The 72,089-nt window shown below is 37.4% G+C and overlaps 4 protein-coding genes across 4 annotated transcripts; 3 read left to right on the forward strand and 1 right to left on the reverse strand.

The window, feature by feature from the left end:
* The first annotated feature begins 18,542 nt into the window (after positions 1-18,542).
* On the forward strand, positions 18,543-21,655 carry LOC107801001 (putative WRKY transcription factor 40). Its single transcript, XM_016624265.2, has 5 exons — positions 18,543-18,824; positions 18,941-19,003; positions 19,535-19,873; positions 19,979-20,095; positions 20,882-21,655. Exons 1-5 carry the CDS (start codon positions 18,750-18,752, stop codon positions 21,305-21,307), a joined length of 1,020 nt encoding a protein of 339 aa, XP_016479751.1. The 5' UTR covers positions 18,543-18,749; the 3' UTR covers positions 21,308-21,655.
* A 1,188-nt stretch (positions 21,656-22,843) lies between these two features.
* On the reverse strand, positions 22,844-30,112 carry LOC107801000 (uncharacterized). Its single transcript, XM_016624264.2, has 5 exons — positions 29,261-30,112; positions 24,591-24,648; positions 24,410-24,493; positions 24,170-24,311; positions 22,844-23,368 (listed from the first exon to the last, which is right to left on the reverse strand). The coding sequence occupies exons 1-5, from the start codon at positions 29,802-29,804 to the stop codon at positions 22,997-22,999; spliced, it is 1,200 nt and encodes a 399-aa protein (XP_016479750.1). The 5' UTR covers positions 29,805-30,112; the 3' UTR covers positions 22,844-22,996.
* Positions 30,113-31,751: 1,639 nt separating this feature from the next.
* Positions 31,752-34,964, forward strand: LOC107801003 (photosynthetic NDH subunit of subcomplex B 1, chloroplastic-like). The gene is made up of 6 exons (XM_016624266.2): positions 31,752-32,511; positions 33,486-33,676; positions 33,747-34,004; positions 34,102-34,207; positions 34,452-34,537; positions 34,705-34,964. Exons 1-6 carry the CDS (start codon positions 31,921-31,923, stop codon positions 34,868-34,870), a joined length of 1,398 nt encoding a protein of 465 aa, XP_016479752.1. The 5' UTR covers positions 31,752-31,920; the 3' UTR covers positions 34,871-34,964.
* A 24,918-nt stretch (positions 34,965-59,882) lies between these two features.
* Positions 59,883-61,465, forward strand: LOC142181546 (uncharacterized). Its single transcript, XM_075254458.1, has 2 exons — positions 59,883-60,464; positions 60,544-61,465. The coding sequence occupies exon 2, from the start codon at positions 60,695-60,697 to the stop codon at positions 61,451-61,453; it is 759 nt and encodes a 252-aa protein (XP_075110559.1). The 5' UTR covers positions 59,883-60,464; positions 60,544-60,694; the 3' UTR covers positions 61,454-61,465.
* Positions 61,466-72,089: the final 10,624 nt, after the last annotated feature.

Below are 72,089 nucleotides of genomic sequence, written 5' to 3' on the forward strand. Positions count from 1 at the left end.
ATGTATGTATACCGACTAAAAAAATAAACAATGAATCTGGCTGGTTATTTATATAACCATCCGAATTAACAATGTATTAATTGTTGTGAGGTATATATCACACACCTGTTCTGACAAGGCAGGCTTACATATCAAAAGTCAATGTTGTATAAATTATGTAGAGCTTTAAGTCGTGATTATTTCGTCCCAATTTTACTTTCCTGGGGTTTGTCTCATTTGTTGCTGTATATAGAAATTTTTATCTTCTATATAGTAAAGGTTGATATCTTATTTGTTTTAAATAAATATAACTATAGCTAGCTAATAACCACCGAAAAATTCTCTTATTATTTAAAGTTGCTGCCTCAGTCAAATCATTTTGTCTTTATAATTCAGCTCCGAATATATATAATGCTTGCATGGCATCTATGCCGTTTAGCATAACCACGTACTATACCTATCACTATGTTAGTTGTCTTCAAATTGTCTTTCTAGTTCTGCTAAAGTTTCAACCAATTTCATGAGGTTACCATTTAATTGATTTATGTTATGCCAAGACCAATCCAAACAGCAATGTTCCAAATAAAACCCATTATCTCTCATGTTCAATTTTTTTTAATTTGAGGCTATAAAATGTTGCACTGCACTGTGAAATTTGATTATTTAGTTTGAACTTTGACGTGACTAATAGCATGTTTGACCGAGTTTTTTTTTAAATCAAAAATCTTTTTTCAAAGTTAAGGTATTTGGTCAAACTTTTAAAAGGAAAAAATACATATGAATAAAAGCATAAGTAGTTTTTGAGAAACAGAAAAATAAGTTTCTTTTTAAAAGTATTTTTTTGAAAAATACATTTTAGAAAAAAATACTTAGAAATATTTTTTAAAAGCTTATGTAATCTTTAATTATTGCTCAAAAATATTTTTAAAATCAATTAACCAAACACAGAGTATTTTTCGCTAAAAACACCTTTAAAAATAAGTTTATTTTAGAAACTTGGCCTAATATGTTATAGGATGATATCATGCATAGCGTCACAATCAACCTTTCTGGCTGACCCAGGATTTTGTGCAAGCGGGTTCAATCTTAGAAGTATATAACTTTAGTCGTAAAATAGTAGTTGTCAAGTGGGTTCAAATAAATATTTATACAAAATTTACACAGCTTTAATCTTAATTTATACATATACACAGTATTATTTTTTGGTGAAGCAGGTTCAAGTTGAACCCGCTAGCCACCACTTGGGTCCGCCACTGCTTTCACTGTAAGTGGCTTTGTCTCGTTGGCTACCAATTGGTTGCTGCCTATCATGTAAAAGTAAGACAAATTAGGAGCAGACACTTTTTAATCTGGTTATATAAAATTTTGAAGAAAAAACATAACTCTCACAATATCAAAATTTATGTATTTGATTTTAAAGCGCAAATTTTAATCTAAGATACAAGTACCTTTTAAGAAGAAATCTTTGTGCATATACTTTCCATATTTAGAGTAATTTTCTTTTTGCTGACATTTTAATGGGGATTATGGAATAATGGTCAATTCACTAGACAAAAGTAACGAAATTTCGTGCTCTTTTTTTTTTTTTTTTTTTTTGAGGGTTCAGCAACGCAATGTGAGTTCAAAAACGACAAGCTAATACCATCTTAAATATTAAATTATAATCTAGTCACTTAATTTACTAACATTAAAAAATTCAAAACATGAAATTCAAATTCTATTTCTTAATTTTATATGTTAATAATTTTTATTTCAAAATATAATTTTTTAAATATAAAATTAGTAGTGCTTAATACGTTGTACGGTGGCTAATGTAATTCCTTGGGTGGGGAAAAATCCGAAAATTGGAATCTTCTCTTTGATTCTAAACTCAAATTAAGACCAGCCTACTTGGTCTAGTCAACCGACCACAGTGTTGTAATTTTTTGTAATTTCGGACTTATTAATAATTTCTTCTTTCTTTCACGAATTAATTTCTTCTTCGAGGTTATAGTAGATTCTTGATTTATTTTCCAAGTTACAATTTATATTTTAACATAAATATGGAAATGTTTTAAGAATCTTTATCAAAGAAAAACTATTTAATGAGATAATGAAGTAAGAGTAGTTTTGTTTTCTAACTTTATTTTGGACAAATAGAAGAACTCACTTTGCCCCACATGTTTCCTCATTTATGCTAAACAAAACTCAAAACTTTTTAAATACTCTCTCATTTTTTGTGCAAACTCAAAATAAAAACATCAATGTCCATTTTGTTTGTTACTAGCGTACTAAATTAACTTGTATCGCGACCCCATCAACTTGGAAAAAGCAAACAAAAAAAGAAAATAAAAGAAAGAGAAAAAGTGGAAAAGAACGGTAGAATATTTGGATGTAACTGGGGAAAGAAGATTGACCACCCAATATTAAATATTAATTGAGGGCAGAGAATTCAGGTCGTGCGGCAAGACTTTGGACCTCAGAAAAAGATATACTTTACTTTTCCTTTTCAAACTTTCTAATCTTTAAAATGTATTACGACACAGACATTTTAATTTTTTCAAAATAAAATTTACATATTTAAAAACTATATAAATATATTATAGGTCACAATAATTGATAATTCAAAAAATTCAAAAGGCATATAAAATAATTACGATTAAAAAATAATTTGTTTGACTTTAAAAATTTAAACACCGTCACATAAACGGAGACAAACGAAATAATAGTATATTAAAGATATAAGGGAAAATTAGGAGAAGCGTGTCAAAGTTGTGCTTTCGGTGCATGCATGCCCATTTCCAAGTTTCAAACTCTTGTCGACTATGCACCACTGACTATACATTGCCGCTATTTTGACGTACGTTCCCCTGTACAAGTAACTAAGGCCCGTTTGCTCATACATTTTTTCAATTTTTTTAGGGTATTATCACTTTTAGCCCGCGTCAGAAACTATTTATATTTGGTAGCCGAAAAAGTATATAAAATTTGTATAATTTTTATATATAACATACAGAATGTATATATATGCAAATTTTATATATTGTTTCGGCTATTATTTTTATAGCGGCTATAAAATGTCATTTTTTCATTTTTTTGGCAAATACATGTTTGTTTATAAATTTTATTCATATTTTGGCAAATTTTCAAATCTCAAAACCAGCTCAAGAGCTATTTTTGGCCCAAAATATTACTATTTGGTTTTTAAAAAAAAATCAATTGCCCTAAACTTTTGTATTTTATAAAAAATCCCATTTTCTGTTATTCTGACCCAACTAATCGATATCTACCCACCTTTCACTCAATAAACTTACGCGGCTTTGCCCTTCTCTGTAAACAAAAGAAAACCTTCGTCAAAATTATGCCAATCTGTGGCAATCTACCGCAAAGATAAAATTTGAAGGTAATTTGCTAAAATCTGCCAATGTTTGAATAAATTTTCTTCGTATTTGTTTCGTTTGTTTTGTATGAATTTTTTCAGATTTGTTTCGTTTGTTTTCTCTGAATTTTCTTCAGAGTTGTTGGGTATTTTTGATAGTTTTTAAAATTTATGGGTATAAGTCACATTTTATATTTTCTCAATACAAAGGTAAAATATTGTCACGACCCAAACCGAAGGGCCGCGACGGGCACCCGGTGCCTTACTCAACCGAGTACCAACGTAACATATCTTTCTTATCATGTTATCATGAGTAAATGAGCCAGAAAACCCGTCATGAGATAACAAGAATAAAACATATGAAGACCCAACATGATATACAAACTAATATATGTGACATACGGGCCTATAAGGCCAACATGACCATTAGTAAACTCGAAACATAGGCCGACAAGGCCATACAATTATCCATACACCTGACATTTGTCTACAAACCTCTAAGAGTATATAAAATCATAAAGGTCGGGACATGGCCCCGCCATACCAACGATACATATCCAAAGCATACTGACCAAATAGGCAACTCCGGAGCAAGTGGAGCGCACCAACAGCTTCGCTGAGCTAATAGCCTACTAGGAGGCTGTCAACCTATCAATCGAGACCTGCGGGAATGAAACGCAGCGTCCCCAGGCAAAAGGGACGTCAGTACGAATAAAGTACCAAGTATGTTAGGCAGGAAAGTATAAACAAGAACAGTAATGTAAAGAGAGAGATAGAGGAGATACAACCTGTAACATCTGAGTGCCTCTAGGGGCTATGATATTAAATGCATAATACATATATATACATAAAAATTTTAAAAACATTCGCCTCTGTGGGCTTCATCATCATCATATCGTACCCGGCCTCAAAGAGGACTCGGTAAAAGCGTACCCGACCATCATAAGGTTCGGTAGAATCGTACCCGGCCACTTTGGAGCTCGGTAAAATCCAACTGATCAGTGGTTGCACAATATGTGCCGTACCCGGCCGACTATAGCGCGACTCGGTAGAGTAAAATAGATACATATACATAATGCATGCTCGACTCATGGAATCACATTCTAAACCTTTTGGAGTGACTTAAGAACATTATAGACATCCCTACCATCAATATGAACCTTAGTAGGATTTAGGGATCATACACACTTGTTTAGAATAATTTTATAAGGAAAGAACAACATGGACAACCTTAGTTGCTAGGAGTAGAGTCATTATGAAATAGCGTATCGTTTATGTTCATTTCATTTTAGATCATGTCAGAAGAAAGAAGAAAGTGCCTTAACATACCTTAAACCTGCTGTGTAACACCCCAAATTTTTTTACAATATTTGCATTCTTGATTGAGCATTTTTTTATAACGAGGAAATATTTTACTTTGCACTTCCTAAATATAGAATGGTCAATATATGAAAATTTCTTACTTTAGGTTGTGTTAATATTGGCAATGAAGTTCCATGGTGTTGCTATATGTAACACTTAATATTATTTTGACGAGTTGTTAGTAGCTGAGTCCCTAATCACTTCCAAGCAACTCTTCAAACAAGTCAACTCAATCTATCATAGTATAAGGAGATTCAAAATCAGTGCTGAGCAAAGGCTAAGTCTATAACTTAAGCTAGTAGCTCGTTTACGTAAATTTTGGCAGCATATCCCTTGTAACAAGGGCCTCCTCCAATACCATATATAAACAACAATGACCAGAGCAATCCATCAATACATAATTATCAATATCAAGACACCATATAACAACAACAAGTCACAACTGCATTACGACGAGCGGCAAGCTCCGATTGGAATCCGTATACCTCTTATCAATCCTTATAGACTTCTTACTTCAACATAAAAGTATCATTAACATGATAACGAAGTCATTAATCAACGATTCCAGCCTTATACCATATATTTATAACAACGAAAATAATCCATAACTTTAACTATCCTCAATTAGCAACTTTATTCACTAGTTCATGTCTAGCCCATCCATTTAACTTAATGAACATCAAGATAACCTTAGGCACAAGTAAGAACACAATATAAATACCTCCTACAGCAACTGCAAGTCAAAATCCAAGTTATATTCAGTTTACAACAACCCTCAATAGCAATACAACACCATAGAAGTGACTTAAGCTAACCCAAGTATTATCTTGTAGTTTATCATCCTAACAACTTAACCAACATACAAGCAAGATTAAGCACAATTAGTAGGCTGTTATACTCACCTTAGACAGCAGCAACAACTTGGAATTTCATCCAAATACAGCCCACAACAATCCTCAATGACAACACAACCTCAAAGAGGTGTTGTTCTTAACTAGAACTAAGTTTTGATGTTGAAATATGGTGTAATCACTTTGGAATCACTTCAAACCCTTGTGGTATATGTTTAGGAGGGTTAGGAGAAGTTTGGATACGAATATTAGTTGAAAAATGAGCAAAAATAGGCGTCCAAATCGTTTATAAATTGAAGTAGGTCAACCACCGCATAAGTGGGTCCCATTGGGAGCTGCTTGCGCGGTCTCGCGAAAACACGAATATCTCTCTACTCCGATGTCGTATTGACTAACGGTTTAATGCGTTAGAAACTAGACTCGTAGATATTCAATTTGGTAGGTAGAACACCCCATGATTCCAAGTATATTTGGAGAAATTTTCAGATACATTTGATCTAAATTTTAGCAAATTTATGAATGTAACTTATGATGACCTTTGCCAACTCTTGTTCCATAACTTGCTTGCCTTCAAAATGTAGACAATGAATATCATACGACTAAAATAACTCATAGAATAACCTCCTTATCATGTAAGAACCCTAGTCTCACCCCAAAGTACATGTTATAACATTCCAAACTTGTCGACTTTTGACGAAACTTATTTTCTTCAATTGATTTAGCTTCTAAGATTTCCAACCCTCTTGGTACTCGTTATTCATGATCTTAAATATTTGTAACCTCCAAGGTAACATGATTAACTTACTTTATTTTCTTCCAAATATAATCTCATTTCCGAGCTTACATTAATGACTTACGACGTACTCTCACGTATGAAAACTTGGGGTATAACAAATATGTTTTGAAAAATTATATCCAAATAAATTTTTATCTTCAAACCAAACTTCACCCAAATTAAAAATTTTAAAATAAATTTGGAAATCTATGGCCAAACGCTAGCCAAGACATTCAAGAGTTTCCCATCTATCTTTCCTAGGTTTAGGAGTATCTGCTAGTTGGTTCTGTATCCTTGCAGTGTATATAGATAGGATAAATTAAAGAGTAACGTGCGTTTGGTTGGAGGGATTAAGTGGATTATATCTGTATAAAATTTGGGATTGAATTTATTATGTGATTGGTTGAGGGTATTATCTAAAATTGGGATAAATTTAGTACTGCAATCATGAAATTATATAATCCTAAATAGAAGGTGGGATAAATAATCTCAATCAAAACACTGGTTATTTATTATTACGGAATAACCTAGCTGGGATTGAACCAAAGGACTCCTAACATTATCTAAGGATGAGAAGTATTGAGGTTTGATGATAAGCTTGTCTTTAAATCCACCTATAGTTTTATTTTCTAATATTCTTAGTAGAGCTTAAATCTTCTGGTTTTGCTATCAGGATTAAGATAATCCAAAATGGATAATTACTTAAGTTGCCTCGTCATTAGGCCTTTATAATATCCAATCTGGGCGTCTAATGTATATTGAAAAATGCATCATGAAGGATATAGTGTGAAGTTTATCAATATTTTCCGCTCAGTCCAAATGATTAATTAATAACTAATTTGGTTACATTGTTTCTTTAAAGTAATACTAATCTCAATTAGCAAACTAAACTTAAAATTGTGGATCAAGAATAAAAACATTGGGCAAGAAATCTTGTTACAATTTCAAAAATGAAGTAGAAACAAACACCAACAAGGGTTTTAGTAGAGTACTAGTAAGTACTCTTTCATCCTTAATCAGAGGTCTCGGGTTTGAGTTTCTGGATACGAAGTCGTTTTTGTTAGGTAGCGTTTTACCCCAATGTGGGACTTCCCGACAAGAATTCGAATTTAATTGGGCCATAATATGGATATCGGACACCGGTGACCGGCAAAAAAATAGAAATAAACGATAGGACAATGCAAGAATGTTCAAGTGGTTGGACTTGGTAGGGACCCGCAAATAAACAAAAATGTGAAAATAGAGGTCGTAATTCAACAACCCATTTGCTAAAATTAAGCAGAATCTAATATAGCAAATAATAGTCTGAGACCTATGTTTTGGAAGTATAAGCAAAAGACCGCACGCTTGGTTGAATTGAATTTCAAATGCATATTCTTGTTTTTTTCTCTTCTTAATTCCACCTTTCAGCTGTTGAAATTTTGTACAAAGTCTTGTACTGCTAATACTGCTACTATAGTTTCTTCCACTGTAAAATGGATGTGGACGACATAATAATTTTGTTAAACTAGTTCATGAATCTTGAATGTGGACACACGTAGAAAATTATAATAATTCCATGTACGTAACCAAATCCAATATTGAGCCCATTGAGTTAAGGTTCAATGAATGCTCACCAACTAACTAATGGTCATGACACACGGGGTCTTGTTCCTGGTGCATGCCAAATTAGTATTTATTAAAATAAGTCTTCGTTTGGACCTACCTTTAGTTCATTTTTGACATTTTTATTTCACCGTCATTACTCATGACCTCAGACTATATGATGCATAACTACTGCTGTATTATCCTTTAATTTGAGTTTTTATCATTTTTCTTACTATTGCATATTTAAATTTTGATTTGAGCCAAGAGTTTATTTGAAACAACTTCTCTATTTCTGCAAGGTAGAAGTAAAATTTGCACTCACACTATCTTATTGTTATTATTATTGTTGTTGTATTTAAACTTTGCTAGCTAATTTACTAATCTGTTTTTATCATTTTTCTTACTATTGCGTATTTAAATTTTGATTTGAGCCAAGAGTTTATTTGAAACAACTTCTCAGTGGCGGAGGCAGGATCTGCATGAAGGGGATTCAATTTTTTTTTTTTTTTTTTGTATCTAGTGGGAATTGAACTCATGATCTTATATAGATTTTGAACCCCCTTGACCACTAAACTACACTTTTAGATTGTGTTAAAGGGGTTCAAAATTTAATATATAGAGGTAAAAAATAAATTTTGCCTTATATATACAGTGTATTTTTTCGGCGAAGGGGGTTCGGGTGAACCCCTTGCGCCCCTAAATCCGCCACTGTATACTGTGTACGTTCACTAAAAAAATGTAAAGCAATTCTTACAAAAAAAAAAAAAAAACTTTGTTTTCGGCTCAAATTCGCGATCATTAGTTAACGATGATGACGTTGGAACAACCCCTGCCGGAGGTTTTACCTTTCTCCATTATAAATCTATCTAATCCATTATAATATTAGACTACACTATATTTTCCAGTTATAATTATTCTTGGTTTACATTTGTATTTTTCATGACATCTTTCGGATGATTTCCTTTATATCTAGGTCAGTTAGGAGTTAGTCATAGGATGCTACTGGTCAGTTACTGATGCAGGGCTTTATCTGCGGGATATTATTATATTTTCCATCTTTTTCGTATTTCCTATATTTCTTATATTGCTGTTATTTTGTTATGTTATGTTATGTTATATTATGTTATTTTATTATGCGTCTATTGATAGTACTAATATATCGTCTCTTGTTGCTTTCTTGAGCCGAGGGTCTCCTGGAAACAACCTCTCTGTTCCTAGGGATATGGGTAAGGTCTGCGTATATATTATCTTTCCCAGACCCAACTTATGAGATTATACTGGACCGTTGTTGTTGTTGTTGTTATTGTTGTTGTTGTTGTTGTTGTTGTTGTTGTTGTTGTTGTTGTTGTTGTTGTTGTTATTGTTGTTGTTGTTGTTGTTGTTGTTGTTGTTGTTGTTGTTGTTGTCGTCGTCGTCGTCTAGGCCTAACTGCAATGTTGTTCAAATGAGAGGAAAAAGAAGAGATACATAAAAGATAAATTTAACACCAGTTTAGAGGTTACATATAATATTTAAAAAGATAAAAAAAAAAAAAAAACTTTGTTAGAAAGTGAAAAAGATGGAGGAGTGAAATGAATGAAAGCAAAATAGCAAATGAAATGTGAGACAAGTAGAAGCCAAGTCAATGTCCAAGTCAATTTTAGAGTTGAAAAAACTAAGTAATTAATATCATAATTGAGCTCCATAATCTGGCACAAATCCATTGTCTAGAACTGGATAACGCACTGGAACACGTCAAACAAATGAATCTCGTTTAAGCATAGAACTAATTGAATACACTTTTAACTACTAACGCACATAGTTAAAAGAGGAATTTGTACCTAAAGAGGAATTTGTACTTTGAAACACAACTTTGACACGCTCTTTACCGTTCATTGCATTTGATCTCATTTAATTTTGGGAAAACAACTATAGCCCTTCACTTTCGGATATTGTTTACATTTAACCTTCGTTATAATATCCAGCCAAATTTATCCATACCGTTATACTATCTGGCCAAATTTACCCCTACCATCAACAGACTTTTAAAATTTACTCTTCAGTCCGTCAGGTGACCCAGAATCTCACCAACGATTTTAATTAAGTCATTTATTCTTCTTCTTGATCTAACCATCAACAGACTTTTAAAATTTACTCTTCAGTCCGTCAGGTGACCCAGAATCTCACAAACGATTTTAATTAAGTCACTTATTCTTCTTCTTGATCTACTATTTTCGAAATAATTGGCATTTACACTTTTCTAAATTGAAAAATAAAATAAAAGAAAGAAATAGTAAAATAATACAACGATTAGTAAACAAAGTATAGTAAATTGAAGAATCTAAATTAGGATAGCTTGTCTAAATCCCAAAAGTATTTACAACATCTCAACTTTAATGAATTCGCTACACCAAAAGCATGAAGACTTTGCAAGTATTAGTGATAGAAGTTGAAGTTCATTGGAGACTTTAGATTATCGAATTCAACTTTGCTTTAATCAAATGCCTACGCATTATGCAGTCTTAAGTTAGTCGATCGAACTCTATACTAACTAGACAATAACAAAATATATTCGAATATACATGTACATTCATGACGATCATCTGCATATAATACACAATAAATAGACTCAATAAATTCTACAGTGTGTATATTGTTGAAAAATAAATAAAATTTTAAACCAATTCCAAACTCATTATCACAAGAAGAGAAGTGGGGCATTGGTGATTAAAAATATCCATGAATAATATGTATAGTCTAATACCTTTAGCATTCACATAAATAGTAATTTATGAAAATAGTGAATCAAGAAGAAGAATAAGTGACTTAATTAAAATAATTTGCGAGATTCTGGGTCACCTGATGGATTGAAGGGTAATTTTTAAAAGTTTGCTGATGGTAGGGGTAAATTTTACTGAATAGTATAACGAAGATTAAATATAGATAATATCCGAAAGTAAAAAGATATATTTGGCCTTTTCCCTTTAGTTTTTCATTCCTAACCCTCCCCCCCCCCCTTTTTTTCTTCTCCTGCATAACGTAGAATTGAAGTTGATCCTTAGTAATCCATTGTATAATTCGTTAGAAAGAAAGGGAAGGGAAGAATTCCGTGAGAATAAAACATTGTGCTTTTAGAATGAAATCCGACTAAGGGTGTGTTTGGTACCAAAGAAAACATATTCCAAAAAATATTTTCCAATTTTTTCGTATTTGGTTGACTTAAATATTTTAAAAAATATATTTCTTATGAACTCATTTTCTTACAATTGGAGAAAAATATTTTTCTTATCAAGAGAAAGGAAAACATTTTACAAAACTCCTTCGCAACCTTCCTCACCCTATTCCCCATCCCCACCAACTCACCTCATACCCCCACACCCACCTCCCAACCCCCCGCCCCACCCCACGCCTACCCACTCCACCCTTCACCCCACCCCCACCCTAAATAAAAATATTATTAATACTACTTTCTTTTCATATTATAAATATATTTTTGTTTTTTGCATTTCAACAAATAAATATTTTCTTTTTATGATGTAGAAAAAATATTTTTTTATTTCAATAAATGAGTATTTTATTTTCATGTTGTAGAAAGAGTACTACTTTCATTTTCAACCAAAAAAAGAGTATTTTCTTTTTTAATTATGGAGCACAAATTTAAACGTTATTTTTGCATAAAAAAGTAACGCAGCACATTCGTTCATTTGGGTTTGTGTAAATTTTTAGAAAAATAATTAAATTCTTGAAGAAAATAAAGTCCCGAAAACGTTTGATATTTGGGGGAGGGGGTGAGCAAGGAAACATGGGGACTTGGGGGAATAGAGGGTGATGAGAGTAGCCTAAAAAAATATTTTCTACTGTCTAACCAAACATTAGAAAATATTTTTCAGAAAAAAATTTCCACACTCACCAACCAAACAAGGGAAAATAAGTGATAAAACAACTCATTTTCTATAAAAACATTTTTATGAAAAACATTTTCCTTCGTAACAAACACACCCTAAGTATTATACTCAATTTTCAATCACTTATTTCTATACTTTGATTGTGTTAATAGTTTCTGAGCTTAACTATATATACCGATGACATAAATTTTACGTTATCACGTCACACAAAACATATCTACAAATAATTTTCATAAACAAAGAGATTTAATTATAAATTTGAAAATATAAAGCAGATGATCTATTACAACCAGTGGCGGAGCCACCTTATAGGAAGGGGTGGGTGTCAAATGACACCCCTTCGTGAGAAAAATATACTCTGTAGGTAGGTAAAAAAATAATTATATGTATATATATTATGTATAGACTCCCCTTAATTTTCTGGTATGTTTACTTTTATATATTTTGATACCCCTTAACGAAAATTCTGGCTCAGCCATTGATTACGACCTATGTTGCGCGAACTCTCTAAAATGATGTCGCACCCGTGTCGGATCCTCCAAAAATACACTATTTTTAAAGGATCCGACGCGCACCCGACAACGTTTTCGAAGAGTCCGAGCCACATAAATTACAACAAAAAAAGTGTCTGTCTTGGAAAAGTCTTCTCGTATGAAGTGCATTGACAATTTTCTGGTATTCTTTTTTTTTTCCTCCCATCAGTCTTAAGTAAATTCAATATTTGCATATAGTCTATCATACTTGTGAGCACGTGATTTTTGCCCTATGAAAATTGCTTCCAAAATTTCAAAATAAAATAATTTTTCCTTTATTTGTAATTTTGTAGATTTTGTAGTATTTTTTTGTTATTGTTTACATTTGTCTGTGCATGTTTATTTTTTGTTTAAATAAAAAAAAATATATACAAAAAATATAACCTCTGCATTTAGGAATTAATCTTACATTTTTAGAACTAATTAATCATTGGTTTATATAAAATGAAAAATACAAAAAGAATACATCTAGGATTCAATTTTATAATTTTTAGGGTATCATAAATTATTCGGCAATAATTGGAAAATCATAAAAAAAATATATGTAGTTTATTTTTAACTGTGTGATTTTGTACTTAATCTAATGTTATTTAAGTTAATTTGGTTTTTAGAATTTAATTTAGGATTTTCAGGTTTTGGAAAAATTAGTCTAAAAAGGGAAAGAAAAAAAATGAAACGAAACTCGGACCAGGCCAAGTTCCACAGGCCCAATGCCACACCCCCAACCAGGCCCAAATCGACGCCTTTTTACCCGGCCCAATTAGGTTGGCAATACGACCGTCCAAACGACGTCGTTTTTATCACGCTCAATCTGGGCCGTTGATCTCAATCCATCAACGGCCAAGATCATCTCTCCCTTACCCGCTCTTATACCCGCCCGGACCCCGTTACTACCAAACGACCCCATTTTGATCAACGAATCAATTATGGCGTTGGATTCCCATCATCCAACGACTGAAATCAATTGGTTAAACCCTAACCTATCAAACCCCCTCCCAATCCCCTACTCCTCTCATTTCCATACCCCCCAGTTGTCTCTTTTAGAGACGAACCAAACGACCCACCAAACCCTAGCCTCCCTCGTTCCCTTCGCCTGAAAACCCGGCGGCCTGAGGACCGATGACCCTCAACATCACACCCTGAACCTGCTAACCACCCTCAACATAAATCCCTACCCCTTTAACCTCGAATCATCCCGGTTTATTTCGAATCTTCAATCGAAAATTCAAGCAAAACCCTAAATCTACCCAACCAGTCCCAAGTTCACACCCCAGCTCCACCTGACCTCCATCGTTCCCAAACCACCCCTACTTTGGCTCAAAGCTTGCTAGAACTGGTCGAATTTTAAATCGATGAAGAACCCTAGAGAGCCAAAACCTGGAACCTGTCCGAGTAAAGGGGAAATTTGAGGTTTTAATCGACTTTAGTCGAGTGTTCTCAGTCGAGAATACTCGATTAAGATCCGTTTTTGCTTCAAAATTTCAAGACGAAGTGTCGACTGAAAGGATTGAGTTTGGTCTGAAATTTCGAGGTATTTCTTTTGTTTTTCCTTTTTCTTTTGTTGTTATTTTATTTTGACTGATTAATTCGTCATTTTTTTCAAGTAGTTTTCCCCCTTCTCCATCAGACTTTTTTCTTGGTCCAGTTTGCTTCTGTTGATTAACATATGCTATAAAGTGTTGAATCGATTAAATAGTTTCGTCAATTGGTCCGTTCATGTCTATAGTTCAGTTGTTCTGTTCAAGTTATTGGATGTTGTTTTATCTTCTGACCTTTGTATTCTCAGCCTCAGGGCTCATAGCTAGTATACTTGTTGTGCCAGCATTTTGTTCGAGGTTAATTTGGAGCTATATTTGTTCCCAATATAGATAGCTTATTCTCATGCATCTGTGTGAATCAATTTTTGACCTTAATAGTCCAGTCTGACTATTGCCCTGAATCATTGAATCCCCATCTTGGTTGAAATGCTGTTAGATTTGATCTGAGTTCAATTGGTGATTGAGTTTAATGATTTGAATCTACTTGTTTATTATGTTAAGTTTGTTCTAATATAAATCTGACCTTGTTGAATTGTCCTAATGTTGTTGATTGGGAGTTAGTTCATTAGTCAATTGATAGGCTTAAATTGGTTATAACTGAGGTTTCATACAGGTTTAAAAAGATTGGGGTAGGATAGTAATCACATGGGTTTTAGGGGATAATTTGGGACTTAAAAGTTTTAAAATGGTTAGTTTAAGTGTTCTGTCCAGTAAGTACTAATGTAGCATTAAACTAATGCATTTGTTTATTAGTTGTGGGGAACAAAACATAATAGCATGGGGAGGCCTGATGAGAATGAAATTAAAGTATGTACTACCCATAACCATTGAGTTAAATAAAGAAAAGACAAGGGTTAGTGGTGAACAAGTGAATCAAAAACAGAACAAAACATACTCTAATGGAGTTCTAAAGAATATCATGGGCAGAATTAGTTTCTTAATTCTGCTTGAGTGCTCTTACGAGCTGGCAGGGTCAGTGTTTGGGTATAAAGGGAGGAGTCCGGGATCAGTCTGAAGGAGAGAGGAAGTTTTGGAGAGTTTTTTTTTAAGTGCAGTCTTAGACAACATTTTAAAAGAAGGCATTCAGCTTTTTAGAGTTGGGGAGAGTTTAAGAACAAAAAACCAAAATATATTGCAATTAGTTCTCTTAGGTTCTGCATTTGATCCTTCTTTAATCAGTAAAAAAGAGCATTGCAAGCTTGAAGTAAAGTGCCTAATTTTCAATTGTTGGGGGGTAGTTCCAGCCTGTTTACTAGAGTGTTTGAGGTTCACTGGTTGGTTTTCTTGTTGAGTTTGAGGTCCAATTAGTTGCTCGGAGTTATTTGTTGTTGCTGTTTGGTCTCACAACTGGTTATGAGCTGTGGTCAAGTGTTTTTTCTGATTTGAAACTGGGTTTGGAGCTGTTTCTGAATTCCAATTGACTGTCTGCTGGTGTTATTTGCTGCTGTTGTTGTTTGCTGTGCTGTACTGCTGCTGACTTCCTCTTTATTCTTCTATTCACTCCAATCTAGGTACACAACTAAGCTCAATTTGATGTAGCTTTGAGATGTAAACATGAAATGGAAGTGCCCGGGCCTTTAATTATTTGATGTTGTACCTGTAGCTCAGTAGATATAGATGATAAGTAGTTGTATTGTCCAATTTGATCTATAACTCAATGAAATGTAAATTGTGAGGTTTGTACCTAATTAGGACTGTTTAGGCTGTTAATTCATGTACATTAGTTGTAAACTTAGTATAGTTTAGTACTGATTTCAGTTAACATTGAGTTAAAAATCGAATATCAGTATTGTTTGGACCTACAACTAATCCAGAAGTCAACATGTGGTGCTTATTCCGATTTCAGGTTAAACGCGCTTTTAAAACAGCCCAACATGCTAGTTATTGATGTCCTCTCCTTTGTTCGTGAAGCTCACTATTTCGACGTAGGAACAAGTAATTGCATGTTCATGGTTAATATCAATAGTCTACTCGAATTTGAATCAGTTAACTTATTCATGAATGTTAGCAGAATCAAATAACCGAGTCGTGTAGTTCAAACTCGACCCAGTATATGGATTGGGTTCTTTGGACCTAAAGTTGAAATGACATTTGGCCTACTAATTTTCAATTGATAGACTATAGAATTTTCTAATATTAACTAATTAGCCCCCCCACCCCCCTTTTATTTCTTTAGAGACAAATAAATAGAAGAATAATAGTCATTTTGGGATTAGCCTTTAAATAATAAATGAGACGAGCCTCGCCAAATAAAACGCAGAAGTTGCGGGGCCCTCAGTAAATATTGCGTTAAAATACTTTAGATGTCGGGACGGACCGTCTAATGAATTTCACGGCTTTCCTCAAAATAATAACGCGCTACTCACTTTAGGCGCGCTTTTAATAAGTTACTTTCTTAAACTCGGGTGCACATTTATGTGATCCGAATCCAAATCTCAACGAAGTCGAAATGTGTCAATAACCACGGGTGCATTGATGTGACGTGGTTCGAGACGTGTTTTCACGACGTTGCAATTCTCTCTTAAAATAACAACAATAAAAGCGGGAAAGAGTTAAAATTTGCACACGGGTCCAACATGTATAAAATCAGATAAATAAGCCGAATATGACAGTTGAGCGACCGTGCTAGAACCACGGAACTCAGGAATACCTAACACCTTCTCCCGGGTTAACAGAATTCATTATCAGGATTTCTGGTTCGCGGATTGTAATACAGAGTCATTTCTTTTCCTCGATTCGGGATACAACCGGTGACTTGGTACACCATAAATCTCCCAAGTGGCGACTCTGAATTAAATAAACAAATCCTGTTTCGATTGTCCTTTAAATGGAAAAACTCCCCTACGCCTCTGCCGGCGCAGGTAAAAAGGAGGTATGACAATACTGTCCATGTATTCTGAATTTCTCTATCTAGAAAATTAAATGTTCACATATGAAAATTTCAATTTTCTCCGCCATCTCCTATAAGTCTAGGTTTTCTTGATCGACATAACAATTTGAAGATCAATAATAGGATCAACTGATAGTCAAACAGAAATAAATAATTCCTCTAACTTTCAAACTTCAGATCGAGAAGATTTTAGTTTTCTTCCCTTTAGAAAAAAAAATATAATTCAGTAATTTTTTTAATTTAATAAACTACATCTAGAACTTATCAAATAATTCATCTTTGTTTTTTCTTCAATATTATCTGTTTATTCATCTAAACAAGATTAATGGACAATTTTGACTAAAAGTTCTGAGATACACATATAGAACGCGTATTTTAAAGATAAATTGATGAATTGGTATATCCTATTCTTGGGGGTGTGGATGTGTGTGGGACGGGTGGGGGGGGGGGTAACACTGGTTCAGAGTATTAGATAACGTGGAAAATGTTATTGCAAACGTGACAGGAAGGTAATGTGGATGTCCACGACTAAAATTAAGGAGTATTATCACTTTTAACCCGCGCCAGAAATTATTTATATCTGGTAGCCGAAAAAGTGTATAATTTTTGTATATAACATATAGAATATATATATATATATATATATATATATATATATATATATATATATATATACAAAAAATATATAAATTTTATACAATTCTGCGGCTATTATTTTTACAACAGCTATACAATATTATTTTTCCATATTAAATATAAGTAGTACAATAGTATGGTTTTTAATTAGTAAACAAGTAAGTCGGCTGACGTGACAACATGCTTTTTGGTAGAGCCCCCTCCTCCCACGGCTACAGCCAGCACCAGGAGCCTAGAAAAGTATAGGCACCAGTTCATTCAGTCAATGAAGTTGCAGTCAGTTCTGATGATTATGCCGTTTCAAGTGGATGTTCAACGAGGTAAGGTTAGATTAGATGGAGGAGGACTGCGAACGTCCATCCCATGAAGTGCCAGGGAACCATGCATTCCTCCCGGGCTGGGCTCTCGCGTGTCCGGGATCCGATCAGATCTACCAGCGACCGGTTTACGGAACAAGGAGTTAAGCAAGGGCCAGGAGAATGATAAAAGAACCTGGCCGAAGTTAGTGTTGTGTTCAATTCCGCGGTTGGAAGGATTTCTTTCTGTCATCTGTCTTTCCCTTCTCTCTCTTCTCTTAGCAAAGGTAGGTTCAAGTCAAACTTTTTTTTGGCTTGTGGGCTCCGGGACTGCAGTCAGCTGCTTCCCTTATAGTCGTCAACTCATTCTTGACAGATCCGATCGGGTGTTCATAATCTGGAGTAAAAAATTCGAACCTTTGCATGCCGGTACCAAAAACCGATGCCTTACCACTTGTTAGATAGGAAGATTGAATCAAAATTCTACCTATTTATTTATTTATGTATTTATTTATTTATTTATTTATTCAGGGAGTATTTATTATTTATGAAGACTATTATCCTATCCTCCATCCTCTGCCCATATGTCCAACTAAGAACATAATGATGATTTATATCATTTTTTTTTAAATTCCTTTTTCTTCTGTTTTGTCTTATTAGATATGTTTCTTTCTAGTTTCCTATGGGCAGGCTTGACTTTGACTAGTAGGAAGAAATTCAACATATGATATGGGCCGACAAAAAATGTAACTCACTTACTTTATTTATTTTTCTTGAATATGCCAATATCTTGCTGTAATATATTATTATTTTTACAACTATAAATAAGCTGTGAAGAAAGCCAAGGATTCTTCCAACTCTCAACTTGAATACATTTTTATACTTTTCTCTTGATTTTCTTCTTACCTTCCTACAACTTGGTCTTCTAGACTTCTTCCTTAGTTCACTATTTAAACCTTCTAATTCATTCAGTCGATATCAGTTTGAAAAAGCAAACGTTTCTGAATTAAAGAGGAAATCATTTTACTTGATATTTCTTAGAAGAAAATTTAAAAAAGCAATGGAATTTACAAGTTTAGTTGATACTTCTTTGGATCTGAATTTTAGACCTCTTCGAGTTCCTGATGGAGTACCGGTAAGCATATGAGATAATTAAATTTGCAATATATATCATGCATATATTTCCCGAATTTAATAATTATATATTCTTTGGTTTAATTTGGAATATTGAGTCATTTCATTTGATTTCAGAAACAAGAAGTTGAGAGTAATTTTATTGGGCTTGGAATAGATCACACGCCAGTCAAGGATGAGGTTTGTAAATTAATCTTTTTCTTGTTTCCTTCTCTTTGTTAACTTTTCTTGCTTAATATTAGTTAGAAAATACCAAATCTTTCTTCATCTCGATTAATTAATTGATAAATATGTAATTATGAAAGATAGAACTTTTTCTTTTGTGGAGAGTGATATACTCCTTTAGGGAGGTTATTCACGAATTCAGATTAGTCTGAACAATGAGCTTTGAATATCATATGGTTGGGAAAAATGACGACGACAACAACAACCCAGTAAAATCTCATAGGTGAAGAGTCTGCGGAGGGTAGTACGCAGACCTTACCCGACCCCGATGGAGTAGAGAGACTGTTTTCCGATAGACCCTCGGCGCAAGAAAACAAAAAAGACGAAAAGAAACAATATATCAATACCATCAACAGAAACCATAGAAATAATAACAACATCATAAGAACCAGAAAATAGACGAAACGCAATAACAACAACCAATAATTCGGAAAAATGATAAATTTTCTTAATTTTCTTTTGTTTTGTGTTGTGTTGTCTATGCAGGCAAGTGATTTGTTAGAGGAACTAAATAGAGTAAGTGCTGAAAACAAGAAGCTGACGGAGATGTTAACAGTGATGTGCCAGAATTACAATGCATTGAGAAACCAAGTAACGGAGTATATGAGCAAGCACAATACTACTGCTACTACTACTTCAGCTGATGATCATAGCGCTGGATCAAAGAAAAGAAAATCTGAAAACAATGAAATATTGAAATCAATTCAAGGAGAGAGTAGCTCAAGTGATGAAGACAACTCTTGTACAAAGAAACCAAGAGAAGAGCACATTAAAACTAAGACAACTAGAGTTTATGTTAGAACTGAACCATCTGATACTTCTCTTGTAAGTTCCCAATACTGTAAATGTTCTTGATCATCATCTGTTTAATTTAATGTTTTCAATTTATATTGAGTATTGAACGCAATATTTATTAATATTTTTGTGCAGATTGTGAAGGATGGATATCAATGGAGGAAATATGGTCAGAAAGTAACAAGAGACAGCCCATCTCCAAGAGCTTATTTCAAGTGTTCTTTTGCTCCTACCTGCCTCGTTAAAAAGAAGGTACTTTAAACTTCAGACCTCCAAACAAATCTAAGTATTCTAAAAAGGCAGCCCGCGCACTAAGCTCTAGTTATGTGCGGGGCAGGAGAAGGGTCGGATCACGAGGGTTTATTGTACGCAGCCTTACCCTGCATTTCTACAAGAGGCTGTTTTCACGGCTTGAACCCGTAACCTCCTGGTTACATGGCAGCAACTAAATTTAACGCATTCTGAATGATTAAATTCTCATTTTATGTGATTCTAGCTTCATGGAACTAATATGTAGCTCAAAACCAGTGCTGAAAAAAAATTTGATTAAGGTCTAATATGTAAATCGAAAAGCAAAAATAATGTCAATAGCTTTTTTAGGATGCATATGACAAAATTATTATTTCTTTGATTGTAAATTGATTCTTCCTGACGTATAGTTAAACTAAGAGTGTTAAAAAAAATATCTCATGTCTTTTTCGACTAGAAAACAACTCAACAAGTAGGACTGTAGGAGTTATTAATTAGCTAGCCCGACTTTCCTTGAAATTTCTTAATTGTAGTAACTACTTCCAGATATTTTATGGATGGTATAAAATTTGGTGGCCTAACCTCAGACGCAAATTTAGAATAGTTTTCATAGGTTAAACTTAACTTATTATTTCGATTTAAACTAGGTATACATATGGAAAAAGCATTTAAAATGTATGCATACGATAAAGTGACACTCATTTTGATTTCATTTATAACTAACTCTAAATCTTGAATTCGTTTCTGCCCACTCGATTCTTCTCTAACAATGAGTTGTTAATTTAATAGGTGCAGAGAAGCGTAGAAGATCAGTCAATTCTAGTGGCAACATATGAAGGAGAACACAACCATTCACATCCCTCTAAAATGGACGCCGTTACAACTTCCCCGTCAAGCCGTTTAAACGGGAAGAGTACTCTTGGGGTTACTGCTTCAGTGCCATGTCAGACTCTCAACAGCACAGAACCCAAAAACATGTTACAAATTGAAGATAAGAAAGTGGCTAGTAGTACAAGTACTAGTACTGTAGGTGGACATAAGCGCAAATCATTATCAGGAGGAGCTGATAATAATAATCATCAAAATAGACCAGAGTTTCAGCATTTTTTGATTGAACAAATGGCTACTTCCTTGACAAAAGATCCAAGTTTTCAAGCTGCCTTAGCTGCCGCCATTTCGGGAAAATTCCTACCAAATAATCACACGGATAAATAAATTATTAAATAAAACCAAACCTCATTATTGATGATTGGTGGACAGACAGACAGTTGTTCAGTGTTTTTGACTCATTGAAAGGTTCCAGAGAAACACAGCCCACCGCACTCCCCCACTAGAAAATGTTGTAAAATGTAAATACTGTTATTGTCTCTTAGGGACATAGTAGGTTGGACTAGGAGGTGCACGTGGGAATGGGATCTTGATTTGGGCTAATTTTCCATGGCAGCCAAAATTGGTTAGGTCTCAATTTACTCTGAGTCTCACAACATCGAGATTTTGGAGGACTTAGATTATCGTTGTTGAATTCGGTGATTTCTGCAATATACGAAATAAGGTTTAAAATTCTATACTTGATCAGATTTGAATTGCTATATTTGGTATGAACTTAATTTTTTGTATAACTGACTGGTTTTTTTGATCGACTCTAACATGTTATTCATTTATTTTCACGTTACCACAACATGCTTAGTGTACATTATCTGCAGTTAGCTCTTAAATAATCGGATAGTGTAGATATTCTTTTGCAATTAATTGGATGAGATTTATCTAGTCTGTTAACTATATGTTTTTCTTTCGTTTTCTGGTCACTTTGACGGAATCCAAAAATTCAGGCCGTGTTGAAGTCAAAAGCAGAAAAGACCATATACGTGAGGAGGAGAAGTTAAAAAGGAGAGATTTTGGGAGCATAAGTACCGCGAGCTAAGGATTATTATAATTCAGGGTCATGGTAAGACTAAAACAAAAATAGCTTATGCTACTCGCCTAGTTTTTAAATGTTAATGTCAGCGCAATTCAAGTTGATTTTCAAACCTGCAAAGTTAATGCCTGCCTCGACCACAAACGTTGACCTGAAAATAATGTATTAACTTTGTAATCTCTTCTGGTGGGGCCCCTTCGGGATGACCCAATTGGTTTGGAGGACGGTTATCCATACATATGAGCTGGGGTCAATCCCCCCTCAGCCTTCTGGGACGAGCCTGTCAAGCGGGGCTTGTCTAGGCAGTGACAGAGGTTGTAGCGACTACCGATTTTTCTGGAGTTCCAAAAAATCTCTTCTGGTAGCGGAACAGAAAGCGATAATAACAACAACAATCCAGTATAATCCCACTAGTGAGGTCTCAAAAAGGTAGTGTGTACGCAGACCTTACCCCTACTCTGGGGTAGAGAGGCTGTTTCCAAACAGAAAGCTATAACGTTAGTAGTAAAACAAATATAGAGACAGCATATAACATAAAATGTAGAAAAGTATTAGTCAACCACCATTTCCTAAGCTTGTCTTTTAATGTAATCTATGTTTTTTTCGTCATTCTTTTTCAGATGTAATTTCTTAACCTGGAACGCTGGATGATTAGCGACTCACTTGTCCAGCCAACTTAATTTTCCCCACTTAAAACCTACTCCACCTTGCCCAGTTTTGCCTAGGCCTATGACATTAATTTTTTTATCAAATTGTATACACACAGCCTACGCAAATTCCTCTTAAATTTTCATCGCTACCCCTACTTAGCTGCAGATAGCCTAAAGCCTGAGATGTACACAGCAGCGGGAAAAAATAATAGCAAGGTCATTTATACACAAGCACTTGCCGCCCTTTCAACTGTATCGCAAACAAGGGCGCAAAGCCACCAAATCTACTACTAGGAGTATAAATTACATATCACTACTTTGACGCCTTGACACAATTCACTATGTGGATAAATTGAAGTCAGCAATAGCTCTTATAAGACCCATTTCAGTTTCATCCTTGAGTTGTTGTTTCACTTCAGTCTTGGCCACAAGGCCATCATCTTTGTCCATTCCATCAATTGCAGCTACACAATCATGAAATCTGAAGCAACTAATGAGATGGTCGTTTGTAATTCCAGCTACTTGCATGAAAGAGTACACAACAGTAGGCCCGACTCCTCTGAATCCTCTTTTAACTAGGTCTTTGCTTATCCCTTCTGCTTTTGATGTCTTCATTGGCACCTGCCTTGCATATCGGAACTGACTAACTATAGGTTTGTTGTTCACAAAACCCCACATGTATTTGTCGAAAGATCCAAGCTCATCGATTATCTGAGAGGATAACAAGGGCATGGCGTCAAAAATTGTTTCCAAGTAACAATTACTACTCACTGACGCTGTTATATTGAGGAGCCCAATATGGATTTTACTTTAATATTTAAACAAGACAAGTTATGATTTAGACTACTTTTATGTAGTCTAAAGTATATAGTTCCTATTTCAAAAGAACTAAATAAAAGCCGCTATCCAAATTCACACAAAAAAAATTAATGATTTGACCCTCATACTCCGAAATCCTTACTTTTAAAAGAAAAGAAAAAAATATTTGAGAAATATCGTTTCTCTTTCTCCTTTCAGAAGCTCTTTGTTATTTAATATACCCCACTTCTAGAATACCGCACCTATTAAAAACACAGCTAATGCCTTATATTTCATAATCATATCATATCTGTAGTTTCTGACTTTAACAGCACATCACATGCAGCTGCCAACTATTTTGAAAATTTTGCACCAAGTACAGAAACCCATCAGTTTTCTGAGAAGCAGAATTATCGACGGAAAGGCTTTCTGCTCAAGACAGCTGATACAACAAACGTAGACCAATTAACTTGAAAACTATTGGGCTCTAATTTATTTGCAGCGAAGAAGCAATTTCCTGTTGCTATCTTCTTTAATTATCTAACGATGGTCCCACAGCCTCCTATTACGTTTTGTAAAATTGACAGCCATCTTGGTGGAATTATCTAAGTATTTCGATTTATGACGAAAAAGAGCCAAGCACTGAGTAGAACCCAGTACAAATTCTTCTTCAAGACAAGGACAACCCAGTAAGAGAGAAAACTTTGCACATACCTTACAGGTTTGGCGTGCATTTTCAATAATTGCCCGCAGCTTTACCTCTGATAAGAGAGTGCTGGCAGGACTTCCTGGTGGTGCTATCTTCTTCTCATTTAGTTTTGAGACTGCAACTGGGTCAAAATTTTGAAAGACTTCTCTGCATAACAAATAGTTCCAGCTTTTGTAAGGCAACCAGATATGAAACAATAACCCATGTTCTGGTACTCCAAAGCACTGGTGCAGAGCTTAATGTACCTAAACGTATGCCTTTTACTGAGAATTGCTGGCCATGAGAGTTCAGCTAATGCGGTGCATAGACTGAGAAGTTCAAAAAGTTTCCTGTAAAATAGCAGTAACTCAGACTGAGCATCACATGAAATTGCCTTGTCATTGCATGCTGCAGAAGAATAAGAAAATACAAAGTAGGAGTACGCACTTGTCGTCATGGACTGGAACTCCCCATTCCTCATCATGAAAAGCAGCATATGATGGATCTTTTGGCAAAATGAAACCAATTAGCAGAGGGAACTAATAAGAACGTAACATCTACATTATAACAACAATATATCCTGCAAAAGGGATTACTACCAATATAATGGCAAATTCCAAAACTGGATCAATAACAGAATCCATCACAAACAATGAATTAACCCCAATCGCAGACTTACAAGGATTAGCTACATGAGTCTTCTGTCTCATTTTCCCCTCTGTTCAACCCATTTTATTCCACTACCAAATAATTTGTCTTTAAGGGAAAAATTAGGCTTCCCGTCACGGAGATATACTACCGGAATAGCACTCCCGACAAATAATAAACCTATATGGATCCTTTTTTCTTTTAAATGAAGTAAGGTATTGCATTAAATGCATCAAGAAGATGCAAAATAGATACAAGAGAAAACTTGGTTAACTCCTAATAGAAAAACAAACCTTTTTAGAACAGGGAGTTAACCAAGACCAAAAAGGAATGGCGACTAAACCATTCAGAGGAAACCTATATGGATCCTTTGCTTAGAATCGATCACGAAAATGGAAAAATTTACCCTGATCAACTTGTTGGAAGAGTTGCTACTTGTTCCTCAATGTAGGAAAAGAAGAACAAAAGTAAATCCAGCTAGAGAGCTAGATCACAGACCATCATATGTGTGCGACAAAATGGAATAGAGACGTACACAAACTATTAGTTTTACATGCACTACATACTTATTCAGTATCAGGTTCCATGCCTAACACTTTGACCTTTCTTAATTTTATCCGTTAGTTCTTAAGCGGTTAAGCCCAACTAAGGGAAAAAGAATCCGAAATTAATTCTTCCCCTCATCAGGTCACAGTTAATAGCGGACCCAAAAATGATCCTATCATCATAACACTTCTGTCGCTTCTGTTTCTTTTTTGTTTTTGGATAGTATCGTACTCCTTTTATTTTCTTTTATTCTTTTTGAGAAAGGTAAACAATAATACTATCATATTTTCCATCTTTAAACCCCAAATCTCATCATTAGGGAACGGAAAGGTATAGAAATGACCCGCTACATCTCATAATAGGCTGTAAACTCAAACACCATGGGAGGAGAAGTGGCAAGTGAGAATCCTATACACCAATCGCGGAGGGGGCTTCACTGATAGCGGTGCACCAGAGGAAGCCAAAGCTCAGTTATATCCTATCATCGCAATCATGACAATGAAGGTTCTGGCCTGCCCAAGGATTTTATTTATATCAAAGGGGCCAAGACAGCAGCTAAGATTGCCACAAAGACTACAGTAGAGAGAGATTTTCTAGAAATGATTTATTAATACTTCAAAATGATTATGTTTCAGAGCTCATGCATGGCCAGTCACTTAAATTTCCCGACATCAAGGACATAACCCATCACTCCTCTGACCATGTTTGATATTGTTAGACAACAACAACAACAATAAAGCAGTGTAATCCCACAAGTGGGGTCTGGAGAAAGTAGTGTGTACGCAACCTTACCCCTACCTTGTGAAGGTAGAGAGATTGTTTCCAATAGACCTTCGGTTCAGGGGAAGCATAGTCACATCACTTGTTGGAAAGAAAACAGTAGCGTACAAACCATGGAAAGGAAACAATACAATAACAATAAACTCAGCGTAATCCTACAAGTGGAGTCTGGAGAGGGTAGTGCGTACGCAACCTTATCCCTACCTTGTAAAGGTAGAGAGGTTGTTTCCAATAGGCCCTCTGCTCATAGGAAGCATAGTCACATCACTTGTTGGAAAGAAAACAATAGCGTACAAACCATGAAAAGGAAACAGTAACCCGACATATTATCAACAACATCAGGATAACAAGAAGGATACGCTCACGGCTACCTACTAGCCTTCTACCCTAATTCTCGATCTCAATATCTTCCTATCCAGGGCCATGTCCTCAGTAAGTTGAAGGTGTGTCATATCTTGCCTTATCACTTCTCTCCCACCATAGCCAACCTCTCACTCTCCCTCTCACTGGGGCATCTAGGCATCTCCTTTTTACATGCCCGAACCATCCTAGCCTCGCTTCCCGCAACTTATCTACCATGGGGGCCACTCCCACCTTGTCCCAAGTATCTTCACTCCCAATCTCATCTCTTTTAGTATATTCACACATCCATCTCAGCATCCTCATCTCTGCTACTTTGCAACTTCAGTACATGAGAGCTCTTGACTGGCTAACACTCCGTTCCAAACATCATAGCCGGCCTAACAACCACCCTATAGAACTTACCTTTAAGTCTAGGTGGCACGTTCTTATCATATAGAACACCGGAAGCGAGCTTCCATTTCATCCACCCCGACCCAATACGATGAGTGACATACTCGTCAATCTCCCAATTACCTTGGATTCTAAACCCAAGATACTTGAATCTCTCTTCGAAATGATTTGTGTAACAAGCCGCACTTCTACGTCCGCTTCGTGAGTTATTCCAGTGAACCTGCATTCCAGGTACTCAATCTTAGTCCTGCTCAGCCTGAAACCTTAGACTCCAGGGCCTATATTCATACCTCTAACTTGGTGTTAACACCGTCCTTCGTCTCGTACATCAATACTATATCGTCCGCAAATTGCATGCACCAAGGCACCTCTCCTTGGATGTATTGCGTCGATTCATCAGGACAAATAAAAACGGGCTAAGTGCAGATTCCGGGTACAATCCCATCAAAACCGGAAAATGACCTGAGTCTCCACCACCGTCCTTACTTGAGTCTTGGCTCCATCGTACATGTCCTTAATCACCCTAATGTACGCTACATGTTGACAAAAGAAAAAGAGAAGGAGGAAGAGAAATAGCAAATAAGGGAAAAGACTATTAAATAAGATGCCGGAGATGTGGTTTAATAGAATGATGCTAATGAATAAATTATACAACCATGCATGTTACTAATATCCATGCATCATAAATACACTATACACATGGGACCTACAATCGAATGGTAAAAGAAAAGTGCTCAACTTGCATGGATCAATAGATTCTGAGGCTAGATTACAAACTAGTTAATGAGAGTAATAATCCCCCCACCCCCCACCCCCCAGCTTTTGGCACTTGCCCTCGGAGTTGTTCAATGAAAAGGTGCATTCTCATCAAACTTGAACATAGAACCTCATAGACGAGCATACATGTGTTCGTACCTATCAAACATCCTTCTAGCCAACAACCCAGCTACTCTATGTAATAATTAGTAATAAGACACACATCATAACTAAGAACACACCACTAGTTACTTCAAAAGGAATTCACAAAGCCGGTGGTCAGTTAGATAAGACTGGCATCTCATAAAGAGCCATGTGGGGGCACTTGGAGAAGCATGCACACCTTGTAAATCATGTCTATAAGACTGCTCGGCAATTACAAGACGATCCTCTTTTAATGCCCAAGGAAATCAAGTTTACAGCTCGGACACTCATTAGGCATATGAGGCATCTTAGGAAATGCCATGTACAGATGACTTCCCAATTAATGATGGGGAAATTTCACTCCTTTGACCATTCTCTTACCTTCTTTGTTCATCATAAAAAAAATATGAAACTTAAGCGACTTCCTGAACAGGCGTATGCTACTAGTTTAGAATTGCTTTTACCTTCTTTACATACTAGGTCAAGTGCTCCTCTTCATTGCCTCAAGCAACACCAGGAAGGGAATTAAATTCCAACTTCAGGAACTCAAGAAAAAAGGGAAGTTGGAAAAGGGTATGGAATTAAATTCCAACTACAGGAACACAAGAAAAGGAAAGTTGGAAAAGCCTTAGTACAAGCTGTCACAGATAAGCATATTTACTCACATTAATTTGCGTTAGGTGGTAAAGGAAACTGGAACGCATCTAAAAGATTAACTGTTAAATAATTACCAGATTTCCCCTAACTTAACGCAACCATTACAGGAAAGTCTTATCCAAAGAAATCCGATCAAGACGTAATTGGGGATTCAATTCGTATATAAGATCAGCTTCGTGGAACAGGTAATGTTATCCAATACGTAAATAGTAACCATGAAGATAATCATAATCTGTAGGAGCATTAATACTAGATTAGGTTAGGATATAATAAAGGTAACGGATACATCAATCAACAACGAGCATTTATCTAGATGGACAAGCAATCTAGCTGGTATCCAACAGCATAGCACTATATAACTCAGATGGTAGCAGGCTTGAAATATGACAGCTTAGGGGCACAAGGCTTTTCAAAATGAGATCAATGAGTTAGCTAATACTCAGAATTCGAATGAGTCTCCTGAACTCAGCTGAAAGCAGAACTAGCCCAGCTTTGAAATGTGGCTGAACTATTGAGTCCATTGTTCTGTGTCCCAATAAAGTAAAGAAATCCAAACCCCATCTACACTTTTACAAACTTCAGTAGTACATTTAAAGATGAATATTCATATTCTAGCAAAGACCTACATATTTCCATTTTCTGCTGCTAGTGGATTAACTAGGACTTATAGATGAACCAAGGACACCAGTGTCAGAAATGCTATCCCACAATTATGTAAGAAACTTAAGAAAGAGACAATTATGCAAGACACTTAACAGTGCCTTTGCCTTATCAAAAACACAGTAAAAAGACATTCAGCAAATAAAATTGCAACACTATAGAAGTGGACATACCAGTAGTTGGGGTCACCCAAGCACACCTTTTCTTTATCACTGAAGCATCACCACTGACGGGACTGGGAGACAAGCTTTCCGATTCACCAACAGATTTTCCACTTTTCTCAGACTTGTCTACTTTCGGGCTGCATTGCTTCCTTCGTCCAGACTTTGGCGTCAAACTACCGCGGCTCAATTTCCCCGTGGATGCTCGGCTATGAGAAGAGTCCGTTGAAGCATCAGAAGAACACGAGGCATTGAGCGATAAATTAGGCCTCATCAACAAAGTCCTATGGTCTTGCTGCTGTCTCAAAATAGAAGGAACACTCCCACATTTCTTCGAAGCAGCCACCGGCGACTTTGATTGCGGCAACGGATCAGCTCCTGGAAATTTCTTGCCCTTAGACTCTTCAGTCTCAGCTGGCTTGTTGTTAGTCTTAACGGGCTTCTCAATGGGCTTTCGTAATTCAACGGATCTGGCCTTATTACCCGCCGGCCCGAGTACTGGTCGGACCTCGGAATCAGCATGGTTCATCGATTTAACCCTAGGGCCTCCAGACATTGAAGCAATTACAACTCTAGAAATTCAAAGAAACTAGAATTTCAAATATGCTAGGGTTGGACTGCTGCGAGAGCAAAAAAAAGTGAAAGGAAAAAGAAGGTGCATTGTAATTGTTGTGGACCGGAAGGTAGAGAATAAGAACCCTAGAGAGTTAAAGAGCACATTGTCGACAAGAAGAAGAAAAGGAAGTAGATTCGGGGGTTGGGTTGGGGGGGGGGGAGTGGGTAGACAGGTTTAATGGGAAATTGGAGACTGTCCGATCTGGGAAACTAACGGCGACTTCTTTAAGGATGTTTCTAGAGAGAGAGACCATATTACTACGGCTCGTTCTTCATTTTCATTTCAGCGTGATCAACAAAAGCCACCACTTAGCTTTTGCCACGTATAAAATATTTCTACTTTATTTTTCTTTTTGCGTTCTCTTTTTCGTTTATCTTCTTCAATTAGTATTTCTCAATTTACTAATGTTCTCTTCTTTTTTTTACTTAATTGAAAGGGGCATTATTTACACAATCTAAGAATATTTTTCTGGTTTTATAAACTAGTATAATACACTTTGAAGAATAAGAAAATATTACGTAGAGTACAAAATTTAGAATAAAAAGGCACATACTAACTACTAAACCTTAAAATGTGTTTTTTAAACTACCATTATTGGACCAATATGAAACAGAAAAGGAAAAGGAAAAGAAAAAGAGGGGAATTGCCAGCTCAAAACAGAGTTCAGGATAAGTACGAAACCAAAATGTGGTGTTTGATTATTGCTCCTCTTACTCTATTACTGCAAAAATGATAGAAGAAATTGATTTTGACATAAATTCTATATATTGAAGCTAACTTGTTAATTTGGGATGGGTACGTGACGGGGGAGTAGCAGCTACACCTATTTATCTAAGAAAATTTAGTATCGAGGGACCTAGGTTTTATTTGTAGTCTCCCTTTCATTTTTTTGGGGGTGTGCAAAAGTGGTTAAAATAACTTTTTTTTCTTTTTCATATCAACGGCTTGCAAGCATAGCTTGTTCGTAAGAAATGTTTGGTCCATTGATTAGTGAAAATTTTGATCTTAATTTTTGCATTGTTGCCTTCCCCCTATTATACACGGAACTCATGTTAGTTACGTAATACGTAAGAGTTTAGAATTAAACTTTCTGATAATAGTTGCTCTATGACTCGTTAAAAAAATGTGAGATATATCTTAATTTGATAATTAGGTTTGAGTATCGACCAACCCTCAATCTCTAAGTTTGAAGTATTACAAGTTAATAATGCTAGTTTTAGTTTAGTACTACTAGAGTACTGTTGCATTATATAATGTCAGATTGGAAATGGAAACCAAAAATAGGTGATGTAAAAGTTACAAATGAAAGTTTGAGTACAACTTTAGTTTCATGGACATCTTCATATATATTAAGATTATAAAGAGGAAACAATACTATCAAAGGAAGTTACACTAAAGTCAGTAGATCAGAGACTACTCACAAGCTAGTTAGTGAATAAAACAAGGCCTAAGAATTTACTTTTTCCCTTTTAAGATCTCGTCTCTCTCCCTCTATGTAATCTTTTCTTCCTTTTCATCTCATCATTGACTCTTTTTCTAATCTTGCTTTTTTGACTTGATAGACAGTTTTGCGGAGTTCTTTTCTTTAAGGCGCAATTGGTAAAAATGTTGTCATGTGACCAGGAGGTCGCAAGTTCGAGCTATAGAAATAGTCTCTTGCAAAAATATAGGTTAAGACTGCGTACGATAGACCCTTGTAGTCCAACTCTTTCCCGGACCCAACGTATAACAGGAGCTTAGTGTACCGGGATGCCCTTTTTTCTTTCCTTTTCACATGCAACTTTTTCCTTGATTGCTTCTTAAGCAATCTTTTTATAGGAAATCTGTAACTGATTCTCCCTATGCTGGTGTACAAATATAGTATTGCTAGCACTTGTATTTTTTACTACCAGAAGTAGAAGACAAGGCAAGAACAAAGGGAAAACATTGGGACCTACTTATCCAACACCCTTCACACATTCAAATCCAACGTCAGCTTCTGCTATTCTGCTATAGTTTTTAGTAACAAAAGCAGTTCCTATCCCAAAATTATTGCAGAATTTTATGATACACTCAAATGGCTACAACTAGTCTACTACCTAAGTCCGTTTCTCATTTTCTTAATAGCCCACCTTCATTTCCTATAACCCATGTCACAAATGTACCTTTCTTGATTAAAAATCCATTGGATAACACATTTTGTGCCAGAAAATCAGGGAGTTTTCTGCTCAATGCTAAGAAGAAAAATCCATGGCTTGACCCTTTTGACTATGGTGATGATCCTGAAATGGAGTATGGTTCACTTTTTTCTGATGGTAAACAAGATGAGGATCCAAGACCACCTGATAATCCCGATAATCCATACGGATTCCTTAAATTCCCAATGGGATACTCTGTCGAAATTGCTTCCTTGGGTTTGAAAATTAGAGGTGATGTTAGGAGATGCTGTTGTGTAATTGATGGAGGAGTTTATGAGAATTTGCTATTTTTTCCAACAATTCAGATGATTAAGGATAGGTACCCTGGTGTTCAAGTGGATATTCTTGCGACGCCAAGGGGAAAGCAGACTTTTGAACTGAACAAAAATGTGAGGTGGGCTAATGCCTATGACTTAGATGATGATTTTCCTGAACCAGCAGAGTACACAGATATGGTTGGAATTCTTAAGGTTTGCCGCCATTCCATTATAACAGATCATTAATTAAACAATTTTTTGCCTTCTAAGTCTGGTTCTTGCTATATCTAGATGTATGTATGTAATTATCACACTGCATCTTAAACTTAGAGAAACATCAAACACTAATTAGGCGTTTGGACATAAAAAATGCAATTTTGGAAAAAAGGAAGAACTAGTATTTGGAGTTAAGTTGAAAAACGGTATTTGGAATTTGAATTTGTGTTTGGACATGCATTTAAACAATATTGCAGTATTGTGAGTGGGGAAAAAAAGTTTTTTTGAAAAAGAAAAGAGGTCGGGGTCGATAGGTGGCAGTTGGCAAGTAACTTGATCCACCCAAAAATGGTTCTTGAAAAATTCATTTTCCAACTTTTTTTAAAAAACTGAAAAATTTCATGGACAAACACATTTTTGAAAGAAAAAAAATTATAAAAATGGAATTTTTTTATGGACAAACGGGTCCTAAGCCACTTGGCTAGGTACGAAGATTTATTTATAATTATCTTATCAACGACTTGATTACGTAGATACTTACACCGTCAGTGTATATAATACTGAAGCTCTTTTCTTAATTATGTAGCTAAGTGATCACCTTGGTCTTAATATAATTGCACCTATAGTTATCTAGTTTAAACAGCCTTTTTGACTTTTAAGATTTGCCTGGAAAAGGCTAGTGCAATGCTCGCCAATCATCCAGATTTGTTTTGCTTTACCCTTTTGTTTTTTTTCCTGCACAAGTGTAGATTAAGATCCTTGTGAAGTCGAGCAAACCGTGTTTGAAAATTAAATAATTGCTTACACTAACTTCAAGATATTAAATTATTAATCACTTTTTCTAGTCAAATGGAGATAAAAATTTACTGTTCTGCATTTCAGCTTCAAGCTACCTGCATTATGAATAGAGAATTTATACTAGGATTTTTTTTTGGCTAAGTTATTTTGCTCTGATACATGGTTTATTGCAGAGTAGGTACTATGATATGATCTTGTCAACCAAACTGGCAGGGATTGGACATGCAGTATTCTTGTTTATGTCAACCGCCCGTGACAGAGTTAGCTACATTTACCCAAATGTGAATTCTGCAGGAGCAGGATTGTTTCTATCAGAAACTTTTACACCAGAGAGCATGAAACTTTCTGAGGGCGGATACCATATGTATGTAGATGTTTTAACTGAAATTTTAGTTTGCATATCACATGTTTATAAACACAGTTTTGTGACATAGGTATCGTCAGATGGTTGATTGGTTGGGCAGACCAGCTCGTAAAGTACCACGACAACCTTTACCCCCACTTAAAGTTTCAATCTCAAGAAAGATTAGGGAGGTTGTAGAGGCAAAATATAAGAATGCTGGTGCACAGAGAGGGAAATATATTGTAATTCATGGGATAAAATCAGATTCCAAAGCTTCTATGCAGTCGAGGGGCGATGCTGACAGCTTGCTTCCAATCGAGATTTGGGCTGAGATAGCAGAAGAGATTAGGTATGATGTCCGTGTTTTTCAGAAAAAGCTGGTTAGTCTTTCTCATCAAATGCAATAAATTTTGTGAGATATACTAATGGACAGCAAACTATATCAGGGGAATCAAACCAGTTTTTGTCATTCCGCATGAGAAAGAAAGAGAAAATGTGGAAGATGCAGTTGGTTTAGATGCTAGTATAGTGTTCATAACCACTCCTGGACAGGTTTGTTTTCTCTGCCAGATCATGATATCATATGTATTTTCAATGACTGATACACCAGTGGTTGAAGAAACATAAAGAGAGAAATTCTTGAATTAGCTGCTTCTGTTGCATGTTTAGTAGCAGCAACTTTATCTATATGCTGCTTTTTTGTCCACAAGAACGTAATGGAAGTATATAAATTTTAGAAGGAAATAGCAACACGAGCACTAGAAACTAATAGTGTTCACAAATTTCTCTGACTTAGCTTGCTGCTCTTATTGATGACTCTGCTGGAGTGATATGTACAAATACAGCTGCCATACAACTTGCTCATGCACGTGGAAAGCCAAGGTAATGTCATGTATTACAAGCTGTAACTGGCGAAATTTTTGCATCTTTTGCTGTCTTTGTGGGAAGTTTATACACTAGTCTTATATTTACTATCGAACTTACCTATTGGGGGGGGGGGGGGGGGCATGAAACCATGTCTGAAATCTGTTCTGGTTTTCTCTGTGCAGTGTTGGGCTATTCTGTTCTGAGGATAAGGCCAGAAGTTTTGTTCCTAATGCAGAAGAAAAGAAATGTGCAACCATTTCATCAGAGACGGGAAAATTGGTAGATATCGATGTTGAAGCTGTGAAAAGCGCAGTCCAAATTTTCACCATGCCCCTAGCAATCTTCTAAATATTACCTCCCCCATACTGTAAGTAGTTGGTATTCTACTTTCTTCTCATTGTAATTAATAGAAGCGCAAAGAAACCTTTGTTCTTTTCTCTCAGTAGCCATCTGTGCTCTCTCTCTATCTCACACACAATCCAATATACACTAATATAGGGAACATTTTAGCTTCTGAATAGTTTCCTCTTTAGGATCGAAAATAATTAGGTGTCATGCGGAAACTAGTAAGCAAATTTTGAACGACGATAAATCAAAGAACAAAAGAGAAATCTACTAAAAGAGACAAAAAAATTTAACGTGGTTCGGTCAATTGACAGTAGCGGATGTAGTATTATATCACCGGGTTCAACTGAATCCATAACTTTTAACGCAGAGTACAATTTTATGTGTAAAAATTCATTAAAATTACAAAAATAATAAATATGAACCCATAACTTTAAAAATATAATGAGTTCAATGCTAAAAACTTTAAAAGTTGAACCCATAAGATTTAAATTTTAGATCCGCCTCTATCAATTGACCTACGCCCACGACAGAGATGAGCAATCTACTATATAAAAGAGACATAAAATATCGAAAGAACAACCTCACGAAGAGACAAACACAAGTGACACACTAACACTTGTCCCGTAAAGTTCTCCCCCTAAACACGACTCTCAAACCCCACATGACTACATTGTGGATGCTGCTGAATAAGAAGGAAGGATCTCAATTTATAGAAGTCCAAAACTTTTGTCTCCAAAAAAAAGGACTAGCCAAATATGAAAGAATTATAATTTTTTTTTACAAAACAGAAAACTCAATTATGGTAAATAGGTTGTCTTTCCTTCGAAAGATAGGAAAACTAAATATGGTAAGAAAATCAGGACAAACACCTAACATAAGCGACTACCAAACTGTTTAACCAAAAATAGGGATTTCAGTCAAAGCTTATTTTAAGAAGAACTCGGGTTACTGATAATCAAGTAGAAATAAGAATAATTGATGTAAATAATAATTGAATAGAAAGTAAAGTAAATCTGTATATTCCAATAGTATTTCGTGTCCTTACAAATGTCATTCCTAACCTTTTATAGCTATTTCTAAGTAATACGTTTCTTTCCTTTCATAATGGAGTCATTATGGACAATTAATGTCATTTAATGTAACGTTATAATTATCAATCGTAACTGATTCAATACAGATTCTATAACGTTTTCCGTAAGTAATGTCTATTAATTACCAATAATATGTATCTATACCCCTTTTGCTATTTAGGTTCATTCTTCCGATGCGTCTTCAGAATATCAAGAGGTCCGAGCACCTATCTCTTCTAGTTTTCTTGGATCTTTGCCCATGCCTGATGAAGCTCGTACCTCTTCAACTATTCTTTGCCAACTGTCATTTCTTTACCAGTCCACGTGTCATGACGTGTCACCTCATAATTAATTCAATATATGAACTTGATTTTTTCTACAGATAATCCCCCCACTTGCCATTTATTCATCAATAGAATATTTGGGAAGTGGATCTCATTAAAGCGGGAACTTTTGCCGCCATTATACCTTCTCTGGAACTGATGCTTTATGTGTCACTTCCATTTAATGCTCATGACGCGTGGCATTTTCTGATTGGTTCTGCAACTTTGCAACGTATTTTAGGGTTTTTTTGCGGCTTCACCAATTACGAAGCGTCAGTTTCCATCATTATACCTTTTCTTTAACGGTTGCTTCTGAGTATAAATATAGCTTTTGTCTTTGTCATTCTCATAAAAAATTTAGAATATTCACTCTTGTTTTCTTCTTTCTCGTACTGCTATGTCTTCTTCAAACCCTAACCCTCGAAGAGTCCCCATTGTTGATGACCTTCTTCTTGCTCATGTTAGAAGCAGAAGAGGGAGAAGATTATGTAGTTTAGGGTCTTCATTGATACGGGGTTCTTCTATACCTCCAGTGAGTTCTACTCCACCTTCTAGAACTAGGGGTTTTCTTTCCCATAGACCTTCATCTGGAAGTAAAGATTCTAATGAACCCCTTCGTGATCCTTTGGTAGATGAAATTGTTTATGCTGAACTATCTTTTTACACTGATAGAGAATCGATTAGAAACCAAGTTTCTTCTATGTCTTCTTTAGAATGTGCTGATATTTACCCATCTCAAATCATCGAAGGACTAATCTCTGTTGTTCGTAGGGATTGCTACTGGAGGCCTGATTTCCCTATTATAATTCCTAATGCGAACCAAAGAATTACATCTTACTTGACCGGGTTTTCTTTTGTGTATACATACCCTTTTGCGCTGAGTTTTAAACCCCTTATTGATCCTGTTATCATTGAATTCTGTCATTTTTTCAACGTTTGTGTCACACCTCCTTTTTCGCCCGCGCCGCCGCAAAGGGGCGCGAAAGGGAGTTTTTCCAATTAAGGGACAATCGAAACGAGATTTATTTATTTATTTCAGAGTCGCCACTTGGGAGATTTGTGGTGTCCCAAGTCATCGGTTGAATCCTGAATCGAGGAAAAGAATGACTCTGTTTAACAGTCTGCGCATCAGAAATCTGGATAAGGAATTCTGTTAACCCGGGAGAAGGTGTTAGGCATTCCCGAGTTCCGTGGTTCTAGCACGGTCGCTCAACTGTTATATTCGGCTTATTTATCTGATTTTAACAATTATGTACTCAGTGCGAATTGTGATTTTTTTTTGCCGATTTTATTATTATTATTGTTATTTTTAGCAAAGAATTGCAACGTCGTGAAAACGTATCTCAGACCTCGCCACAATCAATGTACCCGTGGTCATAGACACGTTTCGACTCCGTTGATATTTAGATTTGGGTCACATCAATGTACTCCCGCGTTTAAGAAAGTAAATTATTAAAGGCGCGCCTAAAGCGACTAGCGCATTATTATTTTTGAGAAGGCCGTGAAGTCTTGCTAAAATGGCCCATCCGAAGTCTAATTAATTATTAACCCTTTATTGAGGGCCCCTCAGCTTGCGTTTTATTTGGCGAGGCTCGTCTCATTTATTTTTTAAAGGGCAATCCTAAAGTGACTACATTTCTATTAAGTTTGTCTCTAAAAGAAACGAGAAAAGTCTTAATTAATTACATGCTTGACAAGTAGTTATTGGATTACAGTAGATGATAACGGTAATTTACACTCGAACTCGTAAAAATGGAGAAATGTTTCGTGCCTTTATTCTATAGTGAACTACTAAAGCTGAAATTACCAAATGCATACAAAATTGTCAAGATATTCAAAACAAACTGACTATTCTCCAAATTGATTTAAACTAACATTCCTAAAATGGATTTAAACTATTGGAATTAACGGCTAGGAAATGTTATCAACACGGATTCGAATATTGACCTATATGCTGCCTAACGGAATCAAACACTGCCTATTTAAAATCTGCCTCAAATAAAAAAAAAGCTAGAGATGAAATATGGCAACTAAGCCCTTAACTTATTTGTTCATTCTACAAATCACATATTTAACTACATGGAATCTGTAATTGACAACTACAAACTATAGTTTAAAAACCAAACAGTTCCAGTTAAATACAAGACTACGTCATGCATTCCAGTTGAGTTATAAAACTAAACTATATAAATACTTGTCACATATCTTATTAAACTATAGATACAACACTAATTCATCAAATACCCTAGCATTTCATTTCACTTTCATATCTCACAGCCGCATCAGTATTGATTCGAAAGTGTACCTGGTATTGAAATAAAAGAAAAGGAAGATGAGAGATCAGTAGGGCAATAACAGTGCAACAACAGCAACAACAACAACCAGCAACCAGGAGATTTAAAACCCAGCAATAAACTCAGAAATCCAGTTGCAATTTCAGAAATACAAGGCAGCAACACAGATATACCAGAAACAGCAACAAATAACCAGTGCAGACCAGAAATAACAAACTCAGAAAACCACTTGAAACTTCAATGAAATCCCAAAAACAAACCAGCAATCACAAACAGAACAGTAGAACCAGAAGTACAATCAAACAACAAACTTTGATTTCTATTTTTTAAACTCTCCAAGAAAGAAACACTTTGAACTTTTTATTAAACACTAACAAAACTGATTCTGATTTTCAGAAGTGAAAGAAAACCAACTCTCCAACCTTTTTTTCCTCTCCCTCTTTTTCCAGCCTCAACACCCTCTTATACAAGTCTGCCCTCTCTCAAACCTACTGCCTGACCCCCCTTTTCCACTAAATTTGAAATTTTTCACTTAATATCCACTAAGGAAACTTTTCCTTATTTTCAGCCCCCCATTCCCTTTTGTTCCCCATTACCACATTAATTTAAAGACACTAACATCCCATTGACAAAGCACTAATATTAAAATATTATTCTAACTGTTTCATTCCCAAATTACCCCTGAAACCCCCTTAATATTACTGCCCCATAATACAACTATTCAAATATATTAAAACTTTTGATTCTAAAATTTGCTCAACTATCAATTAACTAAACTAATTTGATTAACAGCTATAACCAATTCCAGCTAGTACTTTAAGACAGAAAATACATCAAATACACGAGTTTCAGTGATTCAGAACAATGCTTATAATCAAACAGAATCTTAATTAATCACACAACTTAACAATTGAAAAACTATAAATAACAGAATGCCAAATGATTCAAACTATACGAACGACCTAATCAACGAAGCTTAATTAATCGATTACATATTACAATTGACACTAAACAATCAGAAACAGAGAAACAGGCAATCCGGGTAATTTCAGTGGTATTGACAGAAACAGGGATTAACAGGAAACTAATTAATCGACGCAACTTATTAATCGATTATACATACACAATTGGTAACAACAAACAGAATCAAACATATGAACAAGGTGATTCATGGCTTTGGACAAAACAGGGGACTTATGAAACTAATTATTCGACGGCATTAATCAAATCGAATGTGTAGCTTATAACAGGTACAATTAATCAACAAACAGAAACATCGATCAAATAAAGAGGTCACTGGGGATGAGAAGATGAACTGATAAAGAATGGAAGAATCAACCAAACTAAACTAAACAGATACATAGAAAAAAAAAACATGAACACAAAACAAGGGAAAAAGAAAAATACCTCAGAATATCAGAACTATACGGACCCAGGCTCGAACTTCGGACTCGGACACTTTGAGGTCGAACAGACCTTAGTCGAAGTGTTCTCAATTGAGAACACTTCGATTAAGGTCGATTAGACCCCAAATCCTCACTTAATTTGGACGGATTCCATGATTTGGAATTTCTAGGGTTACTGGTTTTCGAATTAGGGTTCGAACGTTTCTAGGCAGATTTGAACGGAACCAAAGTCATTTATGGTATGAGGGAGGTCTGGGGGTTGCCTGGTATGAATTTGGAGTGGATTGGGGTAGGTTCATGGTTGGCTCGAATCTTCAAATGAAGATTCGAGGAGTTTCAGGAAGATTCGAGCTAGATGGTTACTGGATCTGCAACGAGGGTGGTCAGATGGCTCGGGGTGTTAATTTGGTAGTCATCAGAAGAGGTGAGGTTTCAGGAGAACTCTTTGATCGAAGATTCGAGACGTTGGGTATGGATTCGAGGGAAGCTGATACCAGATCTAGAAAGAGGATGTCATGGGGAGGCTATGGTGTAATTTTGGGTGTGTTTGGACCATCGGAACCGCCGTGAGGCGATTTCCAGTGGGCGGAGGATGGTGGTTGAAGGTGGCGGACATGCCTGATCTTTGAAGATCAAAGACGAAGGTGGAAAGGGGGTATGGCTTTGGGGGTGTGGGATAAAGAATTGGCCTTATATACGGAGGGGTTGTTTCGATCTTGGCCGTTAGATCAATTAAGATCAACGGCCAGGATCAAAGGGTTAAACTACACGGCGTCGTTTGGTTTAAACAGGGGGGTCGGGCTTAACCGGGTAATAGGTTAGGGGTCGGGTTTAGTCACAGCTTTGGGACCGTTTGATCATCTGAGATCAACGGTCCAGATTGAGATGCCTGAAATGGCGTCGTTTGATAGAGGCTGGAGACGGGTTGGATTGGACCTGGACATGGGGTGTGATTTTGGGCATGAAATGGTCCAGAATTGGCCCAGTCCGGTTTTCTTATATTTTCAACTCTTTTCATTTTCTTCTTTTAATTAACAATTTAACAAATATTCTAAAAATAAAATGTAAAACCAAAATTAAACTATAAAATATTAATTAACTCTTAACAACAATTAGCACACAAATTAAAACGTTTAATTAAAATAAAATCACACGATGGCACACTTTAAATGCATATTTTTGTGATTTTCTTCTTTTAAAACCAAATTATGGTTCGATTAGTTCCTAAATGCACAATCAAATCCTAAATATGCATGCAACATATATATTTATTTTGTATTTTAATTAATTAAAACAAGATAAACATTCACAGACAAAAACACAAATAATTATCCAAAAATGCCACGCAAATCCTAAAAATTGTACACCAAGAAAATTTTGTTTTATTTTTGATTTCTTTTGGAGTAGTTTTCGTCAAGCAAAAATCACGTGCTCACAGCTACCCCTCTTTGTCCGAAAACACAAAGAGTTTTCGTGCAAAGATAAAGTGAGCGGATACGAGCGATTTTTGCCCGATGCAATACTCCGTGTGAAGCATTTTTTTTTTTGAAAAGGTTTAACCGAACCTTTGCTTCAAAGGTTTCCTACATATCCCTGGCTAAAAGGGAATCATGTTAATGTAGTTCGAGAAATTTTTGTAGTTGGGACTACCATGGGACTGCCTTTTGCTGTTACTGCGGCTGCATGCTGTTGCTACTGCTTTTCGACCTCCTTATTACACCATTGCTTAAAGATAAAGAAGTTATACTAAGCTATGAGCTATGCATTACAAAATTTTATTCTCAAACTTGGTCATGTGACTGGTGTTGCCTTGTTGCCTTGTGTTTCCTCTGATGTTGCCTTTACTTCTGAATTGACTTGTATTCTCCCTTGATCGCCGATCTCGAACTGTTTATTTCCTTCTTGTGAGCTTCGCGTTATTTTCCTTCGAATATTGAATTGCCTTCTTTACTTCTTTGTTGTCTCCCGCTACTTTACTGACTTCAACAACAATTACTCCTTAAAATATAACACCTGCATTCTCCAGGTGAGCTCCTGATTTCAAAAACTCCTTAAATGTAACACCTCCATTCTCCAGGCGGGCTCCTGACTTCGACTACTTCTTCAAAATAATTCAGCCTCCATTCTCCAGGCGGGCTCCTGACTTCATCAACAACTTTGAAAATAAATCAGCCTCCATTCTCCAGGCGGGCTCCTAACTTCAACAACTTCTTAAAAATAATTCAGCCTCCATTCTCCAGGCGGGCTCGTGACTTCATCAGCAACTAAAAAATGTAACACCTCCATTCTCCAGGCGGGCTCCTGACTTCAACAACTTCTTAAAAATAATTTAGCCTTCATTCTCCAGGCGAGCTCCTGACTTCAACAACTTTTTAAAATGTAACACCTCCATTCTCCAGGCGGGCTCCTGACTTCAACAGCTTCTTCAAAATAATTCAGCCTCCATTTTTCAGGCGGGCTCCTGACTTCATCAGCAACTTTAAAAATAAATCAGCCTCCATTCTCCAAGCGGGCTCCTGACTTCAACTACTTCTTCAAAATAATTCAGCCTCCATTCTCCAGATGGGCTCCTGACTCCAACAACAACTTAAAAATAATTCAGCCTCCATTCTCCAGGCGGGCTCCTGACTTCAACAACTTTTAAAAATGTAACACCTCCATTCTCCAGGCGGGCTCCTGACTTCAACAGCTTTTTTTAAAAATACAACACCTCCATTCTCCAGGCGGGCTCCTGACTTCAACAACTTCTTAAAATGTAACACCTCCATTCTCCAGGCGGGCTCCTGACTTCAACAGCTTTTTAAAAAAAAATACAACACCTCCATTCTCCAGGCGGGCTCCTGACTTCAACAGCTTAAATGTAACACCTCCATTCTCCAGGCGGGCTCCTGACTTCAACAACTTGAATCATCTTCTTTCAACTATTTCCCTAAAAAACTGGTGTCTTATTCCTCTGGAATCTGCTGGGGACAAATGCTGGTGTTTTATTCACAACTATGTTATTTTCCTTCTTCACGGACTACTTCCTTTAAAGCTGGTGCCTTCCTTCCACTTGGAACTACTTTCCTCAAGCTGGTGTTTTCACTTCTCTGAAACCTGCCGGGGATATCACTGTTGGGGAATTATCTTCCTCCTTTTAATAATGGTGGGGATGATATTGATTCAAAGGCCATTACTTTTACAACTTTGGGTTATCTTGCTTCTTCCAAGATTGCTTTTCTTTTAAAACTTGTATCTCCCTTCTCGTATATTGCTGGGGATTTTACTTCCTTCAAAACTTGTGTTATCTTCTCTCTTTCCCAAATAACTATCTGATTTCAAGAAAATTTTCGTAATGAGAGAAAATTTTCTGCCCCAGTTTGATAATCTTCTTTGTGACCCTGTCTTCCTGCTGTCAATAATATTTCCTTTCCCTGCTTTAAATCAAAGAAAAATTTGTTAGTTTAAAACGGGGCGAGTGGTCGTGCCACTTCTGTTGGGGATGATTTTTCCCTTTTTCTTTTCCCTGTTTTGCTATAAAACTTGTTGGGGATGATATTATTTGCTGGGGCTGATATTCCTGCTGGGGATGGTTTTTCTTTTCTCTTCCTTCCCCGCTCTGTGTTGTCCGACCATTGTGGAGCTTGGTCGAGAATCTGTCGGAGTTGTTCCTGTATCTCGCAAATCTGCTGGGGATCCTCTTGGAATTTGATCCATAACTTTTTAACTGTTGTTCTTTCTGTTTTTCTCCGACTTCCCCTGGAAATTTGGTCCTCTTGGGATCTAGACCCATTCGTCATTTGGCCTTGCGACAAACTTCTTTTCGCTTTGTCGCCTTATCTTTGGCCTGTCCTATTTGCATTTTGCTTTGCACCATTTTGGCCACTGGTAGTAAGCTCTGAAAATCCTTTTCAAAAACAAACTGCTGGGGAGGTAAAGTCTTTAAACCAAGAAATGAAAAAGTGATGATTTCAAAAAATAGAAACAGAAGAAGTCTTTCTGAACAAATGCTAGGGAAAAAGAAAGAAAATAACTTATCTGAATGATATAATCAATCCCAACGATCATGTCGTGCATTCCGGATTGATCAACCCAGTCTATTCGTATCAATCAATCTTTCGGACAGCTTCATCTTGCTGGGGATAAGCAAACACTCAACTTTTGCCAAATATGGACCCTTTCCGCCAATCTTGCCTTGTCACCTCATAGTGCCCTTCGAGGGGTTTTCACTAATAAGACTCTCTCATTTCTCTCAACTCTCATCGCCTCATAGTGCCTGTGAAGGTTTTCACCGATAAGACTCTCTCATTTTATTTTATTTTTCAGTTGGGGATTCTTTCGGCTATCAATTCATTTCCAACTTATGATCTTCTTCTTTGCTGGGGATCAGAGTGTTATTCCCTACTTCCATTTGTATTGACTTGGCACTTCTCAGATACTGATCGGGAGGTCTTTTTGGACATTAATATGGGTTTTTGTGTATGGTTAAAAAGGAAAAGGGGTATCAAAAGTTCAAAATAATTTTGATGGGTAAAACAGTACAACTCTTGGAATCAAACTTTCTTACCAAAATTACAAACGCAAACTTCTGCCCCAGTTTTTCTTGTTTGGGGATTTTTATTTTGTTACACTATGTTACATTATGCACACTATGTTACACTATGACCGAGCCATGAGGCGCCTACGTATCCTTCTTTGAGGAATCAGGTCAAAAATTCTTGTGACTTTCTTTTGCCTTTATTATCATTATGTTTCTCTTTTTCTTGTTTCTTTTATTTTAATTACTGATTCCAAAAGAGGGATATGAAAGAATAAATAAGGCTCAAAAGGGGAAGCAAAGGTTAAAGTGTTTGGATAGAAGAAAGAATTGTCTCCGTCATTTCATTCTCTGATAAATGCCAACTACAAACAAACACAATTACAACTACAAGAAATCATACATAATATCTCTTAACTGCGTCAGAATTGATAGCCATGTCGACGCATTTCCCTTCGATATCTGTTAAGCATAAAGCGCCATTAGACAATACTCTGGTTACAATGAATGACCCTTGCCAATTCGGGGCAAACTTGCCCTTTGCTTCTGCCTGATGTGGCAGGATTCGTTTCAACACCTGCTGCCCCACTTCAAATTTTCTGGGGCGCACCTTCTTGTTGTAGGCTCTCGCCATTCTCTTTTGATATAACTGGCCATGACACACAACTGCCAATCTCTTTTCATCAATAAAGTTCAACTGCTCCAACCGGGATTTGACCCACTCGTCATCATCAATCTCAGCTTCAGCGACAATCCGAAGGGATGGAATCTAAACTTCCGCCGGTATTACTGCTTCCGTTCCATATACCAACAAATAAGGAGTTGCACCTACTGAAGTCCGAACAGTAGTGCGATAACCCAACAATGCAAATGGTAATTTCTCGTGCCATTGTCTGGACCCTTCTATCATCTTCCTCAGTATCTTCTTTACGTTTTTGTTGGCTGCCTCAACTGCTCCATTCGCCTTGGGACGATATGGGGTGGAATTGCGGTGTGCAATCTTAAATTGGTAACATACCTCTTTCATCAAATTACTGTTAAGATTAGCACCATTATCCGTGATGATCACTTTTGGGACCCCAAATCTACAGATGATATGGGAGTGAACAAAATCCACCACTGCCTTCTTGGTTACCGACTTGAAAGTTTTAGCTTCAACCCACTTAGTGAAATAGTCGATGGTCACCAGAATGAACCTATGACCGTTGGTAGCTGCCGGCTCAATAGGTCCAATGACATCCATGCCCCACGCAACAAATGGGCATGGTGCTGACATTGTATGCGATTCAGTCGGAGAATGAATCAAATCTCCGTGTATCTGACACTGATGGCATTTTCGCACGAAATTGATACAATCACGCTCCATAGTGAGCCAATAGTACCCTGCTCGAAGAATCTTCTTCGCCAATACATATCTGCTCATATGTGGCCCACAAACTCCAGCATGTACCTCTGTCATAACTGTCGTGGCTTGACTAGCATCTATACATCTCAGCAATCCCAAATCTGGGGTTCTTTTGTACAACACTCATCCACTGAGGAAGAATCCACTTGCCAATCGCCGAATGGCTCTTTTTTGATCTTCGGTGGCCTGCTTCGGGTATATCCCCATCCTGAGGTACTCCTTGATATCATAAAACCATGGCTCGCCATCCATTTCTTCCTCTATCATGTTGCAATAAGCATGCTGATCACGAACCTGAATATGCAATGGGTCAACATGAATTTTGTCTGGGTGATGCAACATTGATGCTAAAGTGGCCAAAGTATCGGCAACCTCATTGTGAACTCTTGGGATGTGTTTGAACTCCACTGATCGAAATCGCTTGCTCAGATCGTGCAAACATTGTCGATATGGTATGAGCTTCAAATCCCGTATTTCCCATTCACCCTGAATCTGATGCACCAGGAGGTCCGAGTCTCCCAAGACCAAGACATCCTGGACATCCATGTCTGCAGCTAGTCACATACCCAAAATGCATGCCTCATACCCAGCCATGTTGTTGGTACAATAGAAACACAGCTGAGCCGTAACAGGATAATGACGTCCTGTTTCAGAAATAAGTACCGCTCCTATTCCAATTCCCTTCGCATTTGCGGCTCCATCAAAGAAGAGCTTCCAACCTGGTTCCTCAGGTAATTCCAACTCACCTATATGCATCGCTTCTTCGTCAGGAAAATACATCCTCAACGGCTCGTATTCTTCATCAACAGGATTCTTAGCCAAGTGATCGGCCAGTGCTTGGGCTTTTATGGCCGTCCTTGTCACATAGACGATGTCGAACTCCGTGAGTAATATTTGCCATTTCGCTAACCTCCCTGTGGGCATAGGCTTCTGGAAATTATACTTTAGTGGATCCAAGCGTGAAATGAGATATGTAATATATGATGATAGATAATGCTTCAATTTCTGGGCCACCCAAATCAGGGCGCAACATGTCTTCTCGAGTTGAGTGTACTTAACCTCATATACTGTAAACTTCTTTCTAAGATAATAGATGGCTTGCTCATTCCTTCCTGTAATGTCGTGTTGCCCCAGTACGCAGCCAAACGAATTCTCCAGGACCGTTATATAAAGAATTAACGGTCTCCCCGGCTCAAGGGGAACCAACACAGGTGGATTTGATAAATATCCTTTGATTTGGTCAAATGCCTCCTGACATTATGCCGTCCATTCTATCGCAGCATCTTTCTTCAGTAGCCGAAAAATGGGTTCACAAGTTGCTGTGAGTTGAGCAATAAATTTGCTGATGTAATTCAACCTTCCCAACAGACTCATTACTTCTGTCTTGTTCTTTGGCGGTGGCAAATCTTGGATAGATTTGATCTTCGATGGGTCCAGTTCAATACCTCGCCGACTGACGATGAATCCCAACAACTTTCCAGATGTAACACCAAAGGCACATTTGGCCGGGTTGAGCTTAATATCATACCTTCGAAGTCTTTGAAAAAACTTCCTTAGGTCTGCTACGTGGTCTTCCTGATGCTTGGACTTTATGATCACATCGTCCACGTACACCTCAATCTTTTTGTGGATCATGTCATGAAACACAGTGATCATTGCTCTCATTTACGTTGCCCTAGCATTCTTCAAACCAAATGGCATTACCCGGTAGCAATAAGTCCCCCATGGCGTGATGAATGCCGTCTTTTCCGCATCTTCTTCATCCATCAGAATTTGATGATACCCAACATAGCAATCTACAAAAGATCCAATCTCACGTCCGGCACAATTATCGATCAAGATATGGATGTTGGGTAAAGGAAAGTTGTCCTTTGGACTCGCCCTGTTCAGATTGCGGTAATCGACACACACCCTGATCTTCCCATCTTTCTTCGGCACTGGCACCACGTTAGCCAACCAATCAGGATATCAAGTGACCCGAATAACCTTTGCTTGTAGCTGCTTGGTTACTTATTCTTTAATCTTCACACTCATGTCTGTTTTGAACTTCCTCAATTTTTGCTTGACGGGAGGGCATGCCGGGTTAGTGGGCAATTTGTGAACCACTAAATCCGTGCTTAACCCCGGCATGTCATCGTACGACCATGCAAAATATCTTTGAACTCAATAAGTGTTTTGATTAGTCCTTCCCTGATATTTGGTGCAATGTGGATGCTTATTTTAGTTTCCCTGATATCGTCTGCATCCCCTGAATTGATGACTTTTGTGTCATTTAAGTTGGGCTTGTATTTCTCTTCAAACTGGCTTAACTCTCTGTTTATCTCTTCGAAGGCTTCATCATCATCGTATTCCGATTCATTATCATAATTGACCTCTTGTATAGTTAGTTTGGAATCAGATTGATCTTTTAGACTAGGTTGAATATCCGTTGTGCATTCCATGTCGTTAGAACCAGTATGAAAAGATTTGTTCAGAAAAAGAAAAGAAAGAAACAAAAATTAAAAATAAAAATAAAATAAGGAATGAAGAAGAAACTTTTCATTTTATTGAATTACGGGATAACAAGGTTTCACACTTTGTTGAACACAATAAAAATAAAAAGGAATCTGGATTACAACCCTGGAATAATCCAGAAAACAAGAAGGAAAATTATAGCCAACTACCAGGACTCCCTCCGAGTAGGAAGAAGAGTAGATGTCCAATTGTTGATCTTGGCCTTAGGACCCACAAATTGTATGTCTGCCTTACTGGAACCCTCTCCAGCTTCTATCATGTTGACATCAGCGAACATCCTTTCAAAGCCCTCATTCAAATCTCCATCTGGCCCGATCAAGGGTCCGAGAACTTCCGGGACCGACAACTTTCTAAACCTTGCTCTGACAAATGATCTGGATAGGCGTGGGATTGGCTTAGGAAGGACCCAGATTCTTTTCTTCAACTTGCGGGCCCGCTTTACATCCACCGCGGTAGGCTTGAATCCTAACCCAAAAGTATCCAGGTTCTTGGGCAAAGAAACTGGCTGGACCATTCCCTGCAGATCAATCCCCAGACCTTTTCCTGGTACAAACCCGCTGTTCAACATCTCTGAGGCTATCATTAAGGTCGCAGCTGCGATTCTGGGAAGTGGAAGGCCCCCACCCTCAGGAATATTGTCTACTGAGACTGCGTCAAAAATATGATAAACCCATGGGCCCTTGTCATCATCGGTTTCTATGAAGGGCACAATGGCATCACTGACGGCATGTGTACCGTCATCCCCGTGTACCACAATCTCTTGTCTATCCCATTCAAATTTGACCATCTGATGCAGTGTAGAAGGCACTGCTTTGGCTGCGTGAATCCAGGGTCGTCCCAACAAAAGATTATACGACACCGCCACATCTATCACTTGAAATTCTATGGTGAACTCGACCGAACCAATTGTCAATTTTAGTATGATATCACCCACTGTGTCAGTACCGCCCCCATCAAAACCTCGGATGCAGACGCTATTCTTGTGGATCCTATCATCAGCAACCTTCAGTTTGTTTAGAGTGGCCAAATGACAGATATTGGCACTTGACCCATTATCAATTAGTACTCGAGTGACCACCGATTCTTCGCATTTCACCATCAGGTAGAGTGCTCTGTTGTGTTCAGTACCCTCTACCGGTAACTCATCGTCAGAGAATGTCACTCGGTTTACCTCGAAGATCTTGTGCAGTATTTTCTCCAAATGGTTCACTGAGAGCTTGTCCGGGACATGGGTTTCGTTCAGAATCTTCATTAATGCCTGACAATGATCGCTTGAATGGATCAACAAGGATATCAACGAAATCTGGGCCGGGGTCTTCCTCAACTGCTCTACAATGGAGTAGTCTTGTGCCTTCATCTTCTTCAAAAACTCCTCTGCTTCTTCCTCCATCACTGGCTTCTTTATTGTTACAGGATTAGCCCTTCTCAATTCTGTGGGAACAAAACACCTTCCCGAACGAGTTAACCCTTGGGCCTCGCATACTTCTTCCACAACCTCCTTCCCCTTGTGCATCACTGTCACTTGATTGTAGCTCCATGGCACAGCTTTCTCACTTGTTATCGGCAACTGCATTACTGGCCTGATAACAACTGGTTCTACGCGGGCCCCCTTCACTACCAACACTGGTGTGCTTGATACTCCCTGCAGCACTACCCTGACTGACTCTGGCTTCTTCGCATCAACAGACGAACCTTTTCCCACTACCACAAATGGCTTGTTATCTACCTTTCCCAACTGTACCACTGCCTTTCCACTGGTCGACTTTTCGTTTGGACTGGAACGAATCATCATTACCGTTTGTGAGGGTTTCTTGGGCTCTCCTCCTTCGTGCATTAGTTCGATCATGTGAGCCTCGTGGTGCACCGACAATGGGTTCTCATTGATGTTGGGTGCCTCTGGTGCCTGAACCTCGATCCTATTTGTGTCAATAAGATCTTGTACGACAGTCTTCATCTTCCAACACTTCTCAGTATCATGCCCGGGAGCCCCCGAACAATATTCACAACTTACTGAGTGGTCCAGATTTTTGGGAAGGGGATTTGGCAATTTGGGTTCAACAAGACTTAATAGGCCTATCTGCCTCAACTTGTGGAACAGAGTAGTATAGGTTTCTCCCAACGGAGTGAATGTTCTCAGCCTCTGCATCCTTTCGTTCCTGAAAGCTTGATTTCCGCGGAAGCTTGGCCCTAAAGGATTCCTGTAGGCCCTTGGTGGTGGATATGTGCTTTGCGGAGGTGGGTATGTGTGTTGGGGAGGTAGATATGTATGTTGGGGAGCCGGCGCACGCCATTGCGGGCGAGCTGGAGGCTGGGTGTAAGTTTGGGCGTGATGGACGGAGAAATGTTGCTCTTGTGGTGGATAATAGGGTTGTGGAGGGTTGTATGGAGTGTGTGGGTAGTTTGGGTAATGGGGTCTGGGTTGGTAGCGAGGGGAAGGACCTCTTGATCTGGACCAAGTACCTGCTTCGACTGTTGCGACCTCCTCTCTCTTCTTTTTCCCGAGCGCACCTCCCGTGCCGCTTTGGATAGCCTGAGTTGTGGCCTTGATCGCCGAATAACTCATTATCTTGTTGGACCTGAGTCCCTCTTCAACCATGCCGCCCATTTTTACTACTTCATTGAAAGATTTACCAACTGACGTCACCAGGTGACCAAAGTAAATTGACTCCAAAGTTTGTAAGAAGTAGTCCACCATTTCACCTTCCCTCATTGGCGAATCGACTCTTGCTGCTTGTTCTCTCCAACAGAATCCGAATTCCCTGAAGCTCTCTTCAGGCTTTTTCTCAAGCTTTAACAGTGTGAGACAGTCGGGGACGATCTCAAGGTTATACTGGAAATGACCTGCAACTGCTTGTGCTAGATCGTCCCAGGTATACCACCTGCTAGGATCCTGCCTCATGTACCATTCTAATGCAGACCCGCTTAAACTTTGACAGAAATAAGCTATCAGCAACTCATCCTTTCCACCTGCCCCTCTCATCTTACTACATAAACCTCGTAGATGTGCCATGGGATCACCATGCCCCTCATATAGATAAAACTTTGGCATCTTAAAACCTGCCGGCAATTGAACATCAGAGAAGGGACATAGATCTTTATAGGACACACTGACTTGGCTGCCCAATCCATGCATATTCCTGAAGGATTGCTCCAGGCTTTTCACTTTACGGAGCACTTCGTCCTGCTCCGGATTCTTAGCTGGCCTCTTAGTTTCTGTCGGGAGCTGAAGGTGAGGGGTGTAAGTGTATGGCTCGGGTGCTTTGAAGGTGAGTTCAGGAGGATAATATTGGTTGTCGTGAACCTGAAACACTGGTTCATCGGATGATTTTTGCAATGTGGCGGGTGGAGGTGCCACGAAAACAGGAACAGTTGGTGGAGGAGGGTTTTGTTTGGGTGGTGAAGCTTGGGGATTATAGGAAGTTTCCCCTGATAGTATTGGGCAATGGGGAAGCTCGTTGATGGACCAGTGGAAGGGTGTTCCGGAGTCCGAGCTGGTGAAAGGGTAGGGGTAGGGGGAAGTATTGGTGAAGTTTGTCCCTTAGCCCAGGCTAGGTGCATCCCAGCTATCTCTTGTCTCAACCTGTCTACTTCCTCTTTCATCATTTGTATCTCTGTCTTTTCCTCCTCAACACTTTTGTCCGAACCAGACATACTTTCCGGAATGGGCCCTTTAGATCTTGTGTGGTAATGGTAATCTGCCAGAACGTTCTAACGAGCTAACTGTTTTGAAATCTCTTTCTCTGGTATAAACAACAAACTTGTTAGCGTTAGAGTTCAACACATATTGCAATTTCACATTGGGGAATGCAATGTTCCTAGGCAGTTTAGCCATTTCTAACATGTCTTTGCTTTGACTGCATGCGTCATTGCGGCTTACTCTCTCTTTTTATGTCCTTTTTTCCTTTCTTTTATTCACAATGCCTTTTCTCTTTTTTTTTCTTTTTAGTGATGGTCGAATCTTATGTGGATTGCCTACGTATCATGTCCCCGCATGAATCAGATCGGGCGTAGTTCTGCCACACAAATTTTTTTATTTTATTACCAAAATATGCTATTACAAGCTACCTATTTGAAAAAGGACAAAATACAGATTCCACACTATTAACATGGTTTGATATGAAAAGAGAACAGAAGGGTAGACAATAGACTTTTAAAAACAACAATGCAGACTTGAATTAGGGATACATTAAGGTCTTGAATTTTAATGCCCGCGAAGCATTGTTCGGCCTTTCTGCGGGCTTTGGTGCAAGGCCTCTTTGCAAGCTTTTTAATTCCTTCATGATTCGGTGGACATAACCCATGATTGAGGCAAAAAGGGTATCACGGGGCATTTCCTCACAGGTTAGGCACCTCGTGGTGATGTAGTGCCCAATCTCATTGATCCTACCCCTGATTCTATCCCTTTCCATACAGAACTGTTCTATTCGTTGATTCTTTAATCCCAATACTTGAGTGTTGTCAATGAGCTAATCTTGGAACCTCTCCATTTGTTCTTCCATCCAGGCTATTAAATCATAGCAGCGCTTCCTGTCCGTTCTAGCATCTCGGGCTTGTTTAAGGCCCCGATCTCTGAGAGTGGAATTTGTTTCTCTTAATATTTCAATGCTCCTTTCATAATCCCTTCTCACTTGCCATAGGTGCTTTTTCCGCGCTGCTGCACCTTTTGCCCATCTGGCTCGCATTCTTGCTATGCTAGCCTCAGATCTTTCCAAGTCCTTTCGGCTTTCAATGACCTGATTCCTTAACCCTGATATCAGTCTTTTATCGGACCGACTTCTCCGTTGGTTGTCGACATCCATTATGACTTGTCGGTTTTGAGCTCTTAGGGAATCATTTTCTTGGGCTGATTTCTTTCTGTCCCCTTCATCGGCCGCGGTCTGAATTTCTCTTTCAAACTGAAGATTTGTGACCTGCTGCTTCAACTTGCCTATTGTGGCCCTGTATTCTTCTTCTTTTGCCAACCAGTCTCAATGCTCTTGTGAGGACTTGGCAAACTCTTGAAGGTGAGGTCTTTTAGCCGGCCTTCCAGACGACACTTCCCCTTTGTACCAAGCCTGATATCCTGGTGAAATTTCCCCTCTTGCCCGATTCAGTACACAAGTATTTACCTCCAAGTATTGACATTGGCTCCAAATCTGGCGGACCCTTACTTCAGGAAACTGGCCATCGGAACTAATCTCAATCACTTGGGTGTTCAGGTCCTCATCTTTCGGCACTATCTGACACCTCCCAAGTTACCTCAAAACCCGATACGGCGCATAAGGTTGAATTCTCTTAAGCCCCATCAAGAGAAAATGAGGCCTAGTTGCTGGCATATATATGACTTCGTCGATCGGTAACCATCCCAGTGTCCACTGTATTTGACTGGCGTTGAGGGTCCGAAAGTATGAGGTCCATGCCGAGACTCCTTCAGGTAAGCGAGCCTCATTAATTCTGGTGTAGAACTCCTCTATGCAGGTTTTATCAGAAGATCCATGGCTCAGGAACTGGGCTCGGTGACATAGGTGTTCGGTCATCCACATTTGCAATAACAAGTTACACCCTTCGAAAAAGTTCCCTCCGGCTTTGCAGGCCGTGAGAGCTCGGAAGATATCAGATACAATCATGGGCACAAGCGTGCTATCATCTTGAGTGAGCAAAGTACTGACGACCCCAGCTATCTTTATGTCAATATTCCCGTCTTTTCTTGGGAACACTAAAAGCCCTAAGAAGGTTATCATGAAAGCAACCCGTCTATGTTCATCCCACTTTCGACGGTTACTTTTGCTGCACAACTTGTTTTCTGGCTTGTCGAATCCTCCTATGTGGCCATATCTTTGGTATATGAAGCTCAGAGTGCAAAAACCTTTTGCCAAATCAGGGTTATGGATTGTTCTGACTATCTTTAACGAGTTCAAAAACCGGTGCACCGCTACGGCTCTAGGAGCAACCAGGTATTTATGCCTTAACGGAACCTCAGCAATATCGATGTACCCAACTATTTCCTCTAAAGTCAGGGTGAGTTCAAAGTCCGAGAAGTGGAAGACATTGTGCGCCGGGTCCCAGTAAGTGACCAGTGCCCTTATAATATCCCCTCGAGGACTGATACCCAACAAACCCGTGAGACCTTTCAGATGTTTCTTGACTTCGTCTCGCCCTTCTTTGCCTAAATCATTCCACCATAGCCGCAACTGGAGAGGGATTTTATTCATGATTGAAAAAGGTTCATTTTGAGTCGTGCTCATTCTGCACATTTATTAATGTGTTTAAACAAAAGAAAATTTATTTGACTCAAAACGATTTAATTATTTTTCATAAAAGAAAGACCCGATTTTCCGAACACGACCTTTCAGCACTTTAGGGACGAAGATTTTAAGGTTGTGTGAGTCAACCGATCAAAAATAAAAGATGACAGGAGTGGCCGTTTATGCAAAGTCAGCCTTCCGGTGTCCCTTTCGGGAACATTCGGCTATTTCTGACAAAAATAACATCGCCCGACTCTATGTCGAAAATTAATTTGACATTTTTTTGTCTATTTTTGCAAAATGGGAGGTTGGACCCGACGAGGGTTGCCTACGTATCTCACGCCCTATGAGAATCAAACCGGCGTAGTTCGCCCAACATAAACTAAAATTGTAAACAAGACTCATTTCTTTTGTTTTTTTTCAAATAAATCAAACTAAAAAAACAATTTTTTTTTCATTTTTTTCAAAATTTCGGCAGGGTTTTGACACTACTTGGACATTGGTTTTATTTTTCTAAAAATAAGTAGTTATCTCCCTACACTGCTATTTTTCTTTTTCTCTTTTTCATAATTTTTCAAAAATTCCCGATTTCAGAAGCCGGTCAACATGCAGATCTGAAGCAAATAAATGTGCAAAACAAACAAGATGCAGTAGGATGGTCTTTTTTCATTTCAGGTTGCTTGTCCTAGACGGACCCAACCCCTGTGTTGACTCCCCTAAGTCAAATGCAACATGATGCAAATAAACGTTCCTACTAGGGATCCGACATGAAGTCAAGTTATTCCAGGTTCAACCTGGGTATATGTTCTAGACAGTGTACCCGAGCGGACAGCTCGAGTTGAGGAAGGAGCTCCTTTCCGGGAACCAAAAGGCCAGCCGACTTAGAAACTTTCTGAGCCTCTTTTATTTCAGGGTATGACACTAACAGAATAGGGAGTCTCAACCAGTAAGCACATCCCCGGAGGTGAGAAGAGAAGGTTTCGGCACAGTTTATATGTACAGTTCAAATAATATCAAAGCGGTAAAAAAACATCATTTTGCACATTTAGGCCAAAACATGTAATAAGATCAAATAATAAATAAAGCCAAATATAGCAATTCATCTAAGTTCGAATTCTGAACCCTGAACCAGAGATTCTGGGTTACCTCCCCAGCAGAGTCGCCAGAGCTGTCACACCTTCTTTTTTGCCCGCGCCGCTGCAAAGGGGCGCGGAAGGGAGTTTTTCCAATTAAGGGACAATCAAAATGGGATTTATTTATTTATTTCAGAGTCGCCACTTGGGAGATTTGTGGTGTCCCAAGTCACCGGTTGAATCCCGAATCGAGGAAAAGAATGACTTTGTTTAACAGTCTGCGCACCAGAAATCCGGATAAGGAATTCTGTTAACCCGGGAGAAGGTGTTAGGCATTCCTGAGTTCCGTGGTTCTAGCACGGTCGCTCAACTGTTATATTCGGCTTATTTATCTGATTTTAACAATTATGTACTCAGTGCGAATTATGACTTTTTTTTTTGCCGCTTTTATTATTATTATTGTTATTTTTAGCAAAGAATTGCAACGTTGTGAAAACGTATCTCGGACTTCGTCACAATCAATGTACCCGTGGTCATAGACACGTTTCGACTCCGTTGATATTTAGATTTGGGTCACATTAATGTACACCCGCGTTTAAGAAAGTAAATTATTAAAGGCGCGCCTAAAGCGACTAGCGCATTATTATTTTTGATAAGGCCGTGAAGTCTAGCTAAAACGGCCATCCGAAGTCTAATTAATTATTAACCCTTTATTGAGGGCCCCGCAGCTTGCGTTTTATTTGGCGAGGCTCGTCTCATTTATTTTTTAAAGGGCAATCCTAAAGTGACTACATTTCTATTAAGTTTGTCTCTAAAAGAAACGAGAAAAGTCTTAATTAATTACATGCTTGACAAGTAGTTATTGGATTACAGTAGATGATAACGGTAATTTACACTCGAACTCGTAAAAATGGAGAAATATTTCCTGACTCTATTCTATAAGTGAACTACTAAAGCTGAAATTACCAAATGCATACAAAATTGTCATGATATTCAAAACAAACTGACTATTCTCCAAATTGATTTAAACTAACATTCCTAAAATGGATTTAAACTATTGGAATTGACGGCTAGGAAATGTTATCAACACGGATTCGAATATTGGCCTATATGCTGCCTAACGGAATCAAACACTGCCTATTTAGAATCTGCCTCAAATACAAAAGAAAGCTAGAGATGAAATATGGCAACTAAGCCCTTAACTTATTTGTTCATTCTACAAATCACATATTTAACTACATGGAATCTGTAATTGACAACTACAAACTATAGTTTAAAAACCAAACAGTTCCAGTTAAATACAAGACTACGTCATGCATTCCAATTGAGTTATAAAACTAAACTATATAAATACTTGTCACATATCTTATTAAACTATAGATACAACACTAATTCATCAAACACCTTAGCATTTCATTTCACTTTCATATCTCACAGCCACATCAGTATTGATTCGAAAGTGTACCTGGTATTGAAATAAAAGAAAAGGAAGATGAGAGATCAGCAGGTCAATAACAGTGCAGCAACAACAACAACAACAACCAGCAACCAGGAAATTTAAAACCCAACAATAAACTCAGAAATCCAGTTGCAATTTCAGAAATACAAGGCAACAACACAGATATACCAGAAACAACAACAAATAACCAGTGCAGACCAGAAATAACAAACTCAGAAAACCACTTGAAACTTCAATAAAATCCCAGAAACAAACCAGCAATCACAAATAGAACAGTAGAACCAGAAGCACAATCAAACAACAAACTTTGATTTCTATTTTTTAAACTCTCCAAGAAAGAAACACTTTGAACTTTTTATTAAACACTAACAAAACTGATTCTGATTTTCAGAAGTGAAAGAAAACCATCTCTCCAACTTTTTTTTCCTCTCCCTCTTTTTCCAGCCTCAACACCCTCTTATACAAGTCTTCCCTCTCTCAAACCTACTGCCTGACCACCCTTTTCCACTAAATCTGAAATTTTCCACTTAATATCCACTAAGGAAACTTTTCCTTATTTTCAGCCCCCCCATTCCTTTTTGTTCCCCATTACCACATTAATTTAAATACACTAACATCCCACTGACAAAACACTAATATTAACATATTATTCTAACTGTTTCATTCCCAAATTACCCCTGAAAACCCCTTAATATTACTGCCCCCTAATACAACTATTCAAATATATTAAAACTTTTGATTCTAAAATCTGCTCAACTATCAATTAACTAAACTAATTTGATTAACAGCTATAACCAATTCCAGCTAGTACTTTAAGACAGAAAATTCATCAAATACATGAGTTTCAGTGATTCAGAACAATGCTTATAATCAAACAGAATCTTAATTAATCACACAACTTAACAATTGAAAAACTATAAACAACAGAATGCCAAATGATTCAAACTATACGAACGACCTAATCAACGAAGCTTAATTAATCGATTACATATTACAATTGACACTAAACAATCAGAAACAGAGAAACAAGCAATCTGGGTAATTTCAGTGGCATTGACAGAAACAGGGATTAACAAGAAACTAATTAATCGACGCAACTTATTAATTGATTATACATACACAATTGGTAACAACAAACAGAATCAAACATACGAACAAGGTGATTCATGGCTTTGGACAAAACAGGGGACTTATGAAACTAATTATTCGACGACATTAATCAAATCGAATGTGTAGCTTATAAAAGAACATCGATCAAATAAAGAGGTCACTGGGGATGAAAAGATGAATTGATAAAGAATGGAAGAATCAACCAAACTAAACTAAACAGATACATAGAAAAAAAACATGAACACAGAACAAGGGAAAAAGAAAAATACCTCAAAATATCAGAACTATACGGACCCAGGCTCGAACTTTGGACTCGGACACTTTGAGGTCGAACAGACCTTAGTCGAAGTGTTCTCAACTGAGAACACTTCGATTAAGGTCGATTAGACACCAAATCCTCACTTAATTTGGACGGATTCCATGATTTGGAATTTCTAGGGTTCCTGGATTTCGATTTGGGGTTCGAACGTTTCTAGGCAGATTTGAATGAAACCAAAGTCATTTATGGTATGAGGGAGGTCTGAGGGTTGCTTGGTATGAATTTGGAGTGGATTGGGGTAGGTTCATGTTTGGCTTGAATCTTCAAATGAAGATTCGAGGAGTTTCAGGAAGATTCGATCCAGATGGTTACTGGATCTGCAACGAGGGTGGTCAGATGGCTCAGGGGTATTAATTTGGTAGTCATCGGAAGAGGTGAGGTTTCAGGTGAACTCTTTGATCGAAGATTCGAGACGTTGGGTATGGATTCGAGGGAAGCTGATACCAGATCTGGAAAGAGGATGTCATGGGGAGGCTATGGTGTAATTTTGGGTGTGTTTGGACCACCGGAATCGCCGTGAGGCGATTTTCGGTGGGCGGAGGATGGTGGTTGAAGGTGGCGGACATGTCTGATCTTTGAAGATCAAAGATGAAGGTGGAAGGGGGGGGGGTATGGCTTTGGGGTGTGGGGTAAATAATTGGCCTTATATACGGAGGGATTGTTTCGATCTTGGCCGTTAGATCAATTAAGATCAACGGCCAGGATCAAGGGGTTAAACTACACAACGTCGTTTGGTTTAAATAGGGGGGGGCAGGCTTAACCGGGTAATGGGTCAGGGGTCAGGTTTAGTCACAGCTTTGGGACCGTTTGATCATCTGAGATCAACGGTCTAGATTGAGACGCTTGAAACGACGTCGTTTGATAGAGGCTGGAGACGGGTTGGATTGGACCTAGACATGGGGTGTGATTTTGGGCCTGAAATGGTCCAGAATTGGCCCAGTCCGATTTTCTTATATTTTCAACTCTTTTCATTTTCTTCTTTTAATTAACAATTTAACAAAAATTCTAAAAATAAAATTTAAAACCAAAATTAAACTACAAAATATTAATTAACTCTTAACAACAATTAGCACACAAATTAAAACGTTTAATTAAAATAAAATCACACGATGGCACACTTTAAATGCATATTTTTGTGATTTTCTTCTTTTAAAACCAAATTATGGTTCGATTAGTTCCTAAATGCACAATCAAATCCTAAATATGCATGCAACATATTTTTTTTAATTAATTAAAACTAAAACAAGATAAACATTCACATACAGAAACACAAATAATTATCCAAAAATGCCACGCAAATCCTAAAAATTGTACACCAAGAAAATTTTGTTTTATTTTTGATTTATTTTTGGAGTAGTTTTCGTGAAGCAAAAATCACGTGCTCACAGTTTGTTTATGATATATTGTCCCCATTGTATGGAGGGTTGTTGCATGTTTAAGGCATTTAACAAAGTTGTCTAATTTGCCTTTTATTTTTTCCATTTGATTCATCTCTACTCCCCTAAACCTTTTCGTCATGGGATTTTCACTTTAGTAGCGAGAAGTAAGAGAGTGTTAATTAACCCAGAGGATGATAAGGACCATGGCTGGTATGCCAGGTTTGTTGCTATTCCCACTGTTGGTTTAGTGGGCGAAGAAAATGTTCCATTTCCTGAGAAGTGGAATTTTGCACGTAAGTTTTCCTTTTACAACTTTTTCTATTTTTTCCCTTTATTTTTTCCTCTGCTGTTTCACATTTTCTCTTTTCAACAACCATGAGAACTGTTGATGAGATTCCCAATTTCCGTGGTTGGGTAGGAAAGTTATTGAATGTTGCTCCAATGGAAGGTAGATCTTGGAAAAACCTTTCGCATAGGTTTGGTTGGAAGGTGAAAACTCATGGTAAATGCTTTTCTCATCTCTTCTTCACACTTTTATTCATCTTTCCTTTAGAATTTTTTTTGATCCTTCTTTTTATCAGGATTTTCCATTCGAGGTGTAAGTGCTGATGATGTCGTAGCTTCCAAAGTTTCTTTGGAAAGAGCTCAAGAGATAATCTTGGGTTCTTCATCGAAAAGGAAGGCTAAAAAGCCTTTTCTTCTTCTTTTTTAGATTAATTTATTGGTACAGAGATGATGAAGAGGGTTTCTCATACGGAGGAGTTAATGCATGATTATCATATTGAAGCAGACAACTGGAAAGAACAATATGAAAGCTTTCAATTTGATATGGAAATGTTAAAAGAAAGCAAGTGCACCTTAGAGCAGCAGTTAAAGGTTTTGACTTCAGAGTTAACAGTTGAGAAGGCTTCCTCAAATCAAGCTGACAAGGACAAAAATCTCCTCGAAACATCATTTTCTGAGCAACTCTCTAAGGACAGTGAAGAGATTCGAGGGTTGAAGGCTTTTCTAAGCGAGAAAGAGGTTTATGTCGGTGAACTCGTGCAAACACTTACTCAGACCCAAGAAGATCTCTGTGAGTCTTCTAATAAGGTCAATTTTTTAGAAAGTTCACTTGCTCCTCTGCAATCTTCTTATGATACTGCCTTGGCTGAGAATGAAAAGCTTAAAAACGATATGGATCAATGGGAGAGAGATTATGAGTTTCTTGAGGATAAAACTGCTATTGAAGTGAGTTGGGCTATTTTAAACATACGCCATGATACCCTTATGGAGGCTAGCCAAGAGGGTTTCAATTTGGATGCTGAGTTAGCCAAGATAAAGGAGACCATTGAAAAAACTCAGCAAGGCCAAGATTTTCATTCTCCCATGGCTGACACTCTTGAGCATGTTGAAGATGATATGGGTACGGTGAATGCCCCAGCTCCTTCAAGTCAACTCGAACCTTTTGCTGCTAATAATACCACTTTAGATCCTTCTTCTGCCCCTTAGTGAAAGTTTATGAAGTGTAACTCTCTTTTTTTTCTTAGTGGTTTTACCCCTGGTCCTATTTGGGGTTTTGTTTTTTGGAAATGACAAGTCCCCAGACCTTTACGGGGCATTTTGTATAAATGACAATCAGTTTATGACTAAGTTCATACTTAGTCTAAACTTAATACTATGAAGTTTTTGTTTGACTTAATTATCTTGAGCTTCTGTTTTGCTCTTTTTGCCTTTATATTTAAGGTTTTGTTTGTTAATTCGTGGATTTTTGTCTTATCCTTTTTGCATTTTTTGTTTTTAAAAATGCTTTATTAACTTCATGGATATCTGAATCAAACATGAATTTATAAAAGAGCGCCCTTTTATATTCGACACTTAATGAAGAAGACGTCTCAACTTCATAACGGTGTAATTATACAAAAAAGAAATAGGAAGACACATGTTTCTTGAAATAACTTTGATAAAGTTTTTATAACATCTTACATGCATTCAAATGTCTTCTATAACTTTTTCGTAACTATTTTCTTTACAACGGATTTGCAAAAAATAAAATCTAAGGGTTTTTTTAATAACCCACGGCTAAGCATTGCCTTTAACCTAGACATCATAAGATTTTGAAATCTATATGCATGTTTTTTGACTGGCTTGTGTTATTTGGCCCGTGACTTTGCTCTGCACTGGATACATTTGATGAGTAGTCTTTTGGGCTTGATTTGAATTTAACTTGAATTCAATCTTTTTTGCCTTCTTTATACATATGTCCTATGTATATTATATAGTCTACCAAGTGTTTGAGCATTGAAGTTTGAAATCTCGAGCACTAGATTACTCCTTCCATGCAGTCCTTTTCCTGAAAAGGAAAAATATACGGGACTCGGAGGTACGATTTTAGATGAAGACTGCTTAACCCATTTAAATTTCTCTCAAAAATAGTTGTAACTCTAGACCGGAAATTATATTTTTTCCACATGTCTTGTAGGTCGTAATTCATCATTTAGTGCGGGATAACTTTTTGCCTATCATCTAAAATCGTTAATAAAATTTTAATAATTCAAAAATAAAATTTTAAAATGAGGGTACCTGCCCGTGGATATTTCCTTTCCTTAGAAATAGTATCTCTTCAGATGAACAACATTCCAATGTGAAGGTAGAATCTTTCCATCCATTGTTTCCAGCTTGTATGCTCCTTTTCCTGCGATACTGTGAACCTTATAAGGTCCTTCCCAAGTTGGACTTAACTTTCCTGCATTAGTTGCCCTTGTTGATTGGAAAACTTTCTTGTGTACGAAGTCCCTAATCTTGAAGTATCTGAGACGAGCTTTCCGATTATAGTATCGTTTCATAACTTGTTTTTGCGCTGCCATCCTTATTAATGCAGCTTCCCTCCTTTCTTCAAGTAAATCCAGCTTTATTCGAATTTTTTCTTCATTTGACTCCTTAGTTGCTTGTGTATATCTCGTGCTTGGATCTCCTATCTCGACTGGGATCAAGGCTTCAGCTCCGTATACAAGTGAGAATGGTGTTTCCCCCGTACTTGTTTTTGCGATTGTGCGGTAAGCCCACAAGACTCCAGGTAACACCTCTAGCCAATTGCCTTTGGATCCCTCCAACCTTTTCTTCAGAATGTTGATAATGACTTTATTCGTTGATTCAGCTTGTCCATTACCCACCGGATGGTAAGGTGTTGAAGTAATCTTTTTAATTTGCCAACTCTGAAAAAATTCTGTGATTTGTGTGCCTATAAACTGCGAGCCATTATCACATACGATTTCCTTTGGTACGCCGAATCGGTATATGATGTTTTGCCAAATGAAATCTCTGACCTCTTTTTCTCGTACCTGTTTAAAAGCTCCTGTTTCTACCCACTTAGTAAAGTAATCAGTGAGTACTAGCAAAAATCTTACCTTGCCTTTGGCTTGTGGTAATGGTCCCATAATATACATCCCCCACTTCATAAAAGGCCACAGTGCAATGACCGAATGTAATAATTCTGTAGGTCTATGCATATTGTTACCGTATCTTTGGCACTTGTCACATTTAGCCACAAAATTTTCCGCGTCTTCTTCTATTTTGTGCCAATAATAATCGACTCTAATCATGGTTTTCACTAAGGATCTTCCTCCCGCGTGATTTCCACAATGCCCCTCGTGTATTTCTCTCATCACATACTCTGTTTGAGAAGGTCCGAGGCATCTTGCTAGGGGACCACCGAACATTTTACGATAGAGATTGCCTTGCTTTAAACAGTACCGAGCAGCTTTTTTGCGAAGTGATTGAGCCTTTTTCTTATCCTCAGGGACAATTCCATACTGCAAAAAAGTGACAATCTCGTTCCTCGAATCCCAAGTTAAATTATTGGAATTTACCTCGTTTTATCTTGATCAAGTACTAAATGAAATAAATGAATTACATAAGCATTTTCATCATTTGTTACTTCTGCCGCAGATGCAAGATTAGCTAGGGCGTCTGCCTCGACATTTTCTTCTCTTGGTATCTGCACAACCTTCCAGGTTTGGAATTGTCTAACCAGATCATGTGCCTTTTCCAGGTATTGCTGCATTCTTGCCTCTCTGGTTGTATAAGTCCCCAACATTTGGTTAACTACGAGCTGTGAATTGCTTTTGATTACGGCCTGTTCTATGCCAAGCTCTCGTGCCAGTTCTAAACCTGCAATCACAGCTTCATACTCTGCCTCATTGTTAGTAACATGGGGACATTTTATGGCTTGTCATATGATTTCACCCGTAGGTGGTACCAAAACAATTCCTAGACCTGCTCCTTTCACATTCGATGAACCATCAGTAAATAAAGTCCAAGTTCCTGGATTAGACCCATTGAATACATGTAGTTCTTTTTCTGCTTCTATTTGCATCCCTTGGCTAAAATCTACCACGAAATTTGCCAACACCTGTGACTTTATTGCAGATCTAGGTTGATATGTAATGTCATATTCACTGAACTCTATGGCCCACTTGGCTAACCTACCTAATAACTCGTGTTTATGTAACATATTACGTAGGGGATAGGCAATTACTACTAAGATGGGATGACATTGAAAATAAGGTCTTAATTTTCTAGATGCCATAATTAATGCAAATACAAGTTTTTCTAGATGAGGATACCGATTCTTAGCATCTAATAATGACTTGCTAACATAGTAAATTGGAGACTGTTTACCTTGATCTTCACGAAGTAAAACAACACTCACCGCTACTTCTGAAACAACAAGGTAGATGAGTAGTTTCTCCCCATCTTTTGGTTTTGCAAGCAACGAAGGAATTTGACAAGTACACTTTCAAAATTTTAAGCGCTTGTTGACATTCCTCTGACCATGCGAGCTGATCTTGCTTTTTAGAGCTGATAGAACCAAAAGCATTTTTTTGATGACTTGGAAATAAATCTTCCCAAGGCTGCAATTCTTTCCGTCAGTCTCTGTACCTCTTTTTTACTGGTAAGTGTATCAGGAATTTCCTCAATAGCTTTAATCTGCGCGGGATTTACTTCAATGCCACAGTTAGAAACAAGAAATCCCAAAAACTTACCTGATAAAATGCCAAATGCGCATTTCTCAGGGTTTAGCTTCATGTTAAATTTACGGAGAATCTGAAATGTATCAGACAAGTGTTGAATATAAACCCCTGCTTGTTATGACTTGACCAGCATATCATCTATGTAGACTTCCATGGTTTTCCCTAAATGTTCTTGAAACATTTTGGTCACCAACCTTTGATATGTGGCTCCAGCGTTTTTAGGCCAAGTGGCATTACTTTGTAATAGTAAGTCCCCCTATCTATTATAAATGAAGTTTTTTCCTCATCTATGGGATCCATCTTGATTTGGTTATACCCTGAATATGCATCTAAAAAACTTAACAATTCATGTCCTGCAGTAGCATCAATTAGTTGATCTATATGCGGTAATGGAAAAGAATCTTTAGGACAAGCTTTGTTTAAGTTAGTATAATCTACACAAACTCGCCACTTACCATTCTTTTTAGGTACTACTACAGTATTAGCTAACCAATTTGGATATTTTACCTCGCGGATAGACCCAATTTTTACATGTTTTTGCACCTCATCTTGAATCACCTGATTTTTGAAAGATCCTTGCTTTCTTTTCTTTTGTTTAACAGGTGAATATGATGGATTTTCATTTAATTTGTGAGTCATTACTTCCGAAGGTATTCCTGTCATATCAGAATGGGACCAAGCAAAACAATCCGCGTTAGTTTTCAAAAATTCAGTCAACTTACCTTTCATTTCGTGGCTTAGGTTAGCCCCAATATAGACTTTCCTTTCAGGCTAAGGTGTGAATAGTTCTACAGATTCCAATTCTTCAATCGTCGTTTGATGTTTTCATTTTCTTTTGGTTCTTGGATGGAATCGGGCCTCGAGTCTACATTTGATAGCTCGTGTTCAGTTGAAGTTTGTGTTGTAGCATCCTCAACTGGATTCTGTAATTGCTATTTTTCTTCATTTTTTGCGCTTGAATCTGCTACGGAGTTGATGCTCCTAGATGTCTGTTGATCACCACAAATTTGACGTATTCCCCATTGTGAAGGGAATTTAATAACTTGATTCAGGGTAGATGGCACATTGTCCATTTCGTGAATCCACGGTCTACCGAGAATCATATTATAAGCCATATCCATCTCTACCACCTGAAATTTCGTATCTTTAACAACTTCTTCTGCGAAAGTTATGAGTATTATCTCTCCTTTTATTACGACGCTCGAGCTGTCAAAACCAGATAAGGTATGCGCCTTGGGTATCAGCTTATCTTCATCTTGCATTTCGTTTACCACTCTTAGCAAAATGATGTTCACGAAGCTACCTGGATCAATCAAAAGTCGTTTCACATTAGTGTCATGTACAAGTAAAGATATTACTAGTGCGTCATTGTGTGGGGTTAGTACGCCATCTGCATCATCAAATGTAATACTTTCTTCTTCTAAAACACGTCGAACTCGCTTCCCGTGTGTGACTGTAATTTTTGAAACTTTCCTGGCTGCCGTATATGTCACGCCATTAATTTCTTCTCCTCCGCTTATAACATTAACAGTCCTTTTTGGTGAAGGAGGTTTAGGGGGCTCCTGCTTATTCTTCATATACGCTTGCTTACCGTTTTCACTAAACAATTCGGTTAGATATCCATGCTTTAACAAATGGTCAACTTCACTTTGTAACAATCTACAATCTGCCGTTTTGTGACCATGATCGTTGTAGAACTCATACTAGAAATCAGGGTTTCGCCTATTCAGGTTTGATCTCATTTCCTTTGGCCATCGCACCTTATCTCCCATGCTTCTCAATACTTAATACTAACTCTGATGTGCTAAGATTGAAATTATACCCACCAAACGTCGCCTTCGAGCCTCTATCATCATCTCGCGTCTCTCGCGCATTTCACTCTTTTCCAAACCTTGATGATGAGCCTGATTCTCTATCTCTCGATCTATGATCGTATCTTGAGTTATCCTGCTTTGTACGCGAGTCTCTTCCTGCTGGTCCCATGTAGGGCTTGTACCTATTTTTACCAGACCTTTTTTCAGTTTCAGCACGTCTCGAACTTTCCCTCTCCTCTTTTTGAGACCGAGAGATGGTATCTTCTTCTATCCGCAACTTCATGTTGTATCTATTGTAAACATCATTCCAAGTTGTTGCTGGAAATTCACGTAGACTTTCCTTGAGTCGTCTCTTGGCTTTTGAATTATTCTCATTTAAATTGCTGGCAAAAGCCATAGCTGCCCAGTTATCAGGTACGCATGGCAACATCATCCTTTCACGCTGGAATCTGTCTACGAATTCTCTGAGTAGATCCGAATCTCCTTGCTTTATTTTGAAAATATCTTCCATTCTTTTTTCGACTTTTTGAGCTCCCGAGTGTGCTTTGGTAAATGAATCTGCAAGCTCAGCAAAAGAATTTACATAATTTTTGGGTAAAAGAGAATACCATGTTAATGCTCCCTTAGTAAGTGTTTCACCAAATTTTTTGACCAACACTGATTCAATTTCTTGTTTGGTCAAGTCGTTGCCCTTTACACCAGTTATGAATGCAGTCACGTGGTCTCGCCGATCAGTTGTCCCATCGTATTTTGGAATATCGGGCATCTTGAATTTCTTCGGAATTGGTAGAGGAGCAGCACTTGGCTTCCAAGGTCATTGTGAATATTTGTCCATATCTATTCCCTTGATTACAGGCGGTACTCCAGATATTTGCTCTATGCGGTCGCTTTGCTCCTTGAGCTATTTCTGTAAAGTTAACACTAAAGTTTGTAAATCAGAATTAACTATGTTACCTGGTTCTCCATCACGAGACTCGCTAGGAGTTCCGCCACTACATGAATTAACGAGTCAAGAATGAGGGTTTTCAAAGTGTTGTTGTTTGGAGTTGGTGTTGGTGGTACAACCGACAACTGGCTGGTAAAAGCCTGGAGAGCGTTATTGACCTGTTGAACAATTAATTTTTTAAGAGCTTCATCGAGAGCTTGTTCATTTGCAACTCTGTCATTTTCATTTGATACGGATCTGTCTGGAGTCCCCTCTCGTGATTGTCGCTGAGAATGTTGTGGCGAAGGATGTGGGGTTCTGTCATCTGGATCGTTCATTTGATGATGTGGATCTTGAGGTGGTAAATTGTATTGGTTATTGTCGTTGACATTCGACATGATCGTTTTTGATAAAAGAGTCGATTTGGAAAGTAGACGATTATCAGATTCCCGGCAACGGAACCAATTTGTTTAACCAAAAATAGGGATTTCGGTCAAAGCTTATTTTTAGAAGAACTCGGGTTACTGATAATCAAGTAGAAATAGGAATAATTGATGTAAATAATAACTGAATAAAAAGCAAAGTAAATTTGTATATTCCAGTAGTATTTCGTGTCCTTGCAAATGTTCATTCCTCACCTTTTATAGCTATTTCTAAGTAATACGTTTCTCTCCTTTCATAATGGAGTCATTATGGACAATTAATGACATTTAATGTAACGTTATAATTAACAATCGTAACTGATTCAATACAGATTCTATAACGTTTTCCGTAATTAATGCCTATTAATTACTAATAATACGTATCTATACTCTTTTGCTATTTAGGTTCATTCTTCCGATGCGTCTTCAGAATATCAAGAGGTCCGAGCACCTATCCCTTCTAGTTTTCTTGGATCTTTGCCCGTGCTTGATGAAACTCGTGTCTCTTCAACTATTCTTTGCCAACTGTCATTCCTTTATCAGTCCATGTGTCATGACGTGTCACCTCATAATTAATTCGATATATGAACGTAATTTTTCCCAATACACAAACTTGATGGGTCCTTCGACAAGTAAAATGAAGTGATTTGCAATATCCATTCACATATTGATTCTACTTGTATCACAAATAAATAGCCATGCACCCATAGAAGAGAGGAACCCAAGAGAGAGAAGCAACAAGACTCATAATGCTGTCAACGTACTGAGAACTAGAATGTAAAGTCTAAATATTTCTGGACGGTGGACAAGCCATTAGCACTGGGTTCTAACTTAGCAGTTAATGATGTGATGATAGTAACCAAGACACTATTTATGTTTTTGATAAGTCAAATAATTACCAAGACATTGTTTTGTTCAGCGTTCAGATTGTTATGTTCATAACCATGAATGGTAATTTGTCAAAGAATTGCTGGTGACTTAATTATTGAGAACTCTTAACCACAAAATTCTCAGAGAAATGACAATGGACTAGCCCACAATCCGCTAACTGTACATTTGAAGAGGCCAGTATCTAACTGGCAGTAATTAGTTCTTTTGTTCCAGTGCTGATCCCGGAGAAATTCAAAATAGCCAGATTTACAAGTGGTCGTTCAAAAATAGCCCAGTTTCAAAAGTAATCGAAATTTAGCCTTTTTTTATGTAAAGATAAATCTGAACGAAAATACTGTTCAAAATCCGAAAAAATATTCCAACATAGTATATTATACCGGTCCAGCATAATATACTGGATTTTGGAGCACCTGTGCTCCAGTCTCCAGTATATTATACTGGAGCCGGCAAAGTATACCGGTCCAGCATAATATGCTGGAAGTTCATACATAGGTGCACCGAACTCCAGTATATTATGCTGGATGGGTCTCTGTTGCAGCAAAATAGTAGCTATTTTTCATTGACTTGGTAAATGCTGACTATTTTTGATCATGAATGATCAGTCCGAAAACTGGCTAGACTGTGGTATTTTTACTGCTCAATATTACTCCGAAACCAAGCTATAAGTTTTCTTACACTAGATAATACTTAACGGATTCGTGTTACAGTTCTCAACATTTTAGTATCTAAAAAAGATTGACCAATTTCTGTGGATGTGTCCATAGCCATTAGTAGAATGGAAATGGAGATAATCACTCCTATAATTGCCAATAACCCCATTTCTTCTTTGTTATCTGTCCATATCCTCATGGGCTCATTGTGCGATTGAATCCACATTATTGGGCTTATTGCTAGCCTGCTTCACCAATTTGCTAATGTTTTTTTTTGTTTTAATTTTTAAACATTTTAAGGGAAGGGAAGTGCATGATGAAATTGAATTTTGTACCTCTCAGATGCGGTATAGAAATTGTACTCATAAGCATCAAATAAATCCTCTTAAAAGTAACAAAAATCTTATTTGAGTACTAACCAACAAAACAATAAAGTTCTGTTCCATGAATGAAATATCTTTACATGAAATGAAATTGGGAATAGTTTTATAAAGTTTGGTGTCAGCAGTCACTACATCATCAAGAGAAATGTTCCAGTGGAATCAACTTTTAAGGGAAAAGATAAATGAAAACATCATTAGACAATAGACATTACCCATCAATCATTATCATCCGTTGGGACTAAGTAACCAAAACATAAATAAAAACATCATTGAACACGACATATCAATCATTATCATCCGTCAGGACTAAGTAACCACAATTTTTTGGAAGTATAAAAAATTAAAAACCAAAAATAACTTAAATGGAAGCGCTCGCAAAAGAAATTAAAGTAAAGAAAAGGTATGAGTGTGATTGGGATTAAAAAGGTGAAGTGGCTAACTAAAAGCTACTTGACCTTTACTACTTGGCCTTTAATTAAGTACTTTTTTGTGTTCTTGTAGGTATTACTAAATGAAAACTCGGTTACTCCTTTAGCAAGATACGAAGCCAACAGGAAACATTAAAAAGATTAAGCTTCATCCACTTTAGGCAATAAAATCACTCAAAAACCAATTGAGTCCGACTAGTGTTCCATTCAGTGTACAACTTGTTCCTTTTTCTTGCCAAATTGGTGCCATTAAAACAAATTGAGAACATATAAGGGATCGTGCGTAGGTTAAATAATTTCACATGTGGACACAATAAACTTCATCCATTATAACAGTTCGAGAAAATTTCCAAATAACAACTGCACGACTGCCATATAGGTAATCAAAATATAATGATGTTAGAAACTAAGGATCCACCAAATTATATAGAAAAAATCAGGTTCTCTATTAGTTTTCACAGAATATACGTGGAAACTCCCACTCACGGGATTAAAAATTACTACCTACACTCATAGGATTTCTAACTTCACTACTGAGTAAACTTCAGATTACAAACTATCGTAACCTAGGAAGTAACCTCTTAATACCTCACTAACTTGTAATAACTTTATTACAAGCCCCTTTGTAATAACTCTATTACAAAGCTTACAACTCAACTAACTCTAGCCAAGATACAAACTCAAGGTTTATGACTTTTCAAAAGGTTTCCTACACAATGCTTCTAACTAAGCTAAGTAGGAATTACAAGTAAATCTCTTTAACATAGGTGCAACACAACTAAGGACATATGTTTACCCTAAAAATTGGATAACAATTAAACTTATAATGTAATTTTAAGGACACGTGATTTCACCTAATATCAATTGATGAATACGAAAATTAATAGCAGAAATTAACAATAAAATTAAGCAAATCAGTGTTTGAACGGAGTTCAGCCCTCGAGTTGAATACCCTCGAACTGATCGATGCAAGAATAGTTAAAATATATAGCAATCTAATGAACAAGAATATAAGCTAGAAACTATTGTGTTGTTTTGATATGTGTCCATGTAAGGTGTTTAAAAAACGATTAGAACCCTCTTTATATAATAGAGGAATCCTATCTATAGTACAATTCTAATTATGGAAGTAAATCCCATGATTAGCCTAAATAATCGCCCTTGATTTGATCTGTTCTAAGATTTCCGCCGTCATCTTCGACCGGTCACGGATATCTCACTTTTTCATTATCTCGCTTTGGTCGAAGTCTACCATATTTGATCTCGATCGTTGCTGGCTCCGATCTAGATAGGCACCTCGATCCTCGAACTTGATACCTTATCTTTGTGCTCTGGTCTGATCCACTACATATTGGCATTCGATGTAATTCCCTAGCCTCGATCAAATAGTAAAATCGGGTAGGCCCGATTTTAATCGTATACAGATAGTCCCCTAGTTTCTTGGAGTGTAATGAGATGAAATGAACTGAGCCCTCAATACCTCGACCTGTCATGACGTCATCCTTGTGACACAAGCGACAAAAGTAACTGAAACGTCCCGTCGGTTCATATAACGAGGCATTAAATGCATATCAGTTGCTCCCGGCCATTATTAGTTCTGAA

This window comes from Nicotiana tabacum, chromosome 6 (assembly GCF_000715075.1).
Source record: "Nicotiana tabacum cultivar K326 chromosome 6, ASM71507v2, whole genome shotgun sequence".
NCBI lineage: Eukaryota > Viridiplantae > Streptophyta > Magnoliopsida > Solanales > Solanaceae > Nicotiana > Nicotiana tabacum.

Excerpts from the sequence above, each read along its gene's own strand:
- LOC107801001 (XM_016624265.2), top strand. The coding sequence starts at position 18,750 with ATGGAATTTACAAGTTTAGTTGATACTTCTTTGGATCTGAATTTTAGA. Across the intron at positions 18,825-18,940 it reads GAGTTCCTGATGGAGTACCG|AAACAAGAAGTTGAGAGTAA; the intron begins GTAAGCATATGA and ends ATTTGATTTCAG. Across the intron at positions 19,874-19,978 it reads AACCATCTGATACTTCTCTT|ATTGTGAAGGATGGATATCA; the intron begins GTAAGTTCCCAA and ends ATTTTTGTGCAG.
- LOC107801000 (XM_016624264.2), bottom strand. The coding sequence starts at position 29,804 with ATGTCTGGAGGCCCTAGGGTTAAATCGATGAACCATGCTGATTCCGAG. Across the intron at positions 24,649-29,260 it reads TTGGGTGACCCCAACTACTG|ATCCATCATATGCTGCTTTT; the intron begins GTATGTCCACTT and ends TTTTGCCAAAAG. Across the intron at positions 23,369-24,169 it reads ATGCACGCCAAACCTGTAAG|ATAATCGATGAGCTTGGATC; the intron begins GTATGTGCAAAG and ends TTATCCTCTCAG.
- LOC107801003 (XM_016624266.2), top strand. The coding sequence starts at position 31,921 with ATGGCTACAACTAGTCTACTACCTAAGTCCGTTTCTCATTTTCTTAAT. Across the intron at positions 32,512-33,485 it reads ATATGGTTGGAATTCTTAAG|AGTAGGTACTATGATATGAT; the intron begins GTTTGCCGCCAT and ends GGTTTATTGCAG. Across the intron at positions 34,005-34,101 it reads GAGATAGCAGAAGAGATTAG|GGGAATCAAACCAGTTTTTG; the intron begins GTATGATGTCCG and ends AAACTATATCAG.
- LOC142181546 (XM_075254458.1), top strand. The coding sequence starts at position 60,695 with ATGATGAAGAGGGTTTCTCATACGGAGGAGTTAATGCATGATTATCAT.